This window comes from Lynx rufus, unplaced genomic scaffold (genome assembly GCF_022079265.1).
Source record: "Lynx rufus isolate CCGP_SWC_20201006 ecotype Redwood Valley unplaced genomic scaffold, mLynRuf1.p SCAF_17, whole genome shotgun sequence".
Classification (NCBI taxonomy): Eukaryota; Metazoa; Chordata; class Mammalia; order Carnivora; family Felidae; genus Lynx; species Lynx rufus.
Window position 1 is genome coordinate 12,204,828 of NW_025814831.1, and position 62,191 is coordinate 12,267,018.

Below are 62,191 nucleotides of genomic sequence, written 5' to 3' on the forward strand. Positions count from 1 at the left end.
TCGCTTCAGCCTTGTCTTCCAGGAGTCCCTTCCCCTGCCCCACCGGGGAGACACGGGGCACTGTCGCCGTGAACGCACGCAGGATACAGAGTGACAAGGTTGCGTAAACGTGATCCTCTAGGTCCGGTCGGGCCGTGGACCGCGAAGGTTCAAATGGCAACTATGACAAAAACTGCCGCGCGCAGAGGGGCCGAGCTCACTCCGCAAACATGCTTGCGGGGGGAATGAGACACAACAGATGGGTTGGTTGTTGTGATGGTTAATTTTATGTGTCCACCTGACTCGGCCATGGGGTACCCAGATGTCTGGCTAACATGATGTCTGGGTGTCCGTCCGTGAGGGTGTTTCCAGATGAGGTTAGCATTAGAAGGCAGGGGCCGAGTACAGCAGGCAGCTCTCCCCGGCAGGGGTGCGGGGTGTGGGTACCCTCCGATCTGTTGAGGATCTGAATAGAAGAAAAAGGCGGAGGAAAGAAAAATGTCCTCTCGGCCTGAGTCGGAACATTGATCTTCTGAACTGGGAGAGTCCGTCAGCTCTCAGCTGCTGGTTACCTCATCAGCTCCCCTTGGGTCTTGGGTTTTCAGTCTTGGACTGGAACCTCACCACCAGCTTTCCCGAGTCTGCAGCTGACAGCAGATCGCGGGACTTCTTGGCCTCCATAATTGGGTGAGCCAACTCCTCATGATATATACAGATTATATCGTATATATGTAAGTGTGTGTGTATACACACACACACACACACACACACACACACCCAACAGGATATGTTTCTATATCCTATTGGTTCTGTTTCTCCAGAGAGCCCTAATTCAGTTATAAAACTTTTTGATCCAACTATAGTAGAGCTGCACTGAGGAGCCTTCAGGCCTGAGGCGGAGGCAAGAGAGAGAATCCAGGAGACTGGGATGTGGGTAGGAGGAAAGGGGAGCACGAGCCACGGGCCCCACAGGAGGAGAGGTGGCTGAGGAGAAGCCCAGGTGGGAGTCTCCAGGTGGGCAGTCAGGGCAGAACTGCTAAGGCAGGTGCCCGAGAGCCTCATGAACCACCCTCCCGCTCCAGCCAGAGGCATCGCTGGGAGAAGACCAAAGATTTGGATGGGAAGTCGGTGGACAAGTCCAGAAGCCACAACTAGCCTTTTTGCTTGGGAAAATACACCAAGGACTAAGAGAACAGGGAATGAGTACCATGCGAGACAGCGAGCACTCTGTCACTGCAGGTGAACCACAGTAAAGTTCTCTGCTACAGAGAAGTCTACTAGTCGCACAAGCTTCAGGTAAGGCTTGATCCAGGGGCTCGATGCCTGAATCACCGAACCTCTCTCTCCTCTTTGCCTTCCATGGTGTCGACTCCCTCCAAAGGCTGACCCCTCCAGTGCTTAGAAGATTGATGCCGGCAGCTGGGAGAGGTGTGATCAGTGAACCGCAAACCACATGGCAGGGGCGGGGGAGCAGAGAGCGAACTGAAAACTGGGGCACTGTCACCAACAGCATGGAGACAAGGGAGCCGAGCGGCCGAGACCAGCATAGGTTGCCAGTGAGGCTCATCCGTGAGGGAGGACCTCCTGTCCTGACAGGTGAGGCTGGGTGACTTCTCAGGTCCCTTCTAACCGAGGGGTCCAGTGACTGTAAGCAGGAGACTAATGCCCAGTGGTTCAGGGGGGCAAGTGAGGCACGTTTGGCTTTGGCCCAGTGCCAAATGCCAGGTGCCTCCTCAGACCAAGGCTCGTATCCAGCAGCCACTTCAAGGTGACCTGACTGGGCGACAGTGTCACTGGCTGCTGGGAACTGGGTTGGTTTCCTGAACGTCCCATGTTCCCCAGACCACACTCGTCTCCCCTGGGGAGCTGAACTAGGTCACCGCCAAGGTCCTGCAGTACTTGGACTGCTCTCAATTTCCTTCTGCTTCACCAGAGTCCTTTAGGGGAGCTGGGAGAACTGCGGCTTTCCTGGCACCGAGGGGAATCTAATCCCGAGCGGTCAGATAGGTGGGCGGTTCCGGGGCCACACACAGCCCTTCATTCGCGAGCTTAACTCACCAACTCACCACGGGTGATGACCACAGTCTGAATAATTTCCACAGAAGCAAGATCTGGGATGAGGCCAAAGATGGGTCTCTACATTGGCTTTTTGGTCTGTTTTCATGTTTACTTTTGAAATAAGAGCTACCGTGACGGTGGACCTCATCTTTTCCCCAGACTGTGGGCGCCTGGCCTCTCTTTCCACACACAGCAGTACCTGAACACGTTGCCATTGGTCGCAACCCAAGCGCCTTGCTCGGTTCTCCTGTTCCCTGGGGCCCCAGCGGGAGTCCTGGAACCTCCCTCGAGGAGGGGTTATAAAGCCAGGGCAGTGCAGGAGCCCTGCTGGCAAACCTCAGATCAGGCCACATCTTCTAGAACAGCAGGGGAGAAATTAACCGGTCCCTCTGCTGGAGCAGGACGCCAGGGCAGGAATAGCTGCTATAATACTCACATCATATTCATGTTTCTTATTACCTGCAGAGGGAGGCTATGCACATTTAAATATGACTAGAAACGATCTGAAAAGCCACATTTTGTTGGAACTGATTTTATTTAAATTTTACAGAAACCTGATCGAAGTATGTAAGTCCAGTAACAAGTCTACAAAAATGCACGTACGATGCCAGAATTCCTTAAAAGCAACTAATATCGTATTCTCGTTCGGCATAAAACATGCATTGATATCAACTGCCACATGTTGGCCAAAATCAGTCTCTACAAGAAGAGACAGTCCATTACGGTCAATAAGAAAACTAGTTGTGAACACAGATTAAAAAAAAAAAGAGGTTTTCTGGTTAATGTAAAAGGAGGAGCAGTACCTTTCTAAACGAGCCCCTCAGCCCCGGGTGATGCGTATTATCGTGCTGCGCAGTAACGCGTCACCTCCGAGACCTGGTCCTGACCTGTCATCGGAGCAAGGAACTCCCTGGCAGTTAAAGCAAACGTTTGAGAAGATAGAAACTTTCGGACCACAACAAGCACACTAGCGCAACCTTGCAGAGGGCGCTCAGAAATCCTCAGACTTGGAAAAGGGTTCCCAGGCTGGGGATCGTAACCAGCCTCAAAGATGCCCCGAGCTTTTCAACCCAGCCCTTCTGCAAGGCCGGCTCAGGGCACACGAGCACCTCCTGTGGCCGGAAGGCCTTCTAGCTCCACACATCACTCTTCATGGGGATCTGTACTTAGGAGGCTTGATGCAGAAAACCACGGTTGGACCATTTCTTTGAGGCCCTGATGTCCTGTAGGCCGGGTTCATCTCACCCCAGGACGGGTACATGCGACTGCTGGACACACGAAGGAAAATCAACGTACACTCGTGGCCCCAAAGGCTCCGACGCTTAGGGTCACATACCTTGAAGCAGGTCCTCTATTGTCCGGAGAGACCGTGTTGCTCCAGAGGGACAGCAACTGAGGACTCTGCATTTATCAAAGGTGTTTTCCCCATAGACTGAGGGCTGTAGAGAGACTTCATACCAACTGAAAGGACTTCCCCTTAAAATACAACATTCCACAAGGTTCTTCAAAAGCGGGTCTCATGGTCATCAGAGAACCAGCCGTGGACATTAACATTTATTTACATAAAGCTCATCATTCATGCAGCCTGGGGCCTTGTTTGGAGTCTCTCACATACCCTCTGCCTCTTCCAAAACAGGGCACTCCCTGCCCTGCTCGCTAGAAGTAAGCTAAACCAGTATTTTTTTTCTTTCAGCACAGATTTAAGGGGGAAATTAATAATTTATTGGGGTTCTCCTAACATTTTCATAACAGAACAATATCAAAATAGGTCTGTTTTTAATATATGCTTATGAATATCCCTGATAAGATAAAGAAATCCAGAGGACTTTGTAAACCACTAAGATTTCACAGGGTAGTACCCGGTCTATTTTCTAGGCAGCAGAAGAGGGACTAGTACACTGGCGAATTTTCTCCAGGAAGCCCTGTGAGCACTACAGTACTGAAATTCGAATATCTAGTGCCAGTGGAATTGTGAATGAAGTTTTCACTTTATTAGTAAAAATCATAACAAAGGTTGGCTTCCTCAGTCCTGCCATCGGCCAATCTCCCGCCCGTGACAGACGTCCAGCCCAGAAAACCATCAGCCCTGACTCCGCTGGAGGTCGGGCCCAGAGGAGGCGAGTTTTGAGACACCCTCTAAGCCGTGACCACGCTTGCGAAAGCAGGGATGTGGGAGAAGAGGCAGACCGGGCCTGAGGAAGCACTGACCCAAGGCACCACGATCGGAGGGGTGAGGGACCTAGAGGGGTTGTGGCAGACAGGAAGGACGCTCCTGCCGTGCCCCGCCACCGCGAGGGTCCCGGGAGACGACAGCTCTGTGGCAGAGGAGACACGTTCAGGAGTTAAAGAACAAATCATTGGGGAAAAAAAAAACAAACTAGTTTACTGTCTCAAAACCAAATCGAACTTCTTAAAACTTCTAAGCGAATAACCTGGGGGTTGTCTGGTAGTCGGGCGGCGGGCCGGCAGTCTGTGGAATGAGCTGCATTTAGCGGAGTCAGAGGGCGCTGGTTGTGAAATCGGCATACACACTGTGGCGACCGTGGTTAAGGAGGAAAGGAAGCTCAAGGCCGGAGGGGAGGCCTCTCCAAGGAGAGGCCGGAACAGGACCAGATGCGAGAAACGCCTCTTTTATTCCGGGCACAGTAAGTGGCCTTGGCGGTGGCCTGGCTGAGCAGGTGCCATCGTCCAATCTAGCTGCAGTAGTACTGCATCCCATCCACTCTCCTCCTCTTTTTTGACTGAAATTCTTCAAAGAACTGCTGGATGTCCTCTCTCTTAACCACCTGTGCAGGAAACAGCAAAGACCAGGAAAGGGAAATGCATTACAGAGCGGCAATAACCAGGCATGCTATTCACAAACAGGTTGAACAACACTGCTGGTAATAATTATCTTAGGGGCGCCTGGGTGGCTCAGTTGGTTGCGCATCTCACTGTTGATTTCGGCTCAACACGATCTCACCGTTTTGTGAGTTCAAGACCTGCATCAGGCTCTGCGCTGACAGCATGGAGCCTGCTTGGGATTCTCTCTCCCTCCCTCCCTCCCTGCCTCCCTCTCTCTCTCTCTCTCCCCCTCCCTCCTTGTCTCTCTCCTGCTTATGTTCTCTCTCCAAATAAATAAGTAGACTTTAAAAAAGAACGACCTGAATGTGTAACTAATCATATATCTCCATCCTATAGAGGGCTCATTCATCCAGGCGCACAGACACGGGCTGGGCCAGAGCCATACAGCCAGGAGGGCAGAACAGTGCCGAGAGTGGGTTCCATCATTCACCTCGCCTTCCTCACACGAAATGAGATAAAAGCAGCACCTATCTAACAGGATGGGAGATCAGATTGGATTTAATGCCTGTGAAACACTGCCTGGCACATAATAAGTTCTTTTTAAACATTTTTTTAATGTTTATTTATTTTTGAAAGAGAGGGAGACGAAGTGTGAGCAGGGGAGGAGCAGAGAGAGGGAGACACAGAATCTGAAGCAGGCTCTGAGCTGTCAGGACAGAGCCTGATGTGGGGCTCACACTCACAAACTGTGAGATCATGACCTGAGCCGAAGTCAGACGCTTAACCAACCAAGCCACCCAGGCGCCCCTCAATTTTTTTTTAAAGTTTTATTTATTTTTGAGAGAGACAGATCATGAGTAGGGTAGGGACAGAGAGAGGGAGACACAGAATCCGAAGCAGGCTTCAGGCTCTGAGCTGTCAGCACGGAGCCCAACATGCGGCTCGAACTCATGAGCTGTGAGATCATGACCTGAGCCGCAGCTGGAAGCATAACCGACTGAGCCACCCAGGCGCCCCACGTAGTAAGTTCTTAACTGAGTGCCTGAAGGTCTCCCAAGCCCGCTGCCCTCGCCCAGGACCACAGCTGTCTCTTGGGAACATCCTTCAGCTCCACGTGAGTACCCACAGGAAACAAAGTCTGTTTTGCTTTGAGATTTGTGTTTTCTTCTTTAATGAAAAAAAGGAGCCAAAACACTTTTCCTCCTCAGGAGGCCAAAATTAGAGGTGTTTGCCACATAAAAAGAGTAACTGGCAAAAAATAAAGTAGCAACTACTCTTAGTAAATGGAATATCCACTTCATGCAATGAGAAATTTGTCTTCCGTTTCACTGGAAAAAGATTAGAGCATCATACAAAGGTGTTCAAGATATTAGCAAAATACAACACTAGAAATAAGAAAATAAGACAAAGGGACAATATGGATGAAAGAGTAAATTGGGAAAACCTGACAGGAGCCCTGGCTCACCCAGGAGTGCTCGGCCAGCTGATCTGACCCAATAGCTGCCTCCAGTCTATCACAGGAAACAGGTGTTAATTTACTTTTTAATTACAAAGGTAACACATTCTTATTGTTCTGAAAGAATGCAGGAGGGGCAGGGAGAGGGAGGGAAAGAGAAAGAAGCCCAGTCAATGCAGGTGAGCAAGAGTGAGAGAGAGAGAAAAAGAAAGGAGGTGGTAAATACTTGGCTATAAAGCGAAACACTCCCTCTCGCTCCCCAAGAGTAAGTGCCGCTAACATGCACAAACAGCAATGCCAACTCGAGTAACTTCCTTGGGGGAAGACCCTCGTTAATCCTCTAAATGGAAGAACGGCACAGACTGATACATCAATTTCACAAGCACCAAGGCTGAGACAGCTGGTCAACAAGTGAGGACTCAGAACCCCTAACAAAGTCAGGATCTAGACACTGAAGATACTCGCGATACCACAAAGCTCTAATGTATTTGCTAAATGGCGTGGAAACTCACACTTATGAAATGCTAATATATAGGACACTCGGAAATTCCAGTTCAAAGGATCTGTCCCTACTTCGGATCACCAACACTAAACACTGAAAGGCAAAAAAAGAATTTTTCCTGCAAGGATGTTGGGAGAGGGGACCTAAAAGCACACAAATCAGAGCGTTCAATTTTTAGCTTCTAGACCCTCAAACGGTCACAGCCAACATGCAGAGTAGAACGTTAAGGAATAAATACTGGGGTTCAGTAATAAATCATTTTATTGGTTTCTTTCAGAAGATTTGTAGTTTCTAAGTGGTTTTTTAATTTTATTCATTTTTAATATTTATTTTTGAGAGCATGAGTGGGGGAGGGGGGAAGAAAGAAGGGGACAGAGGATCCAAAGCGGGCCCTAGGCCGACAGTAGTGAGCCCGATGTGGGGCTCGAACTCATGAACTACAGAACGATGACCTGAGCTGAAGTGGGACACTCAACTGACTGAGCCACCCAGGCGCCCCTAAGTGTTCTTTTTTTATAGTCAGACACAAACATAAAAGGCAGTCTGTTATCTAAGAACATCTAGAACTTATAATCTTATGTGGACAAATACAACCAAAGTAGATTAACCTTATTGCAACTTAAGGTTCTTATTTGTTTTTATAAGGATCTAATTAGTAATGTCATGGAACAATAAACAAATATATTTTTCTGTCTTTTTAACTCATCATATCAGATAAAAAGCGGCCCTAGTGATGACAGAGATCCCTATGTTGAAGATCCAGGTTAAGACTGAAGAAAATTGCTAGTTTCAGGGGCACCTGGGAGGCTCAGTTAAGTGTTGGACTCTTGATTTCAGCTCAGATCAGGATCTCACAATTCATGGGATTGAGCCCTGTGTTGGGCTCTGCACTGGGAAAAGGAAGCCTGCTTGGGATTCTCTCTCTCCCTCTCTCTCTGCCTCTTCCCTGCTTGCGCACTCTCTCCCTCAGAATAAATGAATAAACTTTTTTAAAAAATAGCTTGTTTCAAATGTGACTGGAAATATATCTTTTACATGATTTTAACTATGTGTAATCAAATCAATAAAGAGCCTTGTGATCACAAACAGCACAAGAGCAGAGGTCCTAGAGTCAGGAACACACATGCTTTGACACATTTGAAAGACTTCAAATGTCCATCAATAATGCAGAGATTAATGTACACCAGAAACTAATGTAACACTATACTTTAATTAAAAACAAAAGTGCCAAGGGGCACCTGGTGGCTCAGTCGGTTAAACATCCGACTTCAGCTCAGGTCATGCATGATCTCACAGATCATGGGTTCGAGCCCCACGTCGGGCTCTGTGGTGACCAGCTGGGAGCCTGGAGTCTGCTTCAGATTCTGTGTCTCCTTCTCTCTGCGCCTCCCCTGCTCACACTCTCTCTCTTTCTAAAATAAATAAACATTAAAAAACAAAAACAATAGTGCCAAGGGGTGCCTGGGTGGTTTAGTCAGTTGAGAGTCCAACTTTAGCTCAGGTCACGATCTCATGGTTCATGAGTTTGAACCCCATATCAGGCTCTCTGCTGTTAGCGCAGAGCCTGCTTGGGATTCTCTGTCCCCCTCTCTCCGCCCCTCCCACTCTCCCCCCACTCGTGCTCTCTCTCAAAAATGAATAAAATTAAAAAAAAACAACACAAAAAAACAGTGCCAAGGTTAAAAACAGTTACACCTATGAACATTCTTAGTTCTAGCAAGAAGAAACAGAAGTCTGCAGTAACCAGAGGGACAGGAATAACTGTAGTTTAAGAACTGCTGAGAGGCAGGAGGATGTTCACAGTGACCGTGAAGAACATCCTCTAAAAAATGAGAGAAATCTACTAAAGAGAAAACTCTTAACTTCTGACTTTACAACTCATTTTGCAAAAAGGCAGCACTGTGACCCTGTCCACCCAGGCAGTTTCAAGTTCTTCCCACATTCACGAGCAAGGAGAAAGTGGCCTTAAGCAACATGGCAGAGACTCCTTCCAACAAAACAAGTCTTGGGGCACCTGGGTGTCTCAGTCGGTTAACTCTTGGTTTTGGTTCAGGTCATGATCTCACGGTTATGATATCGAGCCCTCCATCGGGCTCTGTGCTGACAGCATGACATCTGCTTGGGATTTTCTCTCTCTCCCTCTCTCAAAATAAATACATAAACATAGGAAGGAAGGAAGGAAGGAAGGAAGGAAGGAAGGAAGGAAGGAAGGAAGGAAGGAAGGCAGGCAGGGAGGGAAGAAGGAAGGAAAAGAAAGAAAGAGAAAAAGAAAAAAAGAAAAAAAAAAGAAAAAGAAAGTCTCAGCATACTTCCTTGGCACCCACCACACCCACATCTAACTTGATTTCTGTGTCTGGACATAGCAGAACAAAGCATCAACTGTCTGTAAGGACAGCCTTAGACCAAGAAAAGTTAAATTTTGTTTTATATCTGCCTTTGGAAGGCAGAAAAGTATTTCATGAAAAAATTCTGTCACAAATATGTGAATCGTAAAGAGCAAGTATTTATAAATTCATCTGGAAGACTATTTAAAAAATTTTTTCTTAATGTTTACTCTTTTTTTTTTTTTTGAGAGAGAGTGTGAGCTGGGGAGGGGCAGAGACAGAGGGAGACACAGAATCCAAAACAGGCTCCAGGCTCTGAGCTGTCAGCACAGAGACTGACATGGGGCTCAAACCCATGAACCGCGGGATCATGACCTGAGCTGAAGTCAGATGCTTAACTGACTGAGCCACACAGGCACCCCAAGACTATTTTAAATATTATACATTTTAGAATCAGTGTCACCCTTAAAAGTAGATAGACTCTCTTACTAGCCAGAAAAATGTTTTAGTCTCAAATTCTGAAGTTCTTTTATTCTAAACTATAGAATCCAAAGTCCAAAATAAGGGGCCTGGAATTAATTTTCCCCTGCCTGATCATTTGTTCTTCCTCCTCCAAGGACCTCTGCCAATGTCCTGGCCTTCCCCTCAGCCACAAGCACACCCTGCAGACCCTGTGTGGCTGCTCCAGCTCTCACCCCCTCGAGCCCAGGGCTGGAAGGACTCCCGGTGAGGCCAGGTCCTTGTTTCACCACCTGCTCCTGAGTCCCCTCTGTTCTGCCCGCAGTCACCTCTTAAGGATCCAGGTTAAGACATATGGTCATTTTTTCATCCAAGAAAATAAACAGTTTATTCAAAACATACAGAGCTATGATTAAAATTCTGTAATGCAACATACATACCGTGCCTTCATCAGCAAATCTCTTGAGATAGTCTTTAAGTTCAGTCTTCAAGTCATTGTATTCTAAATCAAAACAACAAAAAAGGTACATAGACTTTAGGCAAGTCATTTGCTTTTAGAAACAAAGTGCATCTTTTCCACTGATAGTTGAGCAGGTTAATACTTTAAATTTTCTCTAAGCGAAACATGCATGGAAACTTGCTTCCAATTTCTCACAAGTTCTTTCATTTTGATATTGGGGACCCTACTTCTTAAAACAAATAAACAGAAATCAAAAAAATTGCCATTCCAAAAATATTAGCTAAGAATTTTTGTAAGAGGTTTCCTATCTCTCTGGAATTCTAGTCATGGAAATAATCTTGGACTCATCAAACTTTATAAGCTTCAAAACTGATTCACTCACTTAACAGTTCATATTACGTATGAGGTACCCTGAGGGCTACAAAAATCCTTCAAATGCAGCCTCCATCCTCAAAAAGCTTTTAGTCTAATAAAGGCAAAAGAAATTAATCAGATAGTTAAAAATAAAAGACAGAAACGATCAATGCCACAGAGGTGGTGGCATCTGAGTAGTCAGGGTGGAAATTACTAAAATCAGTTGGGCATGCTGGGGGGAAAAATGTAAAAGCCTGCAATTAAGGGCTCAGGGATATTTTCCCCTCTGGTGGTTTCCTGTGAACCACTAAAGCAACCTCAAGAACCATCCAAAAGATAACATGCTTTGCTCAAAAAGAGGACACGTGGGGGGCGCCTGGGTGGCGCAGTCGGTTAAGCGGCCGACTTCAGCCAGGTCACGATCTCGTGGTCTGTGAGTTCGAGCCCCGCATCAGGCTCTGGGCTGATGGCTCGGAGCCTGGAGCCTGTTTCCGATTCTGTGTCTCCCTCTCTCTCTGCCCCTCACCCATTCATGCTCTCTCTCTGTCCCAAAAATAAAAAAAAAAAAAAAAAAAAAGAGGACACGTGATGCTCCATGAAAACTATTTAAATCGATGGACAAAGAAATTGATTTTCTATTATTCCATATTCATACATCTACCCTGAATCAAAACAGCATGTTAAGGTTTCTCAAGCACGTAATTATTCTAGCACCTAATTCTGATTCAGTGGTAATCACAGCTAAATACCCAGCAACGCTACAATTCAGCAAGCATAATAAGCATAATTGAAGCCTATTCTATAATTCCAATTTTAAGCTTTTTTTGTATTAAATTAAAACTGTAGGTGTTAGTAGCCCTCCTTACACATATTTTAACAGTGAAAGAAACTTTATGAACTTCACGACTTTTTGTTCAAACAGCATTTACCACAAATAAGTTCCACTTGCTGGACTCTGTCCATGCTGTTAAGGGTGTCCATTAAAGGGTCTCTCCTGTCAGCTGCCTGGTCAACCTTGCCCTTGTTTTCATAAGCCAGAACTGTGTCATATTCATCTGTCAGGAACAGGACATCTAGCTCGCCATACATTTTCTTCAAAAAATAAAACCAGTTTCCCATTAGAACATATGTATATCATTCTCAGAAAGTCAATTCTCAAGAGCTGAGAATCACTAAAAATTTATTTAATTTTTTTTTTACATTAATTGCCAGAAAAACCTGAGCCTTTTAGTACAGAATTGCTTGAATGAGTTATTCTTTTTGCCCAAATCTCTTTTAGGAATCTCCCAACTTCCCAATAGGTGTTGTATGGTCTAAAAGATCTTTATTTAAAAACCTTTAAAAAAAAATGTTTTTTAATTAAAAAATGAAAACTACTGATTTACTGGAACTTTCAAGTAGTTTTTATTCCCAAGCAAATTCTATGATATGAAAAAGATAAAAATTTATGTTTTCCACTAAAATGAAGATAATAAAAAGTACTGCATGATTCTTAATTTCTCCCACAAGCATTCAGACTGCAAAGAGCATTTCATAAATTTGCTTAATATGAAACATTTTAAAGTTCTCTACAGAGCTAACATCAATTTCATAAATATATTTTTCAGAAAGTCTTATTCTAGGCATCAGTCCGTAAAACACAGTGACATTGACCTTGATCAGTCACTCACCATACAGTCTTTGCAGGTACATAACTTGCTACGCCAGTTCAGGGGCCAATAGGTGGCAGTGTCTTTCTTTATCAACTGCTTAGCATTAAGATCCTGAAGTCTGCAGCCAGACTGTGATTCTGTGTTGAGATGTTGATTCTTAAGTGCGGTCTGAAATAAAAGTTTTGAAGTATGTTTTTTACACTCTGACAGTTTAGACTGTATAAAGGAATTTCTTTGGGCAAAGGGTACAATTGAGATCCAAAGCTACAGAGCTTACAGAAGTAATTTTGCTTAAGCTTTAGTTCTGTGATGGCTTATACTTCATATGTTACCTGGGGATCAGACTCAGAACTAGAGCTGGTACATGGTTCATTAGTCTGCTCTGCTTTAACTTCCGTGACAGCATCCTTTCCGTGTTCTGGAACATCCTCTTTGAGGGTACTATCTTGATGATCTCCATTTTCAGGTTTGATGACTTCCTGATCACCTATTCCATCAACATTCAGCACCAACCCATCATCCTCCACAGATACTTTGGTTACTGTGGGTTCAATGAAAGCAAACACACACACATATCCATAGACAGTGAAATCACTTAGTCTGATTAAAAAAGATTTCAGAATCTGGAAAAAGAGAAAGTCAACCTTAATCTCTGGAATAATGAGAAAGGAATTATCAACTCTTCCTTTGGTTATGCCTGCCTAATCCAGAGTTCAAATAATTGAACAGTTCACTTAAAAATGTCAATCACAGGGCACCTGATTGGCTCAGTTGGAAGAGCATGGGACTCTTGATCTCAGGGTCATGAGTTCAAGCCCCACATTCAGTGTAGAGATTACTTAAATCAATCTTTAAAAACAAATAAATAAAAATTGAAAATTAAAAAAAAACAGGGGCGCCTGGGTGGCTCAGTCAGTTAAGCCTCTGACCTCGGCTCAGGTCATGATCTCATGGTTTGTGGGTTCAAGCCTCACATCGGGCCCTGTGGTGACAGCTGGGAGCCTGGAGCCTGCTTTGGATTCGGTGTCTCCCTCCCTCTCTGCCCCTCCCCCACTTGCACTGTCTCTCTCTTAAAAATAAATACATATTAAAAACATAAAAAATAAAAATGCCAATCACTACTTAAGCATTTTCTATGTAAAGGAAAAAGAAAAATACTGCAGACAGTAAAAAGAGGTAGGATACCTCAAGAAGCAAGAAGCAGGAAGAGGTTTAACTATAAACACAGGTGGAAGGGTAGTTTTGAAAAAACAACCAGCTTTTCTCAATGAGAGGAAGGAATAAAAAAGGATGGATATAGACCCAGAAATACTGTCAAAAAGAAAAGAGAAATGATAGGGAAGTTCATGTTGAATGATGGCACTTTGATTTAATGGGAAATGAGGCCATCTGTTGACAGACAAGGAAATGAAAGGACAGGGGGAAGACTGATTAAGAAAACCCAACAAATGAGATATAGATACAGGTCCAGTGGAAAGTGGGAGATGTAACTGAAAAGGGTAGGAACACAAGGAGGACGCACCAAGTTTAAGAACTTTGAGACAGGGGGGTTAAGTGGCTCAGTTGATTAAGTGTCCGACTCTTGATCTTGGCTCAGGTCATGATCTCACGTTTTGTGAGATGGAGCCCTGCGTCAGGCTCTGCGAGGACAACATGGAGCCTGCTTGGGGTTCTCTCCCCTCTCTGTCTGTCCCTCCCCCACTCGCGTGCTCTCTCTTGAAAAACAAACAAAAAACCAAAACTTAAATGCTTAAAAAAAAAAAAAAAAAAAAAAGAACTTTGAGACAAATCAAAAGTGTAGGGTGAGATTTTAGGTACGGCTGTGCTGTTTGCAGTTTGTGTGGTAAAATGTTCCCTGAAGGTGAGAGGGGCAAGAAATTATGAGGTCAGAGCAGCAGATACTATGAGTAACTGCCACTCTAAAAATAAATTAAGTAACACATTTGCATTACCAGTAAAATTAAATAATGCCTCAAGACCATTGCTGATCAGTTGTTTTGGACCAATTTCTTTGGGTACAATAAAAGTACTAGGTAACAAACTATACCCCACATCTCCCAACCAATAGCATATCTTATACTTAAGAACAATTTATGGGGCGCCTGGGTGGCTCAGTTGGTTGAACGACCGACTTTGGCTCAGGTCATGATCTCATGGTTTGTGAGTTCGAGCCCCACATCGGGCTCTGTGCTGACAGCTCAGAGCCTGGAGCCTGCTTCAGATTCTGTGTCTCCCTCCCTCTCTGCACCACCCCCCCCCCACTCTCTCTCTCCTTCAAAAATAAATAAACATTAAAAAATTTTTTTTTTTTTAAAAAAAGAACAATTTATTCTGGGGGAGCCTGGATAGCTCAGTCGGTTAAGCATCCAACCTCGCCTCAGGTCATGATGTTGCTGTTCCTAAGTTCGAGCCCCGCATCAGGCTCTGTGCTGACAGCTCAGAGCCTGGACCCTGTTTCAAATTCTGTGTCTCCCTCTCTCTTTCTGACGCTTCCCTGCTTGTGCTCTGTCTCTCTCTCTCTCAAAAACAAACAAACATTAAAAAAAGAACAACTTGGGTCGCCTGGGTGGCTCAGTCGGTTAAGCATCCGACTTCGGCTCAGGTCACGATCTCACGGTCTGTGAGTTCGAGCCCCGCGTCGGGCTCTGGGCTGATGGCTCAGAGCCTGGAGCCTGCTTCCGATTCTGTGTCTCCTTCTCTCTCTGCCCCTCCCCTGTTCATGCTCGGTCTCTCTCTGTCTCAAAAATAAATAAAAACGTTAAAAAAATTTAAAAAAAAAAAAAAAAAGAACAACTTATTCTGGTTTTATTTATCTTTCAAAGTCCCATTCAGAAACTGCCTCCATTTTCACTAACTCTGGTCTCATCCAGCCTCTGCCTCATGTTATTTAAGCATAGATTTGTTCTTGGTAGTCTCCCAACCATTCTATAAGCACCGTGTGGAGAAGGTATGTTCTCTTACACTTTTTCTACACCTTGAAGTCCAGTCAAAAACAGTTGCTAAAAATTCTGGACTGAACAGAGAAATTTCACAAGTATGAGACTGTGGCACACCAACTCCACAAGACACCCACCTGCCAATTGTGCAGCATAAGCCCACAAGAAGGGGCAGCGCTTCATACAAGCCGGGCACACCATCTCCTGGAAATCCCCGCTCTCGGGGGGGATGGCACCAAGATGCTGTGAATACAGAAAACCCACTATTTTCCTTGTAGTCTCCAAGTTGTCCAAAATGCTATTTAATAAACAAATATTGCAACAGAACACTGATCATATCTTTACAATTTCTTTTTAGAAGAGTAATTATAATGTAAAATATAACACAATTCAAAAAGAAGCAAGAAGAGATCTTTTTTCTTTCTGTACAGACAATACCTTTTAAAAGGTAAAAGCTGGGGCGCCTGGGTAGCTCACTCAGTTAAATGTCCAACTCGATATAGATCACGATCTTATAGGTCATGATCTTTCGGTCATGAGATTGAGCCCTGAGTCGGACTCAGTGCTGAGCATGCAGCCTGCTTGGGATTCTCTCTCTCCCTCTGTCTCTGCCCTTCCTTCCTCCATGCATGTGTATGTGCGTGCATGCCTTCTCTCTCTCAAAAAACCAAGCATTTTTAAAAATTAAAAAAAACAACAATGTAAAAAGCTTTCCTTACCCTTCCATGGAACCAGTCTTCACAGACTACACACTGGATCATCTCATCCGGAATCTAACACGGAAAAGCAGTTTGCATGTTAATGATTACAATGAATTCTGGGACATGGAAGTAAATCCAGCAAACAGAAGAACTATATATTAAATTCTCTATACCGATTCTGTGAGACGGCTATGCACATGCCAACAGTCAAGGGGCCAGGGAGAAATAGCAGGTCACAGGACCAAAGAAGTTCACTCAACACGAACTGATGTTGGCGAAAGGTTACACTGAGATGAGCACTTTGGAAACAACCGTCAAAGCTGGTCCACTTTGGTTACTTGGCACCTAACTCTCGCAAGACTTTATAAGTAACATCTCATTTTACGTGAAAACCAAGACCCAGGAAGGTGAGATGGATTGACCAATGTAGAATGTGGCAACCCCACATTCTTCAAGCCCTTCACTTTACTTAAACTGAAAAGTAAATATTATAAACAGTCTCTTGCTAATATGGACAGCAACAACTTCCCTAATTTGAATTAGTTAAGAAATTAGATTCTGGCCCTAGGAAAATGACATACCATAGGGCACAGACTGTTTTTGGAATGATTTTCCTTTCATTCCCAGACTTTCAAATCTACTGATTAATATCCCATTGTTGTTCTGTCCTTTCCCTATTATAACTTCTCAAAGGGGGAAGAAAGCATATATGCCTATATATATGTCAATACAGATAAACACACACCTATACCAAATATACATATATATAAAGCAGTTTTATTCTTTCTTCTACCTTGATCTATTTGGCATCTTATTTTTTGTCTTTTGATTTAACACTGTTATCACACTTTACCCCATACCTTAAAATATCCAGTTTTAAGGTTTTATCTTTGTTAACTCAAAGATATCTTCAACTTGTTCCTCTATATAATTTGGTTCAATAATTACAGTTCCAAGACAACTAGAAAGCAAGGAAGAAGGCAGAAGGCTAATTTTTCTAAACATAAAGCACTCCTTCAAATCAGTAAATACACAACAAAATCCAACCCAGTCAAAATATGGGCCAAGGATATGAAAGGACAATTCAGATAGGTTATTACAAATGTTCAATAAACTCATGAAAGATGCATACTCTCATTCATGATCAGGGAAAAGAAAAAAGATACACCTCTTCATCTATCAAGATGGCAAAACTTAAAAAGACTGGTAGTATGTAGGGCTGACAGAGTATTGGGGAAAAAAACCACTATCACCTACTGTTGGTGACTGAACTCTTTTGACAGAGGTGATCACAATTTTATTTTTTATTTTTTTTAAGCATTTTCTTTTTAATGTTTATTTATTTTTGAGAAAGAGAGACAAAGTATGAGTGGGGGAGGGACAGAGAGAGGGGCGAGACACAGAATCTGAAACAGGCTCCAGGCTCTGAGCTGTCAGCACAGAGCCCAAGGTGGGGCTCAAACTCATGAACTATGAGATCACGACCTGAGCCAGAGTCAGATGCTCAACCGACTGAGCCACCCAGGTGCCAACACAATCTTAAATATAAATATCCTATGTCTCATCAGTTCTACCTCTAAGTATCCATAAATTCTTGCAGGAATATTACTGAATCAAATTACTGTATAAGGATGTCCACTGTAGCTTTCTTTAGAATACTGAAAAAAGAGATTGGACCAGTCTGCTACAGAACATTTAGGTAACTAACTTATAGCATGTCAAATTATGAGTACTTGGCTGTGATCAGAACAAGGTGGATGTGTGCTATGTAGCATGGAAAGAAGTCTATGATATACTGAGAAGTGAGAAAAGCAAGTTGCAAAAGTGAACATACGGAATTTTCACTTTTGTCAAAAGGAAACTACAAATTGAAACACACATCACTTATGTTGGGACCGAAACAGGTCTAAAAACATATATACCAAAAAGTGTTAACAGTGGTTATATCTGGGAAGTACGATGGAATGAGGAAGAAAAATTCTTTTTAAATTCTGTGTATACTTTTTTTTTTTTTTAATTTTGTGTATACTTCTAATTGAGGATCCAGTCTGTACACCCCGTTTCTTTTCTTCCATGGAGGCAAGAAGTTGAAAGTCATTGTTTGGAGAGTGCTTGGCAGTGGAGCAGGCAGGCAACGAGAGAGAGAGGATGGACGAAAGCACTGGCCTTGAGAATGTCCTGCCCAATATTTCATTCTTGTAATGTAGAATGAGAAGAACACTCAAGATCTGTACCAGTTACAGCTCCAGCCCAGACTCCTAAGAAAGGATAAACCTAGAATCCTCTCGCAATCCCCAAATCCCTTCTGAACAGCTAGAAAGGCCCAGATTGGACAACAGGCTAAGGAGTGAAGGCTAGAGGTATTAACCTCCAATTAACCTCCAATTGCCTTACCTCATCTTCAGGATCAGGATAAGGTCTCTTGCAAATGCAGTACAATCCAAAAAAGTTGTCATTGTATTTATTGCCAGAATTTATCTTTGCTTTGTCCTGAAAGATATTCATTTCAATATGTAATATGGTCTAATTTTAACTATAATTTCAGGCATCATGAAAGTATAAATTATAAGTAGCATATAAATATCACATATGGTATATATTATATTTATAACACCAATATACTATAAGAACATATATTACATATATTTATAACACAGCATCAATATATTGTAGTAAAATATAAAAAATACCATGACACAATAATAAAATATCATGTATTTCATGTTGTATGACATTAATACATTCAATAAATTTCTGCATTAAATATCTTCCTCCCCAGAAGCTGGTTTTTAACTTTCAAAGTACAAAGAAAAAGAATTCACTCCTATCAAAAGGATATTTTTTCCAGGATACAGAGAAATTTGATTTTTTTGTACCTTCTTTGTAGTAATTGGGGAAACCAAATACATCCATTAACAAAATGCTGATAAAATTATATCATCAACCTCTATAACCCAGAATTTCAAAGTACTTTTTTATTTTTTTTTATGTATTTATTTCTTAGAGAGAACTTGCGAGTGGGGGAAAGGGGCAGAGGGAAAGAGAGAGAATCTTAAGCAGGGCTCCACATTCTGTGTGGAGCCCAACCTGGGGCTCAATCCCACGTCCCTGGGATCACAACCCAAGCTGAAATTAAAAGTTAGACACTCAACCGACTGAGCCACCCAGGAACCCCAAAGTACTTCTTAATGCCCAGCTGTGATAGCCAAAGCTCCCAAGTTACTAGATGGTAAAAAGTAAGCAAGGAAATTGTCTAAAAATAACCTTCAGGGGCGCCTGGGTGGCGCAGTCGGTTAAGTGTCCGACTTCAGCCAGGTCACGATCTTGCGGTCCATGAGTTCGAGCCCCGCGTCGGGCTCTGGGCTGATGGCTCGGAGCCTGGAGCCTGTTTCCGATTCTGTGTCTCCCTCTCTCTCTGCCCCTCCCCCGTTCATGCTCTGTCTCTCTGTCCCAAAAATAAATAAACGTTGAAAAAAATAAAAAATAAATTAAAAAAAAAAAATAAAATAAAATAAAAATAAAAATAACCTTCAAAGGAGGGAAAAAGCATGAGAGTTTTAGCAATTATGACTGAACAATGTAAAATCCCTGACATTCTAGTTTCTGTTACTTCAGTAAATGTTATTGCGTTAAGTATAGTTAAAGCAGAAAAATCCCTGTGCACCTAGCTCACATTCATTATTACCAAGTTTTATTAATTCAGTTTTTACAGTTATACCCTTTGTTGGGGTGCCTGGGTGGCTCAGTCAGTTAAGCGTCTAACTTCGGCTCAGGTCATGATCTCACAGCTCATGAGTTCAAGCCCCGTGTTGGGCTCTGTGCTGACAGCTAAGAGCCTGGAGCCTGCTTTGGATTCTGTCTCTCTCTCTGTCTCTCTCTCTCAAAAATAAAATAAACCTTAAAAAGTTTTTTATACCCTTTGCTTTAAAAGCCTTAAAGGATGAACACAACCAACATAATTAAACCTCAGTTACATTAAAGAACATTCCCACCAAAATCTTTCATACTACAGTCTGTAATGCAGACTCTGAACAGGTTAGTTTTCCAATAAAATAAAAAATGGAATACAGTCTTTTTTTTTTTTTTAAATGGAATACAGTCTAATACCAATTTGTCTACTTGAAAGAATAAGCATAAGAACTTCCTTTTTGGAAAATGCATTGTTTTTATCCCCTCTGGCAAATATCCATCTCAGCTACTTTCAATGTATTTTTACACTGCTCACTTACAGGAAATAATTTGCATTCCAAATTTTTAAACTTGCTGTTTCCGCAATCACAACGAAAGTTTCTGAAAAAAATGAGGGAGAGCCAAATTTTAGTTTTTCTTTTAAATCTAATGAATTACTCTTTAAATTTATTGCACAGCCCCTGCCCTTTCAACTCATTTCTAGGGTCTAAAAAGTGACCTTGATTGCTGTTCATATGTCCAATTTGAAATTTCTCCAAGCACAGAATAAAAGATTTAACAGTTTGGGAAATTAACATGCACAGAAATAAATATTTATATCACACATACATATACACACAAGTAAAATAATGACAAAGAAGGATGACTAGTTTGAGTTTGTGCAATAATTATATTTGATTTTTTTAAAGTTTTTATTTAAATTCTAGTTAACATATATGGTAAAACTAGTTTCAGGTGTAATAATTATATTAAAAGGCCCTCCAGAAAAACTATTCTAATTATATAAAACAATTATATTAAATTTTACCAGTACACAACTACTTTAAATGGAAAAACAAGAAAAAAGCGCAGGTGGAAAAGAATCTAAACATTTAAAAAGCATCCAGCACCAATCTCTGTTTTTACCTTTTTGTGTATAGCTCAAATAGTTTATGACTTCCATGACATTCGTAACTGCAAGCGAGGCAAATTCCTGCTGGTTCTTCTCCCTCTGGGGTGCAAGTACTACAGGCATAGAGTGCTTGTCTCTTTACTGAGCCCTAAAAGCCACAAAATGGAAGGAGAATAATCACACAAGAGAGTGCCAAAACACTGTCACATGTTTTATGTCATTATATATGCACTATGGTAGTGCTCATTTCATACAATTTTTTCTTACAGTGATAGTTTAAAATTCTCAGGCAGCTGAAAAGAAGAATCAGCTGGCCTGCACCAACATCTTAACACATGAAAATGTAAGAGAACATGTACAGGCTTATGTTAGCAATATCACACTTACAATTAAGATCAATGCACTTTATGCAAGAATCCTTTTGATTTTAGGAGATGCATGCTGAAGTATTTAGAGTGTCATGATGTCTGCAATTTATTTTCAAATGGTGCGGGGAGGGGGTCTGGGGAGGTGGGGGGTAGGGGAGATGGGGGGGTCGGAGTGTATTACATAGAGAAGAGAGATAAAAGCAAATGTGGCAAAAAGTGAATATGTGGAAGAGGTACACAGGTGTTCATAAAAGTATTCTTTCAACTTATCTGTAGATTTAAATTTTTTCACAATTAAAAGTTGAAGGAAAAGATCAGCAAAGCTTTTGGAAATCTTGACAATGGTTACCCTCCTCCAGGAAGGAGGGAGGCAGCGAAGCTTCTGGGATGCCAGTAATGATCTGGGGGCTACATGCATGCATATGTTCACTTTTTTCCACAAACCATACAAATGATTTGTGCATTTTCCATATATTTTACTAAAGTAAAAAGAAAAAATTTACAAAGTCCAATTTATAAAGCTAACCACATTTCAAAAATAGCTTACATACATTTTAAGGAAAGCAGAAAAAAAAGTTGTTTTAGTGGTGACCAAAGGTTTTAAAATACCAGCCAACATCTGGGTCTGTCTGTGGATAACAGGTTTTTTCAACAATCTAACCACTGGGCAGGGTTAAACTCAACTGGTCAAGATGACAACTGGTATTATGAACTCAGTCCACACCACATAATGACTCCAAGTCTCTCACCTCATCCCCCAATGTTGCCATCCCACCCACCCCCAGCCCTGGGGCTAGGCAACCTCCTTCTTCCTACCAATTCTCATCCCGTGTAAAGTTTTCTTCTACCCACCTTTCTCCATTTTTGTACCTAGAAACATAGGATGAGTCACCAAACACTACAACACACCCCCTCAAATCCTGATTCATAACGTCTTCCAAACGCCAAATATACCCTTCAAGCAAATCCTCTCCCCTCCTCCCTCCTTTACCAGTGCCACCTGCTGTCGTGGTTCCGGTCTATTTCCATGGGGGGCGGACTGCAGATAGACACCATACTTGCTTCGCCTCGCAAAAACAACAACAACAACAAAAAACCTACCAGCTTGTACTTGTCAAACTAAATTGCAGAGGATTAGCTGTCAAGGGGCCCAGCTCGGGGAGATTTTCAAATCCAGAGCTCTCTCCTTTAACTCTGCTTCGACTCTCCCATTCGGTTCCAAATAAACACTCTTAGGATGGGAAAAGTAAGGACAAAGATGTCGGGATTTGAGCGGTCAAGGGGATAGCTTCTGAAAAGCAGCCAAGGCGCGGAGAAGAGAAGGAGAGGAAGGAAAGAGCAGGGGTCCCAGGGCGAAAGACTGGAGAATCCTGAGGGACTAGACGGAGGAAGACCGAGGGAGGAGGGGAGCCCTGCTGGAAACAAGCTGAGAAAGGGAACCAGCAGACTGAGGTTTAAGGGCAGCTGGGCCTGGGATGGGGAAGTCTACGACGAACGGTGGCCTGGGACCACCCCAGGGGAGCCGGGCCGCGACACGCGGGAATGGGGCAAGTCTGGTCGGGAACAGGAGGTTCAGCGGGAGCCCGGGGAAGGCGAGGCCAGGGCCGCGCGCCCACCTGCGAGTAGGAGCACTTCTCGGAGTCGCTGCCGCCCAATACGGCGCACGCTTCATTCTCCAGCTCCTCGTCCTCCTCTAGTACGTCGACCAACGATACCACAGGCTCCAGCTCCGACTGCCGCCCAGCAGACCCCTCCGCCCCAGCCATCCTCAACTGTCAGCGGGTCCGCCGCTCGGCCCGGCGGAGGCGGGAAAAGCGGCTGAGAGAGGCGTGGCCGGAGGAGGAGGGGCCCAGTGCTAAGAACCAATCTCAAGGAAGGGAAGCGAAGGAAGGGGGAGGAGCAACTTCCGACAAACGGAAGTCACTCCTCTCCCTTCTCCCGCCTGCGCCAGGCTGCGCCCACGGCGAGTTGACTTCCGTTTCCGGGTGGCGCCTGCAAGTCGGTGGCTGTTGAAGCTCAGCCATCGCCATGGAGTTGTTGGGCGAGTATGTCGGGCTGGATGGGCAACAGCAGCGGCTGCGGGTGCCCTGTGAGGTGCCGGCCGACGCCGAGCCTTACGAGACCCTGTTGTCTGGCGTGGCCCAGATGAGAGACCTGGTGACAGAACTCTTCGGCCCCCTGGTACAGCAGGAAGCGCAAGACCGGGTGGCGGCTCCAGAAGAGGCCTTGGACGGTGAGCCCTGAGAAGGTGCTGGAGCGACAGGAGGGCGGGGCAGGGGAGCCCGGGTAGAGTGGCCGTCTTGGAGCAAGTGAGCCTCGGGGGAAGAAGAATCCCAACTAAAAATTGTCAGTCCTTACCGCCATATTATCTTCGCTACTTCTGCTTAAGCGTTTGACGACTCTCTTTCCATATGTATCACAAAAAGCGTGCTGAGTGCCGACTGCTCTGTGCCAGGCACTGGGCTGTGCTCTTGAGAAGGAATGAGGTGAATGCCACTCAGTTCCTGGCTTTCTGAAACTCGCAGGCTGGTGGGGGTTAGACAAGCAAATACTTATTAACAGATTGGAAGTATGACCCCAGGGCCCTCTGTAACTATTGCAAGCTGAGAGGACCCAAGAAGGCTTCAGAGAGCATGGCTTTTGAGCTGGGTGTTGAAGGATGAAAAGGAGTATTGCCTTCTTAACGTATTTGTAATTTAACGAAATTACACGAATTTACAGAATTTCATGAAGTTACAAACACGTTAAGAAGACTGTCCTCTGCGATCCAAAAGAATGAAATCTTGCCATTTGCAACAATGTGGATAGAGCTAGAGTGTATTATGCTAAGCAAAATAAGTTAGAGAAAGACAAACATGATTTCACTCATGTAGAATTTAAGAGACAAAACAGATGAACATAAGGAAAGGGAAGCAAAAATAATATAAAAACAGAGAGGGAGATAAACCATAAGAGACTCTTAAATACAGAGAACAAACAGGATTGCCGGAGGGATGTTAGGTGGGGGATGGGCTAAATGGGCAAGGGGCACTTGTTGGGATGACCGCTGAATGTTATATGTAAGTGATGAGTCACTAAATTCTATTCGTTAATACACTGTATGTTAACTAACTTGGATTTAATTTTTTTAAAAATAAGTAATTAATTTTAGAATTAATTTCAGAGTAAGTTCTGAAGATTTCAGTTTAAGGAGTCTTAACTCCCAGGGACTCCTTTCCATATGCCAACTTAGAAGGTGCAGTTTGAAAGGAGAAATGTGAAATTCAAGTCTTGTCTTGAATACGAAAAGAGGTAGGTACCTTTTTTGCCTGGAGCTGAAGGGCCAAAGAATTAAATATTGGAGTCAGGACTTAACTCCTCTCTAAAGGGACTTACACTGTACTGTACTTTCCATCTTGTGTATTATGTGAAGGAGCCAGTTCAGAACATTACACTGAGTTCAGACAATAGACTGGTTCCATGGATATATTAATTGGGAGTACCAATGTATTGAGAATGAAGTCCTGTTTCTTGGCTCCAGAAGTACTTCTGTAATCTCTTGAAAACGTTATCATTGGCGTAAGGATGAGTATAGCTAGAGCCATTTCTTAAAATATCATTACTTGTTGAGAAAATAACTGCCACCTATTAATGGAAGGTCAGTAGTATATTTGTATCAGAAGACATGTTTTTTGTTTATTTAATGAAGACCCCATAAAGCTTAGGTTTTACTTTGTTAAAAGTAATCGAGATTGACATGGCACATTTTGTGTTCTGTGAATTTGATCTCAACAAATACACAAAACTTTAAAATTGTACCAGTTACTAAAGAAAAGTGATAGAACTCAGTACTAAAAAGTACTCAGTACTAAAATTGGCTTACAAACAATCCAGTTACCAGATGTGAAAGGATTTGAATAGGCAGTTCTTTAAATAAGATATATAAATGGCCAATAAGCTCGTGAAAAGATGTTTAGCATCATTGGCCATCAGGGAAATCCTAGTGAACCCCAAGGAAATACCACTTCACGCTCACTAGGATGACTGTAATCAAAAAGAACAATAACAGGTGTTGGCTAGGATGTGAAGAAATTGGAGTCCTCAGACATTGCGGGTGGAAATATGAAAGGATACACCTTCTTTGGAAAATGGTTTGGCAGTTCCTCAGGAAGTTAAAGTTACCTTATAACCCAGTAATTCCACTCCTAGGAACTCCTAGTTCCACTCCTACTTCTCCAAAGAGAACTGGAAACCTACGTTCACATAAAAACTTACATATGAATATTCATAGCAGCATTATTATAATAACGAGAAAGTGGAAACAACACCATGTCCGTCAGCTGATGAGGCGATAAACAAAATGTGGTGTCTCCATCAATGGAGTAGTATTCAACACTAAAAAGGAATGAAGCACCGGTAAATGGCTATAGCGTGAATGAACCTCAAAAACATGTGAAGTGAAAGCAGGCAGACAGAAAAGGTCACATATTTTAGGATTCCATTTATATGAAATGTCCAGAACAGACAAATCTATGGAGATAGAAAGTAGATTAGAGGTTGCCAAGGGCTAAGGGGAATGAGAATTGGTTGTTGGTGTGCGATTTCTCAGATGATGAATGTGTTCTAGAATTAAATGTCAGTGACAGTTGCTCAACCTAGGGAGTATACTACAAATCAATAAATTGTACACTTTAGAAGAGTGAATGTTATATGGTATATAGATTATATCTCCAAAAAAAGTGGCAGATAAGAAAGATTTTAAACACCAAAATTCCTGAAATCTTTTTAACCATACATACTTTGAATCCAACGTATGCATAACTTAGTTAATCCTTAAAGTGAAATGGTCTCAGTATCAACCATTTTAGCAATCTCTTTCTTTGAACCACTGAACATATTGTCACACAACAAATATTTATTTTAAAAGGTGATGATGAAGATGATGCAGAAGATGAAAATAACACTGATAACAGAACTAACTCAGATGGACCATCTGCAAAACGGCCCAAACCACCATCTTAAGAATAGCTTTTATGAAATTTAAAAGACTGCTACTATATCTGAATTATCACACGCTGACATTTAGGAAAGACTGGTGCTCTAATTTGGGAAAGCATTTGTTTTTTTCCCCTAGGACAATTTTGTGAAAGAAAAAAATGTACCTTGTTTCCACCAAAGAAAGATATAGTAAATGTTTAGAAATGAATCTGTTTTCTTGAGTGAGAAATAAATTTGATACTGTGGAAATAACTAGAACACTCAATGCTATATAAAATCCTCTAAGTTGGCAACTGAATATTTGTTCAGTTTTCTACTTTTTAAATAACCATTGAATTAAGTTGTGTGATATCTACATCTTGTGGCTTCTGCTTGTTATAAAAAGTACACATCATAGTCCCGCACAATAACATTTCAAAGAAGATGTAAGTGGAGAAAATCGGATATTAGATTTAAGAATGGCAGATCTGTGTAAGAAGAAGGAAAATGGGAATAGAAATACTGAAGAGGGAGATGAGCCAGGAGAGAGACCCAAGGAAACCTGGAGTCCATACTTACACCCAGTATATAGACATCCAGAGATGATAGCACTCAATGAATATATACATTTAACTTGTAACTTAAGAGAACGAAGTTGGGCGTGCTTTTATGCTGTAGCATGTTATGTATATAAACACAGATGTAAGTCTTAAACAATCTATGTTGACTTTAACTTAAGGTATTTCTCATCCTGTATCCATGCTTTGATTTTGCTTACCCCAAAGGCCTATTGAATCCTTGAAAATACATATATATTCCTAAAATATGTGTGTGTATTCCTTTTCGGCTTGTTGATGGGACCAAGACATTTTTTATTTCCTGTGCATGTTTCCTGATTCATTTAGATAGCTAAAATGCAAAGAAATCAAGTAGCATGTATCTAAGGAAATACAAATAGTTATAGAATTTTAGAGTTGGAAGTAACCTTACAGATTATATATGACTTATTTCCAAGATGAATTGAACCTTAGAAGAAGTGTTGCCCTGAGTTTGAGCTAAATATTGGCAGAGATGGGTTGTACACATAGCCTTTAACAGATTACCAAAAAACCCCAAAAGCAGATTATCATAGTACTTTCCCAGTTACATATTCTGAAATCTATAGTTTGCAAAGTACATACAATTAAGGAAACTGAATTTAGATACCTTTTCATGTCTTTTTTTTTTTAATGTTTATTTTGAGAGAGAGACAGACCACACATGCAAATGGGGGAGGGCTAGAGGGAGAGGGAGAGAGAATCCTAAGTAGGTGCCATACTGTCAGCATGAGCCCATCGTGGGGCTTGATCTCAACAACTGTGAGATCATGACCTGAGCTGAAATCAAGAGTTGGACGCTTAACCGACCGAGCCACGAGGTGCCTGATACCTTTTCACATCTTTGAAGTATTGTTTTACTTGGAACATCAGCCTTCCACTAAGTGCTCTTATGTAATCAAAACAATACCAACTAGGAAAAAAAAATACTAACTGGGAAAAGTTCTATGAATGGTCAGAAATTTCCTTGTTTAGTTTGTGATAATGTCTCCAGTATTGGGACTTCTACTCAGTTATTGACTTCTGATAATCTTTTTCTTCATACAATCCTTTAAAAAACTTACCAGCACAGTTAAAATAGTTCATATGTTTTTTAAGTTTTTCTTTTTTAAAGTTTATTATTATTTTTTTAGTAATCTCTACAGTCAACGTGGCGCTCAAACTCATGACCCAAGGATCAAGAATCACATGCTCTCCCAGCCAAGCCAGCCAGGTGCCCCAAAATAGTTCATATTTTTTAAGTAATAGCTGGATTTTGCTCCTGAATATTTTGCTTTCTTTACTTTTTTTACTTTTTTTTTTCCTTCTTTGTTTCGTAAATATGTTTATAAAGAAGAAATTTCAAGATATTTGTGCTTGTGGCCCAGTGTTTTGAGGTCTGGGTTATAGGTCTGATTGATCTTTTCCTTAATTTTAATACTGATTTTTTTTTTTAATTTTAATGTTTATTTATTTTTGACAGAGACAGAGCATGATTGGGGGAGGGGCAGAGAGAGAGGGAGACACAGAATCCAAAGCAGGCTCCAGGCTCTGAGCTGTCAGCACAGAGCCCAACGCGGGGCTTGAACTCACAGACCGCTAGATCATGACCTGAGCCGAAGTCGGATGCTCAACCGACTGAGCCACCCAGGCGCCACAATACTGATTTTAATACTGCCTGCTTCATAAGTGAGCTACATGTGTGACAAAAAAGATCAGTGTGAAGGCCCAGTATCGAAGTGCCTTGCCTGGTTTTCTAATCTTCTGACTCCTAAGAGTACAAACATTGCCACAGGCAAGCAGGACACAGTTAATCTCTGAATTTCCTTCGAGTTTACTTTTGTACAGGAAAGTCAACTTCACAATCCTAGCTAAAAGTAAGCTTAACACCCGACTTGGATAAGTAATCTTTTAAAATGTGAGACATGGAGTTTAAAATATGAAATATATGGACATTTGCAACATAATGGTTTTTCTAAAAGTGCATTTGTGTCACAAGAAATACTTGTTTTAATAGCATTCTGTGGAACCTATTATAATAGGTTGCTGTTTGTAAGAAAGTTGGAAGTTTTTTTAAAATCACTTGGGAAGAGGGATGCTTGGCTGGCTCAGTTGGTAGAGCATGCGACTTTTTTTTTTTTTTTAATGTTTATTTTTGAAAGAGAGAGTGAGAGCAGGGGAGGGGCAGAGAGAGACGGAGACACAGAATAGGAAGCAGGCTCCAGGCTCTGAGCTGTCAGCATACAGCCTGACGTGGGACTTAAACCCACGAACTAGAAGATCACCAGCTGAGCCAAAGTCTGCCGCTTAACTGACTGAGCCACTCAGGTGCCCCTAGCGCATGTGACCCTTGTTCTCAGAGTCATGAGTTCAAGCCCCGTGTTGGGTGTAGAGCTTACTTTCTAAAAAATTTGGGGGCACCTGGGTGGCTCAGTTGGTTAAGCATCCAACTCTTGGTTTCGGCTCAGGTCATGATCTCATGGTTTTGTGGTTTGGAACCCCTCCTTGGGTTCTGCGCTGACGGTGCAGAGCCTGCTTGGGATTCTCTCTCTTCCCTTCTTGCTCTGCCCCTCTCCCACTAACGCTGTCTCTCTCTCAAAATAGATAAACCTTAAAAAATAAAAATTAATTTGGGGGGAAGGAAAACTTACTTTGAAAAAATTATGGGAAATTTTGTCCCCCCAGTTTAGAGATAGTGTTCATACTCAGAGGATTTACGCTTCTGCAACTGGCTGCCTTTCAAGTCCTCAACCAAGTGACGTCCTTTACCTGTTTAGTTCTTCCTTCAACTTAAACATTTCCTCCAGGAGACTTTCCTGGCTTCCTAGGTGATGTTAGGTCCTCATGCTGTGTGTTTCCTGGTACCTAGCCCCCTGTACTTCCCCCCTACCTTGTATTACGAAATGTACTTTAGGGGTGCCTGGGTGGCTCAGTCAGTTAAGCATCCAACTTTGGTTCAGGTCATGATCTCAGGGTTCTCTGAGTTTGAACCCCACATCAGGCTCTCTGCTGTCAGTTTGGAGCCCACTTTGGATCCTCTGTTTCCCTCTCACTGCCCTTCCCCTGCTCGTGTGTGCACACACGAGCTCTCAAAAACAAACATTAAAAAAATTTTTTTAATAAATAAAAAAATGAAATATACTTTATTAGAATTATTCCTTCAGGGGAAGGAAAAAATTATGCCTTCAGCTGCTTAGAATTTTTTTTAAAATTTTTACTAAAAGAAAATTCAATTGATAGTGAAAAAAAATTTTTTTTTGGGGGGCGCCTGGGTGGCTCAGTCGGTTAAGCGTCCGACTTCGGCTCAGGTCATGATCTCACGGTCCGTGAGTTCAAGCCCCGTGTCAGGCTCTGTGCCGACAGCTCAGAGCCTGGAGCCCACTTCGGATTCTGTGTCTCCCTCTCTCTCTGCCCCTCCCCCGTTCATGCTCTGTCTCTCTGTCTCAAAAATAAATAAACGTTAAAAAAAATTTTTTTTTAATAAAAAATAAAAAAATAAAAAAATATTTTTTTTTTTATTGAGAAAACTTGTACTTTAAAAGAAAATAAAGTTTAGGTTTTCTTCCAAATGACAAAATCAGTTGGAGACACTTGTGGCCCTCAGTTTATTGTACTTTTGTTTAGTTCCTATTTAGCCTATTAAAGATACATCTATTTCTCAGTGGGATTGTCCAATCTGAACAAATAGAGAATATCTTCTATACTCCTAGGTTTCATACATAAGAGATTCTGAAAACCTAGGCTTTTTAAACTCAATTGTCAATCAGTGTGTTGTGCTGAAATGTTTACAAGAAATGCCTGTTTGGACTTATTGTGGGGTAGCTGAGCACTGCAAAATTCAAAACTGCATTGCCATAAAATTAGCATGTGATGGTTACAAATAAAATTTACATGTTTGAGGAAATTGATTACAATCATTTTGTGATAATTATTTCCTGGATATTTAATGTAAAATCCTCACCTAATGGAGAATGTTTGTAAAATGACACTTTCAGTCTTAACAAATGAGAAACAAATTGACTAGTTTTTGTGAGAGCTTAAATCTCTCATGAGTTAGAACATAATAAATTTCAGGGAGAATCAAGATTTGTAATGTAAAACAAAACCACAGAAGTACTAAAAAAATGGAGTAGGGGCACCTGAGTGGCTCAGTTGGTTCAGCGTCCAACTCTTGGTTTCTGCTCAGGTCATGATCTTGTGGTCATGAACACATGGTCATGGGATCAAGCCCTGCATCTGGCCCCAAGCTCAAAGCCAGGAGCCTGCTCGGGATTCTCTCTCTGCCCTTCCCATACAGGTGTGTTTTCTCTCTCTGTCTCTCTCTCTCTCAAAAAAAAAAATAACTCTTTTTAAAAGAGAAAGAATATAGAGTAATAGTTTTTATAGTCTCAGAGTGAGGAAGGTGTCTTTCCTAAGCAAGATTTTTTAAAATCCAGAAACCATAATAGAAGAGATTAGTAAATGTGATTACATAATAATGAAAAATTTGGAATATTCTATAAATAAGATTAAAAGAGAGGGAAAAAGTATTTGGCATTTTCAGCACATAATGACTAAGAACTATTTCCTTTTATAGATCTCATGTATACCAGTCAAACCATAGAAGTGGGCAAAGGAAAGAAATAGCAAAATCACAAGAAGAGAAATACACATGGTTTTTAAAAGGGAAAAAAAAAGTAATACTTCCAAGAAATGAAAATTAAAGCCACAATGTGATACCATTTTTTACTTTACAGACTGAAAGATCAAAAGTTTTGACGTAATGTTGAGCTGGAAAGGATGTGAGGGCTATACGGTACTGATGATGAGAGTGTAACTTGGTATAAGCTCTTTGAAAGTCAAGTTGAGGGGCGCCTGGGTGGCGCAGTCGGTTAAGCGTCCGACTTCAGCCAGGTCACGACCTCGCGGTCCGTGAGTTCGAGCCCCGCGTCAGGCTCTGGGCTGATGGCTCAGAGCCTGGAGCCTGTTTCCGATTCTGTGTCTCCCTCTCTCTCTGCCCCTCCCCCGTTCATGCTCTCTCTCTGTCCCAAAAATAAATAAACGTTGAAAAAAAAAAAATTAAAAAAAAAAAAAAAAAGAAAGTCAAGTTGAGGGGCACCTGGGTGGCTCAGTTGGTTAAACATCTGACTTCGGCTCAGGTCATGATCTCACGGGGCTCAATGGGCCCCGTGCTGACAGCCTGGAGCCTCCTTGGGATTCTGCGTCTCCCTCTCTCTCTGTCCTCCCCCACTTGTGCTTTCTCTCTCTCTCTCAAAAATAAACATTAAAAAAAAAAAAAGTCAGGGGCACCTGGGTGGCTCAGTCAGTTGAGCGACCGACTTCGGCTCAGGTCATGATCTCACAGTTTGTGAGTTCGAGCCCCGCGTCGGGCTCTGTGCTGACAGCTCAGAGCCTGGAGCCTGTTTCAGATTCTGTGTCTCCCTCTCTCTCTGCCCCTCCCCCACTCATGCTCTGTCTCTGTCTCAGAAATAAATAAAAACACTAAAAAAATTTTTTTAAAAAGTCAAGTTGACACTTCTGTCAAAATATTAGGTGTAAAAATAAACAAACAAAAGTTAGATGTACAGGACATGTGGGTGGCTCAGTCGGTTAAGCGTCTGACTCTTTGATTTCAGCTCAGGTCGTGATTTCACAGTTGTGGGATCATGCCCCTTGACAGGCTCTGTGTTGACGGTGTGGACCCTGCTTGGGTTTCTCTCTCTCCCTCGACCCCTCCCCTGCTTGTGCTTTTACTCTCTTTCTCTCAAAATAAATAAATGTTAAAAAAAATGTTAGATGTACTTGTTCTTTGACCCAGCAGTTTCATTTATAGAAACTTTTCCAGTGATAACGGTACACAGGTGCACAGATGTATTTACAACACTATTCATTGCAGCATTATTCTTAGTAAGAAGCGTGTAAAGAACCTAAATGTCCTTTGGCAGAAGACCCTGGTTAATTAAATAAGAATATTCATACAATAATTTGGGGCAGCCATCAAAAAAGGCCAACGTGTAGCTCTGTGTTAAAGATCAATCTCTAGGATACGATGTTAAATGAAAGCCAGCAAGATACAGAATAGCGTGTAGAATGGTGCCATTGGAAAATATTGGTGAGATACACATGTAGTACCTAAAAGGATAGCCAGACTGCTTCTGGGCAGAGAGGGAGTTGGGCTGGGAATAAGAGGGAGAGTTTTCCCTGTACACTCTTAACTCTTTGCATTTTTTAAAATGTATTTTGTAGTTTTCTACACACAAGTTACTCTTTCTGAAATGTTGCTGAAACTGTTGAGTTTTTTTTTAAGTAAGCTCTGCACCCAACGTGGGGCTTGAACTCATGATCCTAAGATCAAGAGTTGCATGCTGTACTGACTGAGCCAGCCAGGTGCATAAGTAATTCAGGGCAAAAATTAACCAATCTAGACTTAAAAACCAAAAAAATCCACATTTCCCATCTGATTATTACTTTGTCAGAAAAGGGAGCAGAATGTGACCTCTAAAGAGGTTAGGAAACTGAGCTAATGTGAGGTAAGATACTGTTAAAAAAAAAAAAAAAAAAAAAAAAAAGGCAGTGTTGGTAAAACTGATGTACGTAGCCTTAACCTTGAAAAAATGCCCTCTAGATAGTGCATTATTCTTAAAGTATAAAATGAATTTCACAGTGTTGCTGTAACTATTCCAGTTCTCAGGTGACTTTTGGGATCAGAATTGCTCTATTTAAAGACATGGCCCAGGGAACAGTGAACGCTAGAATATAAGCTTCTATTTAAATCTTTTAAAAAGCAGTAGCTCACATTGGGGCAGTGACAAGGCCATTGGGGTACAGTTTTTTTTTTTTTTTCAACGTTTATTTATTTTTGGGACAGAGAGAGACAGAGCATGAACCGGGGAGGGGCAGAGAGAGAAGGAGACACAGAATCGGAAACAGGCTCCAGGCTCTGAGCCATCAGCCCAGAGCCTGACGCGGGGCTCGAACTCACAGACCACGAGATCGTGACCTGGCTGAAGTCGGACGTTTAACCGACTGCGCCACCCAGGCGCCCCATTGGGGTACAGTTTTAAATAGAAATTTACTCCACAGCGCCTGGGTGGCTCAGTTGGTTAAGCATCTGACTTTGGCTTGGGTCATGATCTTGAGGTTTGTGAGTTGGAGCCCCGTGTTGGGCTCTGTGCTGACAGCTCAGAGCCTGGAGCCTGCTTCGGATTCTGTGTCTCCCTCTCTCTCTGCCCCTCCCCCACGCATACCCTGTCTCTCAAAAATAAGCATTAAAAAAAAAAATTTTACTCCAATGCAAAAAATTCTGCTGGAGATGGAACTAACTTCTAAAAACACATTACAGAGCTCCTGGGTGGCTCAGTCGGTTGAGCACTCCAACTCAGGTCATGGTCTCACAATTCATGAGTTCGAGCCCCACATCAGGCCCACTGCTATCAGCACGGAGCCTGCTTCAGATCCCCTGTCCGCCTCTCACTCCCCTTCCCCCACTTGCACTCTCTTAAAAATAAATAAAACAAATAAATAAAGAAATGAAAATTAAAACACATTTTGGGGCACCTGGGTGGCTCAGTTGATTAAGTGTCAGACTTAATAACAGGGGCACCTGGGTGGCTCAGTCCATTCAGCCTCTGACTTCGGCTCAGGTTATGATCTCACGGTTACTGGGTTCGAGTCCCACATTGGGCTTTGTGCTGATAACGCAAAGCCTGTTTCAGATCTTCTGTCCCCATCTCTCTGCCCTTCCCCCGCTTGTGCTCACTTTCTCAAAAACAATCATTTAAAATAATAATAATAATAATAATGACACATTACTACTTTAAATGAGTAATTTACGGGCCAAGGTATTGGCTTAAACACCAGAATACTGAAAAATTGTGTGCTGTAACCCTAAGAGCTTGGCAGGACACTTGATGCATATGTTAGGTGGTTTAGGAAACTTATCTTCATGATTGTACCTTGAGAATTACTCAAGGCTCTAACCACCACTTAAAATCTTGTTTGTGAATGTGGTATTTTTTTTTTCCTGCTTGAATAAGGAGAATCCCAAGACAACCAACATCATTGTTGGCAAAAGTAAATGGACTCATTATAAATCTTGGCCTCGGAAAGAACATATCACTACTGAAACCTGAAAAAAGCTTAGCCACTGAATTTATCCAGAACATGTGACAGGGTAGGCTACACACTTAGTAGAAAATGTTAACTTTAACCTTTATTTTCTCTGGAGAGCAAACTAGATTGTTTTGCAGTCTAATGAAAGAGGTATTCAGTGGCAGTAAGAATCGTTCATACAGTAAATAATTAATGAGCACCTACTATGTGCTGTTCTAGGCACAGGGTATACAACAATGAACAGACAAAACCCCTGCCCTCATGGAGTTTAGATTCTGACAAAATACGTAACCTGTCATGGGAAGGTAAGTGCTGTAGAGAAAAACATGGGAAAAGGATGCTTAATTTTATTTAAATAGACTGATCAGAGGAAGCCTCACTAAGCTGACAATTCAGCAAAGGTCTGAAGACAGGAATAGAGCAGGCCAGGGCTGAGCATCCAGACAGAAGGTACACTGAGTGCATACGCCCTGAGACCGGTTTTTCTGGCATGTTCTAGAATCAGCAGGAAGATCAGAATGGCTAGAGTGGGGTGAGGAGTGGAGAGAGTAGTAGAAGAAATGGCAGAAAATGGTCAAAGGCCTCTTATTTAGGACTTTGTAAGCCACGTTAAGGGCTTGGATTTTTGTTCTCAGAAGGAAAGCCATGGGAGGGATTTTGAGAGGCATAACATTTTATGTTACCATTTGTTTGATAGACTTCTAGGGGCCTTGAGCAGATTTTGGTAGGTGGAGATAAGATGAGGAGCTTGATGTTGAACAGGTCAAATCTCAGATGCCTCGTATGACATCTTGGTAAATGTCAAATAGGCAGTTGAATATCCAAGTCTGGAGCTCAGGAGAGATGCAGGGTAGCAATATAAATTTGGGCACTTAAAGCCATGAGCCTGGATGGGATGACCAAGGGAGTAAGTATAGAAATGAGAACTGGGGCACGTCAGCATTCAGAAACTGGGCGGATCCCCAGGGAGGAACCAGCAAAAGAGACAGGAGAAGCTGGTGAAGAAGAAGGCAAAGCAGGCAAGTGTCTGGAACTGGGGTAATACCCAGTAGCTACTAGCCACATGTGGCTATATGAACTAATTAAAAAAACTTTTTTTAACGTTTATTCATTTTTGAGACAGAGCGCAAGTGGGGGTGGGGCAGAGAGAAAGGGAGACACAGAATCCAAAGCGGGCTCCAGGCTCCGAGCTGTCAGCACAGAGCCTGACTCGGGGCTTGAATTCACAAACCCTGAGATCATGACTTGAGCCAAAGTTGGATGCTTAACCGACTGGGCCACCCAGGCACCCCTGAATTAAAATTTTAAATTCAGTTCCTCAGCCACACTAGCCACATCTCAAGGGCTCACTTCATATGGCTAGTGGCTACTGATTGGACAACACAGATAGACATAAAACGTTTCCACTATCACTAAAGTTCTACTGGCAGTACTAATCCAGAAACCAATTGAAGAAGGTATCTCAAGGACAGGGAGCATGTCAAAAACTGCCAAGGGATAATTTAAGGGCTGAGACTTGACCATCTGGTGTAGTTAAGAGTAAGTGACCAGTGACCTCTTGACAACAGAGCAATTTGGGTAGAGTGGGAGGCTAAGCCTGATAGAAGTATATTCAGGATAACCTGGAGAGGAACTAGAACCAGAAAAGATACTTCATTCTTGACCCTGGGCTCCGGCAGGCCGCTGTTTGCAGTATACTCTATAGGCCATGTCCATGCTAACACTGCTATTGTGGAGGGCTTGACAAGCCTGGTATGGGGCTCCTGGGGCTACAGACCCGGATCCATTCCAATCTGCTACAGGAATAGCTCAGGACCATGGACATCACCATTGGACTCACCTCCTGCTTTGTTTTCTCCTGTCATGGGCTGGGTCTTGTCACATTTGGAGAGCTACACGAAGCAGGAGTGAGGGGGACTGTCCTCTCCTTCACCTTGTGACCATCCCTGGTCTGGTCTGTCCTTATCACGTCTGCTGAATTCCTAGCTGGCCTCCCTTGGATCATGGCCTTCAGTTACAATGACCTCTTCTATAATCATGACCTGTTGATTTTCCATAGTGACATCCTGGGACCACATGTATCAGTTTATAAGGCCCTGCTCTGTAGCCCCCCGCCCCGCCCCCCTTGTAACAATGTCTACTTAAACCTTGAAAAAATATATAGACATCTGTTTAAAGATTTGCAGTTCAAATAGCTCAGGTGAACTTACCACAAAATATTTGTTGAAGCTGTGCCAAAGACCAATACAGCTGTCATGACTAACAGTTGAATCTTTGTGGTGCATAAGAACCCATGGCCCAGGGGTGCCTGGGTGGCTCAGTCGTTTAAGCATCTGACTTCAGCTCAGGTCATGATTTCATGGCTTGTAGTTCAAGCCCCTCATCAGGCACTCTGCTGTCAGCAGAGCCTGCTTCAGATCCTGTCTCCCTCGCCCTCTGCCCCTCCCCCATTCACACTCTCTCCCTCTCTCAAAAATAAACATACGAACACAAACCATAGCCCAATGGTTCCAGTACAATCATTTGAAGAGCTCTAAAAACACAGTTGTCTGTTCTCCTCCCCCAGAGACTGAGAAAACTGGGAAGGGATCTTGGCATTGTTTATATGAAGAGTTTTGCTTTCTTTTTTTATTTCTTTGGATGATTCTAATATACAGCTCCTGTTCAAGACGTATTCACTGTCTGAGACCAAAACAAAAATACTAATGCATGATTCCCAATCATGGTCCAGAATTCTATGGAACTTAAAAATATATTGCAGAATTTATAAAGTGATGGCACACACTTGATGCAGAGTCATGCGGTATTGTGGTAAGCTTTTCTACCAGTGTTTTGGAGACTGAGAATGTTAAATCCATCAAGAAGGAAATCAACACTAGATAATCTTAATAAGACTAGAACACTCACTACCCATGGTGAACAAACATACCAGTTTGATTATTTTATGGGTGCAGTTACTCTTGTAGGAGTACTTTATCTCATGATTCCACCTCCCCAAAGAAAAGCTTTTCTTTATTTTGTTACTTTATAAAGTTTTTTTTAATATGAAATTTATTGTCAAATTGGTTTCCATTCAACACCCAGTGCTCATCCCAACAGATGCCCTCCTCAATGCCCATCTCCCACCCCTCATCAACCCTCAGTTTATTCTCAGTTTTTTAAGAGTTTCTTATGGTTTGCCTCCTTCCCTCTCTGTAACTTTTTTTTTCTCTCCCCCTCCCCCATGGTCTTCTGTTAAAGAAAAGCTTTTTAATCAATTATAAAAGCTTTGAAATAGAATCATATTCTAAACTTAGGAAATCATACTTTTACTTTAAAACTGGTAGCACCTTTAAAACGAGAAAGGTCACGTGGTGACTCCATAAATTAGATGTTGTTTCTGCAGTTCAGTTTATTCTCTATCCTGGCACTTTCAAAAAAATAAAATATCTGGCATATTTCCATGAAAAGCACTCAACAGGTTTTACTTCATTTCAGGTGTGGTTGCAAATAAAGGGACTTAGTAAGCCACTACGGGATAGAACTCTTGTTTTTCTCACTTCCGGAAGCAGATATCATTGGCTAGTTATGGCTCCTAGGATGCTTGCTCTTTCCCTAAAATCCCTGAAGCACTTTCTATATTTGCCATTTATCTAATCCCGTATTTACTGCTTATTGTATCGTGATGTGAATAGGAAACAAATGACTCAATGTAACACACAGGTCTTCTATCCATCAGTTTTAACCTCCCCCTCAATCTAATACAGTTAGATTAATTTCACCTTTCCCTCTATAAAGAGCGCTTTGAACTATTAAATAGCCATAGACAAAACAGGAACGATTCACAACTTGGATACTTCATTCCTAAATAATCAAAAAACATGAACCTTGCAATCTGAAACCTAGTAATTATTTTCTGGAAGTACTAAATTACTCCTACTCTATTTTAATATTTCTATTACCAAGGCAATCTGGTCTTGAAAGATAGAGATGGACTGAGCATTTACTTACCAAATCCCCAAACGCTACAATTTGAAGTATAAGAGATAAAATCTGCTTCAATAAAAAGCAATTACTATTTAATAAGACAAATGATAAGCTCACAAACCTTGCATTATGTCAAGCATTTATAAAGTGAAAAAAAATTGAAATCGTTTTCTTAAATCGTTTTCAAACTACCACTGCCTCAAGAGTAATCAAATAAAGAAACTGCTCAATGATTTTCCCCAAATTATCCTCTTTTTTTCTGAGAAGCAGTATAATGGAATGATAGAGCTGGAGATCTGAAGCCAGACATCCTGGATTCATATCCTGGCTCTTCCACGTGCTTGCTGTGGAACCACGGGCAAGTTCTTAACTCCTGTACTTAATTCGGGTTTCCTCATGTTCACTCAGAATCACTCAGAAAGGGGTAAATCGCTCAGAAAGCGGTATCTGCAGTATGCGTACTACCAGTTAAGTGCTCAAAAGATGCCAAGTGATTGGGTTACCTGACCCTCACAGAAAAAGGCATTTCAAATTGCTGCCTACTTGGAAGATTTCAGTGTACTGTAGCCAAGATGTATCATTTCAGTCACTAGAGCTTTGGAAGAAGTAAAGGGAAAGTGAGACTGCCTGCCTGGAGAAGGATCTGACCTTGAGGCAACAAACATACCAGCTCTATCTTTCAAGGAAAGCTTGCTGTGGAATGTTCAGCCTTCCATTCGAATCAAATCAGACTTCAATGCTGAGGCTGGTAGAACACGTTTAGATTTTCGGTAGCTCATACAAACTGATAAAAACCTTCCAATAATGCCATTTCCATTCCTTGGCCTAGCTAGACAGAGAATACTGTGAAACGTGTCATTTGTGAGAAGCAAATGACGGTGGTTAGGAACAAAGGAAGCAGATGCCTGGTTACCCCTGGCTCTGCTGCTTACCAGGTGTGGGACCTTAACAGGCAAGTTACTTTTCACTTCTCTACCTCAGTGTCCTTATCTGTAAAGCCTGGATAATTGTTTTCTTAGGGTTGTTTAGAGGATTCAATGAGTTAATTCGTGTAAAGCTCTTAGAAGAAGGCCCAACAGAATAAGCACCAAAAGAGGTTATGGTTATTATTAAAATCTATTCGTGTAAAATATTTCCTTGGTATTAATGCCATTACTGTATAAAAATACATCTTGATCCCACCCAGAAAAAAAAAGAAAAAAAAAATCCTAAAATCTGAGATTTCCATGTTTTAGTTATTTGTATTGGTACCAGACATGAGGTAGGAAGTACAAATGCAAAGGAGGAAGTACAAGGATCACATCTTCATGCAATTAACCTGTTGCCTGAAGACTGGACCTTAGGCCAGAAAAGAAACTCACAAGGCTGATGACCTGGTAGGATGTTAGAGTGGTGTCACACATCGACAGAGACTGGACGAAATATTTTCACTGAACACCTCGTTTCCATCTTCCGTGGGTGAGATTTCTCAACTTCCAAACATTGAGTTTCTTCCCAAGTAATTTTTAAAAAACCAAAGGCATTAATAATGCTGATAATGCCAGTAGCCTTACCAAAAGGAAGCACAAACTTTGTTTATCAAGACAGCCATCACCTCAATAATTGTATGCCAATTTCTCACAAACTGATAGCAAGCAAGCATAAATAGTTGGCTTAGTTTACAAGGTTGAACTGGTGTTTTAGTTTGAAGAATTTTAAAGCAAGCCAGGTAACTGTATAAAATTTAAATTTTATGACCATGTTTGGACCTTTTTACATTAAGCACAATGGAAATTTTCATATTTATTTTCTTCCCCAAAGGAAAAATTTCTGAATCATCACTATGTTGCACAGTAGAATAAAAATAGGAGTTCAGGTACTTATTCAAGTTTCTAAAGAATGCAAATAACAGACACGATTTTACTTCCAAGAGCTGAAGTCATCAACATGATTCTGTAGTACTGTATCTCAGGCTTCATTTAAAAAGTCATTATTATTCCGATAAAGAGAGCCCCCTGGTCACACTTTTTAGAAAGCCTCTGCCCCACCACAACTTCCTGAGATCTGTGAAGAAACTGCAGTCTTGTGATCAGGTTCCATATAGCACTGGCAGTTTTGTATTGTAAGGAAAAATGGTGACCGATTTGATTTTACTTGATTTTACGTGTCAATCAGTTGTAGTCTGCTGATCTGATTAGAAGCCTTGACAAATGCCTGGTGGCGATTGCAAATAACTGCCAAGCATATGGGGATAATACAATAGCCCACCGTTTTGGGGTCGGCTCTTGTACAAGAATAAAGGAACAAAAACATCTGTAAATAAGGGATCAGAAAAATAATTGTCCAAAACCAAAACGGCAGGGAGAGTAACCGAGCTTTCAAGGAGTGTGTCCATGTGGTTCCTTCAAGGGGCTCTTCCGGGTGCTGCTGAATGTGTTCCAAGGCCAGCCTGTTGTAAGTCTCATTGATTTCAAAAACATAGTAAAATGCTGCTGCACTTGCTAACAAATACAATCCCACTCCAATCCATCCCATCCTCTGACGGAAGTTCATCATTCTCCATGCTCTGTGCCTTCAAATTAAAAAAAAAATTACAAATTAGGGTCTAGTAACGCGGTCATGGCAACTATTCCATTAATGCATTTAAAGTTCAAAATCATTAGATTTACATTTTCTAAGAAAAGTAAACAACTCACAGCTTCTTTTATGTAATAATTACGAAGAAGTAAGGTTTCACTGCATATTGAGAGTGCTTTTTATGTGACTCCCACAGAAAAAAATCAAATCACTATATTCCGGCTGAAATGGGTCCAGCACAACTTCCCTTGAGAAAGTGGAATTAAACTGGTTTCCTACGGAACACTTCACTTTTATAGTTCAAATACTTTCTGGCTTAAACGGTACTGTTTCAGTAATGTTTTACGTGAACATTCGATTCTCCAAGTCAAACCAATGTCGGAGCCCCCAAGTTAAGACAGTAACTCTTAAACACTTACAATGGTCCCGAAAATCTTCCTGTTCCCACGGCAAGCGTTAAAGAGTCACTCAGTTCTGAATAATCGGGTGGTTTTGGCATTTCAGAGAAAGCCACCATAAGAGAAATCCCCGGGGTCACCGGCTGGGAGAAATGGGAGCGCGGCCAGCCCGGAGCACAAGCTAATTGTGATTAAGCACAGCGTGACTGCGGCCAGTCACGCGGCGGCCGGGCCACTGTGGCTGCGGCCGGAGCCCCAGCCCGTGTCACCCGGCCGGGCCGGGAGGCTCCCCAGCCCCCCGGGCCTCCCCGGCAGCCGGCCCCGCCCCCCGCCGCGGTGCAGCGCCGGCGGCCGCGACCAAGGGCTGCGCGGGCGGCGCCGGGCCCGGGCCTCTCCGCCTCGCCGCGCCGGGAACCCAGTGCCGGACAGCGGCCACCGGCCGAGCCTGCAGGAACGAGCAGCTCCCGGATCTCACCTTCCTGTCCCGTTTGGCCCGCCCGCCCGCCGTCCCGGATGCTACCACAGTCGGGACTTCCGGCTCGGGCCGGAAGGGCGCGCGCTCCTCCCCGTCGTGACGCCGCGCCGCCTCTCCGCGCGCCGGGTACTGCTCCCACTTGCCCCGGTGGGGCCCAGGACCGGGGACCGCAGCTGCGACCCCGGGGGTCGGGGCGCATCCTTTTCCGGGGGCGGCCGTCTGGGCCGGGCGACTCCGGACCTCCTCGGCCCGGTTCCCGGTGGCTCGCCGCGGAGAGCTGCGCGGCTACGGGGCGGACCGCCGTACCCCGGTCGCGCCTGGCGGAGGATAGCGGCGAGGGGCGCCCGCGGCCGCAGAGAGGGTGAGACGGCCGCCTGTTGCAGTGGGACCGGTGCGGGGCCTCTCGGGGCCGGGGTCACTGACACCTGCAGCTAACCTGACTGCTTTGTCCTCGCAGGCCGCCGGTCGGGACGTTGACGGCACTTACCTGGGGTGCCGCAGAGAAACGCCGTGAATTGCGGGGGCATCAGTACCCCGGCCAAATTAGAATTTAAATCCGTTGTTTTGAGCACCATGACGCTGAGACTTTTAGAAGACTGGTGCAGGGGGATGGATGTGAACCCTCGGAAAGCGCTGTTGATTGCCGGCATCCCCCCGACCTGCACTGCGGCGGAAATCGAGGAGGCTCTGCGGGCTGGTTTAGCGCCCTTGGGCGAGTACTCACTGCTGGGGAGGATGTTCCGGCGGGTGGAGAACTGGAATGTAGCCTTAGTAGGGCTAACCGAGGAGACTAGTCATGCTCTGGTCCCTAAGGAGATCCCTGGAAAAGGGGGTGTCTGGAGAGTGATCTTTAAGCCTCCGGACCCGGATAATGAATTTTTAAGCAGATTAAACGAATTCTTAGAGGGAGAGGGTACAACACTGGGTGAGTTGACCAGAGCTCTTGGATATGGAAACGACCGTTCCGACCTAGACCAGGACAGGATCCCAGAAATCCAGGCCCCTATGTTGACACAGGCATTACATGAGGCTCTTCAGCCTGCCCTGCAATACCTGAAATACAAAAAGCTCAGAGTGTTCTCAGGCAGCGATCCTCCAGAACCAGGAGAAGAAGAATTTGAATCTTGGCTGTTTCATACCACTCAGATGATGAAGACATGGCAGGTGTCAGATGCAGAGAAAAGAAGGCGATTGCTAGAGAGCCTTAGAGGCCCAGCATTTGATGTTATTCGAGTCCTTAAGATAAACAATCCTTCCATTACAGTGGCTGAATGCCTGCGGGCCCTTGAGCAGGTTTTTGGGGTTATCGACAATCCTAGGGAATTGCAGGTCAGATATCTGACCACTTATCAGAAGGATGAAGAAAAACTGTCAGCTTACGTGTTAAGGTTGGAGCCTTTATTACAGAAGCTGGTAGAGAGAGGAGCAATCGAGAAAGATGTTGTGAATCAGGCCCGCCTAGACCAAATCTTTGCCGGAGCAATCCACAGAACGCTTCGCAGGAAGCTTCCCGTGCCAAAGGACGGCCCCGCCCCTGGCTTTTTGGAATTACTGGCACTGATAAAGGATGAAGAGGCAGCTGAGGAGGAGGAGGCCCTTCTCCAGGCAGGGTTGAAAGGGCGTTTCTCCTGAATCTTAGGAAACCAGGAAGAGACAGCCGGCCGCAAGCATGAAGCATGAAGGTAGAACAGTCATTGGACTCCGTGATGGACGTTAATCAATCCCTTCCTCACGCTGCCAAGTAACTCATTGTGTTCTTCTCGGTCTAAATCCTTTGTCATTCCTGTGCCTCGTTAATGTTTCCTAAGTGTGTCATAGACTAGGAAGGACGTAGTTCTGCACTAGCATTTATGTATTTAAATTTACCCCTGTGAATTTGCCATATAAAATTGTACAGAGGGTCTGGCACCACATACGTCTGGTGCTCCGAGAGGACAGGCAAGGCTCAGTTGCATGTGCTGACCGTTGAGATGTCAGCTTCTGTGGTAACAGGTGCAAAGATAGCATGTTGGATGTGATTATTATAGATTTTAGATGTGTGTTGTCTATATTTATTATGGAGATATGAGCAGGGGTTAAGATGCTAAGGTATTTTCTGTTTGAATCACAATTTTACTGATTCTGTGCAATCAGAACAAGAAGCAGAATCAAATGCTGAGGTTGATAAGTTTGTCAGCTGTCCCCTCGAACCCCAGATTTCTGATATGTGTCGTCAGAACATCCGTGCTGAATGCCATTTTAATAGGTGTTATCAGATGACCTATGTGAACTTCTAAAATAAAGGAATGCTGACAAAATGACCTTTTTTTAAAAAATCTGTTTTATTTATATCAAGATTCCAAGAGAGATTTCATCTGAACGTACGGTTCCAGCGGCGCCTGGGTGGCTCCATCCGATAAGCATCCATCTTCGGCTCCGGTGATGATCTCACAGCTTTCCTGAGTTCAAGCCCTGCTTCAGGCTCTGTGCTGACAGCTCGGAGCCTGGAGCCTGCTTCAGATTCTGTGTCTCCTCTCTCTGCCCATCCCCCGCTTGTGCTCTGTCTCTAAATGAATGAATGAATGAATGAATGTATCTTGGACGCCTGGGTGGCTCAGTGGATTGAGTGTCCAACTTCAGCTTAGGTCGTGTTCTCACAGTTCGTGAGTTTGGGCCCCACAGTGGGCTCTGTGCTGACAGCTTAGAGCCTGGAGCCTGCTTCGAATTCTGTCTCCCTCTCTCTCTCTGCCCCTCTCCTGCTTGTGCTCTGTCTCTCTTTCTCTCTTAAAAATAAACAAACATTTAAAAAAAAAAGAAGTAGGAGATACACGGGACGCCTGGGTGGCTCAGTCGGTTAAGCATCTGACTTCGACTCAGGTGAGTTCAAGACCCGCGTCGGGCTCTGTGCTGACAGCTCAGAGCCTGGAGCCTGCTTCAGATTCCATGTCTCCTCTCTCTCTGCCCCTCCCCCGCTCGTGCTCTGTCTCTGTCTCTCTCTCTCTCTCTCTCTCTCTCTCAAAAATAAACAAAAAAAGGGTTCCAAAAGCATAAATCTGAAAAACACCGGGGTTAACACAATCTCACTCCCTTGGATATTTTCCTCTTAGTGCCGAGGGGTAGGGAGTAGTTTTCTAAGTGAGATTGCCAAAGGGACCTTGTATTGATGCACAGTGGAATGAACAAGATCATACACAAATTAGTGCATCAGTGGAAATCAATGCATCCGTATGTCGAATTTGGGGAGTGAAAGGAAAGAGATGAAGGTTGTGTGCTTGTCCATGACAGACTGGATGAAATTAAAGCTTTCCCATATGCTTTCTCATGTAATCTTTAAAATCCTGCAGTATAGGAAAACTCAGCTTCTCGCTTGTAGAAATGGGCACAGAAAGGTTAAAAAATGCTTGCCCAAAGCGAAACAACTAGTAAGTGGTGGGGCCAGAATTCTATCCTCTGCCCTACCGCACGGCCCATATTCTTTCTGTTGCCAGAAAGAGAAGCAATCATAAGGGTGTCTGCACCCAACAGCCTCACAAGGGAAACACGGCAGATGTTAACCACATTTTATAAATGTCTTCTATGCATTAGTGTAAAGTACGTTCCGAATCATTACTGCAAATGAGACATTATTAGAAGTAGGGAGTATGAGAACCTGTAAGTCCTAGGGGCAGCCAGGTGGGTGGGCATGGGTTAGTGATTTGGTTCCTAAAAAAACAAACAAAAAAATCACAGCATGAAGAAAGTTTGACAAGTAGGAGAAAAGTCTTCCTCTTTAAGGGGTAGCTGGGTGGCTCAGTCAGTTGAGTGTCTGACTCTGATCTCTGCTCAGGTCTGGATCTCAGGGTCGTGAGTTCTACCTCTATGCTGAGTGTGGAACCTACTTTAAAGAAAAAAAAAAGTCTTCCTCTTTAGTAAAAATAGCCCAAGAATTTTGGGATTTACATCATTGGTTTAGATTCAAGGGCGTAGTAAAATGTTTGTGTTAATGTCATCATGGGACACCTGGGTGGCTCTTGATTTCGGCTCAGGTCGTGATCGCACAGTTGGTGAGATCAAGCCCTGCGTCAGGCTCCGAGCTGACAATGTGGAGCCTACTTGGGATTCTCTCTTTCCCTCTCTCTTCCCCTCCCTCATTTGCATGTTTGTGCATCCTCTCTCTCAAAATAAATAAATAAACAGAAAAAAAAAAAAGACTCAATGTCCTGGTTTCATTCTTTATCAAGTCCTCCCACCATGGGAAGCTAAATACAGATCAAACCATCACATTATACACCATTATATATATATATATATATATATATATATATATATATATATATATAATTTTACTTGTCAATTAAGGTGAGAAACAAGAAGCTAAATGCTAGATGGCATAGACTAGATAAATTCAAAGGTACAATTCTGATCTTGTTTGTAAGGTGCTTTGTTACCTTAGTCCTGGGGAGTGGCACCTGCAATTTGCTGATAAACAGACACTGTGCTCACACACAGGTGTTAGTATTCACTGTACCCCTCCTGTATATAAGGCACTGAGCTGGGGCGGTTGGACTATATAGTTAAATTTAGGTTATAATGCCTTCCATGGAGGTCTACCCAGGGTTAATAGTAACAGCTGACATCAAACACTTGCCGTGGGCACCGCCGCACACATTTAGTCCAACAATACTGAGAGGCAAGGCTGTTTGCTTTCCCCATTTTACAGATGAAACCGAGGCACAGAGAGGTTAGGTAACTTGCCCAGGTTTTCCCAGCTAATAAGTGGCAGAGTCAGGCTTTACACTCAGGCCATCTATTTCCAGAGTCCTGGTCTATGATGCCTGGTTAAAATCTCACAGAAATCTGTAGAACAGACCATCATTTCCCTGTTTTATAAATGAGAGGCTTCAGGCTCAGATTCAGTGCCAGGAGCAAGGGCACATAGTCTGACTCCAGAGAACTTTTCTTAAGGTATTCTGACTTCTGCATCTGGTAAACACTACATAATTATCAAAAATGGCGGGTATGTTTATGAAATCATGTGAAGTAGTAAAAATATATGCTTTAAAAGCTGTTTCTGGGCCCCTGGGTGGTTCAGTCAGTTGAACATCTAACTCGGTTTCAGCTCAGGTCATGATCTCACAGTTTCATGAGTTCAAGCCCCGCATCTGGCTCTACACTGGAAGCACAGAGACTGCTTGGGATTCTCTCCCTCTCCCTCTCTCTCTGCCCCTCCCCTGCTCACGCTGTATCTGTCCCTCAAAGTAAATAAACTTTTAAAAAAATTTTTTAAAGCTAGGTTTCAAAAACGTGAACAACAAAAAAACACTAAAAAGCTAACTAGTTGTATTGGGATGATGGAATTGTAAAGGTAATTTCATTTTCTTTTGCTTCCTAAAAATGTTTTTTCCTAATGTTTATTTACTTATTTTTGAGAGAGAGAGCACAAATAGGGGAAGGACAGAAAGAGAGAGGGAGACACAGGATCTGAAGCAGATTCCAGCCTCTGAGCTGTCAGCATGGAGCCCAATGCAGGGCTCGAACTCATGACCTGAGCCAAAGTGGGATGCTCAACCGACTGAGCCACCCAGGGACCCCGAAAAGTGTTTTTTTAAAGTAAGTTCTACGCCCAATGTGAGGCTTCAACTCATGACCCCAATATGGAGAGTCAACGGAGCTAGCCAGGTGCCCCTAAAAGTGTTTTTTAAATGAAAAATAAATATGCAAAGGAAGTGCTCAAAAAACAAAAGGAAGGCAGAATGTCAGAAGGACAACAGGAACCAGCCTGAAAGAGCTCCCACTGGTGAAAGCTACAATTTGAACAAAACGAATAGCACAGCATTGGGTTATTACCCAAAGTATAAAATAAATATCCACAAGTTCATGCTGATATAAATACATGACTGAATAAGTACATGCGGGAGAAGAGTCAAATTTTCCTTCATTCAACTTCAAATCATTGATGTGGATACTCCCCCTTCAGGAGGTGGAGTTTATTCCCTTCTCCCCCTTAAGTGTGGCCTGAATTTAGGAATGGGGTATGGAAAGGGAGAAATAGTAACTTTTCAGTGGAGAAAACTGGCAAGTACTAGTTAACATCTAATTAACTAATTAACTAACAGCTAATTAACATAAAGGTTAACATCAGAGAATGCACAATTTGGTCTAATGAGAAAAATACCAACAAACTAAAATTGAAGGGTATTCTACACTCTTCAAAACTGTCAAGATCATGAAAAACAAAGAGAAATTGTCACAGAACAGAGGAGACTAAGGAACCTTGGTAGCTAAATGGAACATGATATACTGGAAGGGCTTTTGGAACAGATAAAAAGGACTTTAGTGGAAAAGTAAAATCTGAAATAATCTGGAGTTTAGTTAATAGTAATATATCAATGTCGGTTTCTTGGAGGTGACAAATGTACCATGGTAAGATAAGGTGTTAGCGATAAGGGAAAACTAGGTGTGTATGTGTATAGGAACTCTCTGTACTATCTTTGTAAGTTTTCTGTAAATCTAAACTATTCTAAAATAAAATGTTCATCGAGGGGTGCCCAGCTGGCTCAGAGCACGCGACTCTTGATCTCTAGGTCGTGAGTTCGAGCTCCATGATGGGTGTAGAGATTATGTAAATAAGTGAACAAACAAAAATAAATAAAATATTCACTGAAATACATACACAGATACTTGCATACATACATGCACAAGTAAATAACAAACGACCTGGCATGCCAACCAGTGAAATAAGTCACTAAGGAGTGAGTAACTGGAGTGCCCACCCTGCCTAAAGATGGTTATTCATCTAAACACCACCAGGTGGCAGCAAGTACTAAGAGTAGTGTGCGTCCAGGCCAAGCAGAAAGGGATTATGTCTTATGTAAGTGGTGTCATACTTGCCCCCGTCAAAGACTGGAAAATTTCTCAAGCCCTTATGTGGAAAAATATTTAAATGCTCAGTCTGGGCCAGTGACTTCCTCTCTAGTCCCTGACACTTCTAGAATCTTCTAATTAGCTTGTCAGAGAGGCCTGGCCTTGGCAAATGGACTAATCTATGTAAGTGAGAACATCCTTAATGATTGCATTTCACTTCCAGCCAGAACATTTCATAAAATTGGAAACTAGATGGTTTTAGAATTCAACTTCAGAAATTCTCTTATTTTAAGGAGTATGACATGTAGGTCTAAGGTACTCTTTAGCTGTGGTGGGTTTCCCAAATACTATCCTGCTTATGCTACCAACAAGCCTCACTCTGCTTTTAGAGATGTTAATTTCCTAATGTACACATGGATTACCATATAAACTGGACCGATATATTAAATAATTCAGTGTCCAGTAGGGTTGTAAGGCTCTCAGTCATCATTCTGAGAGTGGGTCAGAAGGTGGGGTTCTAAGCAGCACCTGGCTGGCTCAGTTGGTGGAGCGTGCGACTCTTGATCTCAGGGTTGTGAGTTTGAGTCTCACGTTGGATATAAAGATTACTTAAAACTAAAATCTTGAGGGAGGAGGAAGAGGAGGAGGGGGAGGAGGAGAAGGCTGGCATCTAAAATGATAGAATTTGCCAATGAAGTGAGTGAGGCCAGAGATAAGTGGCTTGCTCAAGAACGTACAGCTAGTTAGTGGCAGAGCCCCAACTTGAACCCAATCTGAGCCTCCTTCTGGCTTGCTCTATGACCTGCAAGGAAAGGCATTAAATTCCTCTTGGAATTTAAATTAAATTCCTCTTGGTTTACTAACCTCCAAAATCTATGGTCTCTTTTAGCTCTAAAACTGTATGACTCAAAAGGTATCCTAGTTACCTTTATTTGGATATCCTTAATTTAAAAACTGACTCTAAATTCTTAATATGCCTAATATACGTCACTTAACATGTGTTCCCAAATATTATCAGAATATCTTTGGATGAGTGTGCTTTCTAGCTCCACAACTAAATTCTATGTTCCTCTTGATATCAAGGTATGTTATATCCCATATAAGCCCAGCATGGTGTCTCACACTTGGAAGGTAATATTTCCCAACTAACTAGTAAGGCCCTGATGTGCCTTATTATATATAAAAATAATCATGGCAATCTTGTTAAGCTCTTCCTCTGTGCCAAGCATGGTGCTAAATGCTTTACATATGTTACCTCATTTAATTCTGACCACAGTCCTTGTGGGTTTATTATGATTCCTAATTTCAAACGAGGAAACAGACCTTTGGATGGGTAAAGTGGTTTGTCTGGAGTCACACAGCTGAAAACTACTAAGATCTCTCGTTCCAGAGCCACTACCACTATGCTAGACAGCCTCCAAGAGTATCTTGGCTCTGAACCAAACTACCACCTTGTCAAGAGTGGTACATGAATATAATCACTGGTGAGCCGGTTTCGGGCCATATAACCCGAATCTTATCCATCACCACTTCCTGCTGTTTCCCTCCAAAAATTAATAATAATAATAATAATAAATACAACCCAATGTATACTGCAGAAGAGACAGCACTATTAGCTACTGCTCAGCAACCATTAGTCCTTTTCCTCCTTTGTGTCTAAGCCAGATTGTTCACCCATTTCACAGAACCATAATTTCAGGGGAAACCCAGCTGTTCCATAGCCCCCGCAGAAAGCGGGGGTGGTAAATTTTGATTAAAGATGAGCCCATGCCCTTTGCCAGACTGCTTGTTTTAGGCGTGGGCAAATAATGCGATGATAGCCAGTGGAATATGAGCAGCTGTTTTTAAACCTTTATTTATGTGAGCAGGGCTCTGACTCCAGAACGCCTCAGTTCGCATGCCAGCTTCACTATTTCCTAGCCCTGTGACTCTGGGTGGGTTTATTTACCCTTCGGGGGCCTCAGTTTGTCCAAATGAAAACGAGGGTAAGAATGGCACTTACAGCGTCATTGTGTAGACCAGATGAAATAATCATGTAAAGTGCCAGGGACTGTATCTGCTACGTGGCAAGTACAGGGAAGCAGCCACTGTAAGTGCTCCCTACTGCTGCACAAAACCTACCCCGAAACCCTGTGCCTGAGAACAGTTGTTATTTGGAAGTATCTGTGGATCAAGAGTCTGGGAGCAACTGAACAGGGAGGGCCCGGCTCCCTCACAGGCTGCAACAGAGGTGTTGGCCAAGGCCGTGGCCATCTCTTGGAAGAACTCCCCAGCCCACCCGTGGGGGCCTCTCCACAGAGCTGCCTCATGACACAGCAGCTGATTTCTGCCTGAAGCAAGCCGTCCAAGAGGGAGTGAGAGAATATCCCAAGATGGAAGCCACAGTCTTCTTATAATCTCATCTCCAAAGTGACACCCCATCACTTCCGGCCTATTCTATCCACTAGAAGCAAACTCGCAATCCCAGCGCTACTCAAGGGGAGGAAATGACACAAGGGTGTGAATTCCAGGAGGTGAGAACCCTGGGGGTCAACCTAAAGGCTGCCTCTGGCAGCTATTGTTACTTTTCTTTACACATGCAGAGAATGAGCTTGTGCTTTTGTTACTTCTACTTTATATTTTCCCTTTAAAGGAGAGAATTCCTCTACAGAGATCCAGGCTGGAAGAAAAAAAAGCCTCCATTACCTTCCCTGTCACTAACGCGCTCATGTATCACAGCAACAAACACAGGAGGCTTCTTTGTCCATTCCAAGGCCGCCATGGGCCCTCTTGGGTTTTACAACCAGCACGTATGTTCAGCTTTTTAGAGCACAGGCATAACTACCCCTGCAAACTCTACACCAAGCAGTAAATGTCCGGCTGCATCTCAGTTTCCAATTCCCTTCTGATCTCGCCTCTCTCCCTTTTGAGTGGCCTTTTAGGAGAAGCAATAACCCCGCAGGGCCCCTGACACTCCCATCCTCCAGGCAGTGGGGAGATTTACCTCTTACCAAGCAGCTTCTGGCTTCTCAGAAACTATACCTTTAATAGACAAGAGAAGCTTTTTAAAAAAATTTTAATGTTTATTTTGAGAGAGAGACAGAGACAGAGCTCGAGTGGGGGAGGGGGAGAGAGAAAGAGAGAGAGAGAGAGAGAGAGAGGAAGACACAGAATCCGAAGTAGAGTCCAGGCTCTGTGCTGACAGCGCGGCACAGAGAGTATGGGGCTCGAACCCACAAGCAGATTCTGACCTGAGCCAAAGTCGGACCTTTAACCAACTGAGCCACTCAGGTGCCCCTGCAACAGAAGCTTTTAAAATGTTCCTTTTATCTAATTTATAGAAATGGCCCCTAAGAAATTAAGACAGGATGTCCACAAAGAGTGGGCTGAGTTTTCCCTTGTAATTTTTTTTGTATCCTTGTGAAAAGCTAGAAATTATATAAATGCCCAAAACAAGTGACAGGTTGAGTAAACTATCCCATGTCCAAAGGGTAGTATATTCTCTGCAGCCATTAAAACAAAATTGTGTTGGATGGAACATGACGGCTGTTTTCGTGGGTCAAAACTGGTTAAATTGTGGTAATTTCATATGGTTCAGCCTAATAGAAGGATATTTCTTGGTATGCAAATGCAAAACAGCAGTTCTCTTTGGGGGACTGAATTATGGGAAATTTTACCCTTTAAAAAAATGGGGTTCCTGCTTTTCTCCAGTGAATACTTCCCATCAGTGTAATGTGTACAGGTTCTTAACTAAAAAAAAAAAAAAAAATCATGAGATAACTTTCAAGAGGCAAACACTATTCTCTTATTTTGTGTTAGTGATTTATAATGATTAGGCAAAGCAGGGGGGAGGCAGCTTCACCAGAGGGAGCAGATGTACCAGTTCTAGCCGGCTGAAGGGCATTCATCTCAATCCTGCAGAATGACCTCGCCTGGGTCACTCAGAAGACAAGTTTTGTCTCTAAGTGCCTGATCCCGTTTGGGTTTAACTGAGACCAGCACAACTAAAGAAATGTGCTTATTTGGAGGGCCTGGCTGGCTCAGTCGGAAGAGCTAGTGACTCTTGCTCTCGGGGTCGTGAGTTCAAGCCCCATGTTGGGTGTAGGAGATCACTTAAATAAGCAAATGAGTAAGTGAGTGAGTGAGTAAATAAATAAATAAATAAATAGGGGCGCCTGAGTGGCTCAGTCGGTGAAGCTTCTGACTTTGGCTCAGGTCACGATCTCACGGCTCTTGGGTTCAAGCACCGTATCAGGCTCTCTGCTGTCAGCATACAACACGCTTTGAATCCTCTGCCCCTTCCCTGCTCATGCTCTCCCTCTCTCTCTCTTTCTCTCTCGAAAATAAATAAATAAGTAGACTTAAAAAAAAAACAAAAAACAAAATAGTTTTGGAAAATGTGCACATGCCGAGAATGTCTGAATTAAACACCTGCTCTTCTCTCCGGTGCCCGCTCTGCCTTCTTCAGGATCTAGTGTGGGTTTTACTTGCAGATTCCCTCTCCCATGACTCAGCCACAGTTTAGGGCATGGATGGATGGCCTAGACCCAGGCTAATCAGTGAATCAGCCTTGCACAAGGTGAGCATGAGATGGGATCAAAGCCAGAGCAAGAAGTCCACGGCCCCAGCAACCTCGTCCAGGCTTTGTGGTGCATTTTCTTTTCTTTTTCTTTTTTTTAAGTAGGCTCCATGCCCAACATGGAGCTCATACTCAGGACCCTGAGATCGAGACCTGAGCTGAAATCAAGAGTCAGACGCTTAACCCACCGATCCACCCAGGCACCCCTGTGGTGAATTTTCCATTCACTTACAGCACTACTTTCCTCACGCTCGTCCATACTGTGTGATCATTCCATGTTTATTCATTTAATTGCTTATTATCTCTCATGGTTTCTTTGGGTCAGGAATTCAGACAGGGCTTAGTGGGGCTATTGCATGTTATCTGGAACCTCAGCTAGAAGACCCTAAGGCAGGGGCTAGAAGCCTCTGAAGTCTTGGCACTCATTTGGCCACAGACGGTGGTGTCAGCCCAGGGCCTACCTGGGGATGCTGTCTGCCAGGCCTTTCCTTGTAGCCTAGGCTTCCTTGCCACATGGTGGTTGGGTTCATGGGCAAATGTCCCAAGAGTCAGGCAGGAGCTGTATCCCTTTTATGACCTAGCCCCAGCAGCCATACAGCATCATTTGTGCTGGATTCCCTGGGTTACTGGCTGGGCAGTCGCATGGCCTCTCCCAACCCAGATTTAATAAGAGTAGAGATTCCAGGTCAGTGCCACCGTGAGAAGGACATGTAAAATGGGATAGACAGATCACTGGAAAATGCATTCCGTCTCAGGGGCTGATTGCCCTTTATTACTGCTCTTGGCACATTTATTCCAGTTTGGTGGTTGCTGTTGTTGGCTTTTTAGTTTATTTTTTAGTTTTCTAGTCTTCCCTACCGTGTTATTGTTTCCTCAGGTAGATCCATCCCTTGGGTAAGGCAAATGGAACAGCTGTCCTGAGCCTCTCACTTGGTAGCAACCCTCAGGGGGTTGCATCTTATGACATTTATGTCCCATCTATGGGTAGCCCTGCATCCAAGTTTCTTTTTTCTATTTTCTTCTCCCTTCCGTGTTGGAAGCTTTTTTCTAATGAGTCTGAGAGAATGTGTGGTGTATTCTCAAATGCATCGTGCTCCTCAGCTGTCGGTCAATTCTCCTCTAAATAGCTGATCATAAGTGCTGTTTTTGTAGATGTGACTGGTGGTGGACAGCAGGTCAGCTTTTTGGCTGGGGGACCCCCGAATGTCAGTAGCCGATGGTCTCTCTCAGGCTGTTCGGTTTCTCCAGGGAACAATCGTTTCTCTCCTGCCCAAAGGGGTATAGCCTGACTACTTACTTTCGGGGGCCAGGTGGGAAACAGAGGCCCTGGGTCTCCCTGTTGGGAATGCGGACCCTTGTCACTCTCCTGGTTTTCGGTCAGGAGCCTCCCCTGCACCCCACACTGTGTCTGGCGTCCCTGGGTCAGGAGCATCTCAGGTTCAAATTAAACTCATCCAGAGAATAAATCTCCCATCTCCTGCCAAGGGAGCAGCACAGGGTAGAATGGGGCTGCAGGTGTCTCACAGCACCTTCTATCTGACGCATTCCTTATATCTGGCAAACTCTGAGTAGCTCCCTGTGGCCACTATGGCAACTTACCACAAACTTCATGACTTAAAACAACAGAAATTTATTCTCCCACAAGTCTGGAGGCCAGAAGTCCACAGTCAGTTACACTGGTCCAAAATCAGAGTGTCAGCAAGACAATGCTCCCTCCACAGCTCTCGGGAAGAATCCACACCTTGCCTCCTCAGCCTTGCTGGCTGCTGGCATGCCTTGGCTTGTGGTCATATCGGTCCAGTCTTTAAGGCCACCATCTTTATTACTATTATTTTTTTGGAGAGAGAGAGAAGGTGCACCTGAGAGGGGGAGAGGGGCACAAGGACAGAGAAAGAGAGAGAGAGAGAGAAAGTGAGAGTCTCAAGCAGGCTCCATGCTAAGTGCGGAGCCTGATGTGAGTCTCAATCCCACAACCCTGGGATAATGACCTGAGCCAAAATCAAGAGTCAGATGCTCAACCAACTGAGCCACCCAGGAGCCCCAAGGCCACCATCTTTAAATCCCTCTCTGCCCCATCTTCACAAGGTCTTCTCTTCCATGTCTATGTCAAATCCCCTCTGCTTCTTTTAATAAGGAGTACATTTTGGAAGGTCCATGAGGGGTGAATATTTGCTTTCTTTTTTTTTTTTTAATGTTTATTTATTTGAGAGAGAGAGAGAGAGAGAACAAGCATCTCAAGCAGACTCCACACTCAGTGCAGAGCCCAATCCCACAACCCTGGGATCATGCCCTGAGCTGAAATTAGAAGTCAGTCACTCAACCAACTGAGCCTCCCTAGGCCTTTTGCTTTCTTTCTTTCTTTCTTTCTTTCTTTCTTTCTTTCTTTCGTGCTTGTTTTTGAGAGACAGAGAGAGAGAGAGCAAGAGAGAGCATGAGCAGGGGAGGAACAGAGAGAGGGAGACAGAGGATCCAAAGCTAGCTCTGTGCTGACAGCACAGAGCCCAATTCAGGGCTCAAACCCATGAACCACGAGATCATGATCTGACCTAGAGTCAGACACTTAACTGACTGAACCACCCAGGTACCCCAGAATTTGCTCTCACTTGGTCCCCTCTGCAGGGCCTTATGGTGTAGCTTCCTCTGCTCTACTAGGTCAGTACTATTCCCTCAGTACAGGCATAGTCAGAGATATTGTGGGTTCAGTTCCAGACCACTGCAATAAAGTGAAAATTGTACTAAAGTGAGCCAAATGAACTTTTTGGTTTCCCAGTGCCTATAACAGTTACGTTTACAGGGTGCCTGGGTGGCTCACTTGGTTAAGTGCCCGACTCTTGATCTCAGCTCAGGTCACAATCTCACGGTTTGTGGGATGGAGTCCTACCCCGGGCTCTGCACTGGCATCATGGAGCTTGCTTGGGATTCTCTCTCTCCCTCTCTGTCTGCCCCTCGCTCACTTGCTGTGCTCTCCCTCTCAAAATAAACAAATAAACATTTTTTTTAAAGTTGCGTTTACATGATACTGTAGTCTATTAAGTGTGCAATTGCATTGTGACTAAAAAAAAGTATATCCTTTAACTTAAAAGTACTTTATTGCTACAAAATGCTAACCATCATCTAAACTTTCAGTGAATCATAATCACTGATCACAGACCACCAAAACAAATATGATAATAATGAAAACGTTAGAAATATTGTGAGGTGGGGTGCCTGGGTGGCTCAGTAGGTTAAGAGTCTGACTCTTGGTCTACAACCCAACAATTGCACTACTAGGTATTTATCCAAGGGATACAGGTGTGCTGTTTCAAAGGGACACAGGCACCCCAATGTTTATAGCAGAGCTATCAACAATAGCCAAAGTGTGGAAAGAGCCCAAATGTCCATCGATGGATGAATAGATAAAGAAGATGTGGTATATATATATATATATATATATAATGGAGTATTACTCAGCAATCAAAAAGAATGAAATCTTGCCATTTGCAACTACATGGATGGAACTAGAGTGTATTACGCTGAGTGACATTTGTCAGAGAAAGACAAATATCATATGACTTCACTCATGTGAGGAATTTAAGATACAAAACACATGAACAGAGAAGGACAAAATGTAAGAGATTCTTAAATACAGAGAACAAACTGAGGGTTGCTGAAGGGGTGTGTGGGAGGCGGGATGGGCTAAATGGGCAAGGGGCATTAAGGAAGACACTTCTCGGAATGAGTACTGGGTGTTATACGTAGGGAACGAATCACTGGAATAATGAAATCATTATTGCACTATACACTAACTAAATTGGATGTAAATTTAAAAATTAATTAATTAATTAACTAATTAATTTTTTAAAAAGGGGTCTGGCTCTTGGTTTCAGCTCAGGTAATGATCTCACGGTTTGTGAATTTGAGCCCCGTGTGAGCACGATAAAACCAGGAACGCCCGGACTTCTCCACGTTCCAAAAATGTGTTCACATCTTGCTATGGTCTGAATGTGTGTGGCTCCCAAAGTGTTATGTGTTGACATCCTAACCCCCAGAGGTGATGGTATTAGGAGGTGGGACTTTGGGGAAATGGCTGGGTCACGAGGGTGGAATCTCGTGAATGGGCTTAGTCCCCTGGAAAAGAGACCCCGAGACCTTCTGCCCTGTGAGGACAAGGAGAGAATTCTGCGATGCAGAAGCCCTCACCCAACCGTGCTGGCTCTCTGATCTTGGACTTTGAGCTTCCACACTGTAAGGAATAAAGGTCTGCTGTTTATAAGCGCCCAGTCTTCCTGAGTGGACTGAGCATACTTCTTGGCAGTGGATGTAACCCGCCTCCTTGTTCTGGGAGGCTTACACTTGTTTTGGTCTTTGACTGTCATTTTGGATGAGTTTCAAGTGGAAATAAATATTAACATATGTGTTTAATCTACAGTGTGTAACCACATGTCTCTCCACTGGTTTTAAATATTTTTACAAATAGCTTTATTACTTCTTCCATTTGTTACAATATTTATTTGCTTGTTTTCAAAAATAGTCTCATACTAAGGGTAGGACAACGAAATGCTAGAAATCACGCCTCTTACCTAAATGCAATGGTTGAAATTCAAGTCCACTGTTAACCACGTTTTTTAATGCATATCCCAAACGTTATGGCATTTTTGTCTTTACATACCTTGTACCTCTTTTAAAAATCTCCCTTTTCTTATAATGCCAATATCACATCTGATAAAATTGTCAGTAATGACTTGATCATCTAATATCCAGTTCATTTTCAATTTTCTCTGATTATCTCAAAAATATCTTCTCACGGTTGATGGGAACCGGGATCAGATCCAAACAAGGACCACACGCGACTCTTGGTGTCCCTAGAGTCTCTTAGCTAAAGCGGCCCCCTCCCTTTTCCTCATGCCATTGCCTAGTTGAATCTCCAACTTTAAGAAGACACTAACGTTGGGTGGCTCAGTTGGTTGAGCGACTGACTCTTAATTTTGGCTCACATCATGATCCCAGGGGCGTGGAATCAAGCCCTATGTCTGGCTCCGTGCTGAGTGTGGAGCCTGCTTAAGATTCTCTCTCTGTCTCTGTCTCTGTGTGTCTCTCTCTCAAAAAAATTTTTTTTATATTCCCTACAGTGCTCCAAAATGGCTTTGAGAGTCTAACGGAGCGCACTGTTCCTCGATAGAAAGACGTGTGAGGGCAACTAACAAGTCTAACGGAATCAGCTAGGTCTTGCTCCAATACCAAACTCCACCCCAGACATTTTGTCCCCACACAGCCCTTTTACTCTGAAATTCAGACTTTTTGAAAAGGCATCTGTTTTTCACCCACAGATCTTAAGTAGCCCTATCCAGGCAGTTATTTTTGGATCAAATACAATCCAGGAGAAGGCGGAGACCCCAGATAACAAATTCCTTCTGCAGGGCACGCTCGCTGCCGTTGGTGAATTTCCTCACAGTCGCGTACAAACCGCCGTTACAGAAGAAAGTCTAGGGATCTGCCTCTTGAATTGCTTCAGAATATCACTGAAACAAGTATGAGAAAACGAAGTTTCTCTTTTTTGCTGGAGGAAGAGAGGTGGCTCCCATACCTTCCTCTTATATTTGAGGGTCTGCCCACTGTATTAGTTTCCTCGAGCCACTGTCACAAAGTTCCACAAACGGGGGGCTGAAAACAACAGCAACGTAGTCTCACAATTCTGGAGGCTCAAAGTGCAGAATTGGGGCGCCTGGGCGGCTCAGCTGGTGAAGCATCGTACTTGAAGCATCAGGTCATGATCGCACAGTCTGGGAGTTTGAGCCCCGCATGGGGCTCTGCGCTGACAGCTCAGAGCCTGGAGGCTTCTTCAGATTTTGTGTCTCCCTCTCTCTCTGCCCCTCCCCCGCTCACACTCTGTCTCTCTCTCTCTCAAAACTAAATAAAACATTAAAAAATTAATAAATAAAAAATGAAAATAAATAAAAGTGCAAAATCAAGGTGTCAGCAGGGCCCTGCCCTCTCAGAATTCTCTAGGGAAGGATCAGTTTCATGCTTCTCTTCCAGCTTCTGGTGTTGCCGGCAAGGTGTTCCAGCTCCTCGGGGTTCCTGGGCTTATAGACTTATCACTCCAATCTCTGCCTCCAGCATCATGTGGCCTTCTGCCTTATGTGTCTCTTTCTTGGTTTTCTCTTCTTTTTTTTTTTTTAATTTTTTTTTAACGTTTATTTATTTTTGAGACAGAGAGAGACAGAGCATGAACGGGGAAGGGTCAGAGAGAGGGAGACACAGAATCTGAAACAGGCTCCAGGCTCTGAGCCGTCAGCACAGAGCCCGACGTGGGGCTCGAACTCATGGACCGCGAGATGGTGACCTGAGCCGAAGTCGGCCGCTTAACCGACTGAGCCACCCGGGCGCCCCCCTTGGTTTTCTCTTCTTATGAGAACACCAGTCTCGGGTGCCTGGGTGGCCAGTCAGTTAAGGATCTGACTCTCGGTTTCGGATTGTGTCACGGTCTCGTGGTTCGTGGGTTTGGTCCCCACGTCAGGCTCCGTGCTGACCATGGGGAGCCTGCTTGGGATTCTCTCTTTCTTCATCTCTCTCTGCTGCTCCCCCACTCACTCTCTCACTCTCTAAAAATAAATGAATAAACTTGAAGAAAATTTAAAAACACCAGTGTCTGGGTTAAGGCCACCCTGATCCAATATGACTTCATCCTAATGACCTACATGGCAAAGGTCCTATTCCAAATAAGTCCACGTTATGAGTTTCCAGGGGGCCATGAATTCGTGGAGAACACTATTCAACCCGGTGTGCAGTTGAGATACAGAAGTTATGGAGCCAACCTTCTTTTGTAGAAAATGAAAACTCCTGGTGAACATTTTCCTCGTCTCCCTGTCAGGTACCACACAGATGTGAGACCTGGGCTTGGCCAGTAAAACACCCCTGCATAGGATTCTGTATCTGGACCTAGAGCTTTTTCATAAAAAAGCAGGAGAGGAGAAGGGGTACTTGGGTGGCTCAGACGGTTAAGCGTCTGACTCTTGGTTTTCGGCTCAGGTCTTGACCTCACGGTTTCATGAGTTCGAACCCTGCCATCAGGCTCCACGCTGACAGTACGGAGCCTGCTTGGGATTCTCTGTCTTCCTCTCTCTCTGCCCCTCCCCTACGCGCACTGTCTCTGTCTCTTTCGAAAATAAACTTAAAAAAAGGGGGGGGGACGCCTGGGTGGCTCAGTTGGCTGGGCATCTGACTTCGGCTCAGGTCATGATCTTGTAGTCCATGAGTTCAAGCCCCGCATCGGGCTCTGCTCTGACAGCTCAGAGCCTGGAGCCTGCTTCGGATTCTGTGTCTCCCTTTCTCTCTCTGCCCCTCCTCTGCTCACACACTCTCTCTCTCTCTCAAAAATAAGTAAACATTGAAAAAAAATTAAAGAAAAAAAAAAGAAGTTGGCCCATTAAAAAGAAATGGGGGGGGGGGGCGCCTGGGTGGCTCAGTTGGTTAAGTGTCTGACTTCAGCTCAGATCATGATCTCACGGTTTATGAGTTCGAGCCCCGTGTCATGTTCTGTGCTGACAGCTCAGAGCCTGGAGCCTGCTTCAGATTCTGTGTCTCCCTCCCTCTTTCTCTGCTCCTCCCCCACTCATACTCTGTCTCTCTCTCTCTCTCAAAAATAATACTAAAAAAAAAAAAGCAGGAGAGGAGAGATTCTTCTAGGTGGTCAGGTGCACTTGTCAGCTTCTATCATGGTAAAAAAAAAAATACACCCCCAAATCTCAGTGATTTCCACCAGCAAATGTGTTTCTCACTCACAGTTCTGTGGACAGGATGTTGGTGACCTGTGGCTGGGCTGGTTTCTATTGGACTCCCAGAGGCTGGGCTCCAGGCTGCAAGTTGGGTTCAAGTGTGCTTCATGTCTTTGCAAGGCTGTGGCTGGAGGAGCCGCAGCTCCAGGGAGTATGTTCTCCTCATGCAAGAGGGCAGGAGAGTGGGGCAGGAACGCTGCTCAGAAAGGGCACACCATCATTTCAGCCATATTCCATGGGCAGGGCAGATCCCATGGCCACGCCCAAAGCCAGCGGGTCAGGGAGGCTTGGGGTGGAAGCAGAGAGAAGGAATCCCTCCTGGAAAGTAACAGAATCTAGCACGCCACGGCAGCATCAGATGCCGTATGGCAGCAGTATCCTTCTGGTCTGGTTCTGAGCCAATTTCTAATCTCGTTTCTCAAGCCAGTTCTGTGCGATACCCAAAAGCCTTTGGTAAATTCCTTTGCAGCTTCAACTGGCCAAAGTCAGCTTCTCTAGCTTGCAACTAAGAGTCTTGAATGAGATGCGGGATATTAACTCCTCTTTGGCTTTAAGCACGCCTTGGTGGTCACTGGCCCAGTGTCTCTCAGCTCCCAGCCCACCTGTCTACCTGCTCTGTTGCTGGGACTCGGAAAACTATACTCCAGAATCCTTGGCCGGCTGATTTTCCAATGGATCCAGCCCCTGTAAAGAAAAAGACTTTCCCGTTGCTTGACCCTCCTGTCTGCGTTGCCTTGGCAACAGCGGTCAGTTCCCAGCCTCTGTGTTCCTTCAGCACCTCTGAACCTACTCCATGGTGCCCTCACAATGCACCAGCAGTGGCTGGACAGTGCCCCCTTTCCAGGTGTGTTTTCCCAATAGGGCCAGTTGGTGACCGGGTCACCTCCCAGGTTAGGGACCTCCAGGTTGAGTACGTTCTCCCGTGAGTGCAGCTTTGAGGCCTCCTCTCTTCCCTGTTGTGGGATGGACTTTGGGCTCTCAGGGGTCCCGGAGCGTTTCAAGAAGGCGTCTACACTGCATGGTCACACCAGGACAGAACACAGTCTTGTGGCATCACTGGGTGCCATCCCCACTGGGCAGTCCCCGGTGAGAACCTGACCCTGTCCTGCATGCAGATCACAGAGGTGTCTGTATCCAGAGTTTCCCTACGGAAATCTGGGAAAATTCCAGCACAGCCCCTGGACTCTCAATAGAGCTTCACATGCA

General features: G+C 43.6%; 4 protein-coding genes across 7 annotated transcripts; 2 read left to right on the top strand and 2 right to left on the bottom strand.

Moving 5' to 3' along the window:
• Positions 1-2,553: 2,553 nt before the first annotated feature.
• Positions 2,554-22,633, bottom strand: UBR7 (ubiquitin protein ligase E3 component n-recognin 7). Its single transcript, XM_047080185.1, has 11 exons — positions 22,451-22,633; positions 20,481-20,614; positions 19,895-19,955; positions 18,060-18,155; positions 15,684-15,737; positions 15,102-15,207; positions 12,361-12,569; positions 12,047-12,196; positions 11,306-11,468; positions 10,003-10,064; positions 2,554-4,823 (listed from the first exon to the last, which is right to left on the bottom strand). The coding sequence occupies exons 1-11, from the start codon at positions 22,598-22,600 to the stop codon at positions 4,731-4,733; spliced, it is 1,278 nt and encodes a 425-aa protein (XP_046936141.1). The 5' UTR covers positions 22,601-22,633; the 3' UTR covers positions 2,554-4,730.
• Positions 22,634-22,819: 186 nt separating this feature from the next.
• On the top strand, positions 22,820-26,614 carry GON7 (GON7 subunit of KEOPS complex). 2 transcript variants are annotated; one of them, XM_047080186.1, is made up of 2 exons: positions 22,820-23,067; positions 25,741-26,614. In XM_047080186.1, exons 1-2 carry the CDS (start codon positions 22,863-22,865, stop codon positions 25,833-25,835), a joined length of 300 nt encoding a protein of 99 aa, XP_046936142.1. In that variant the 5' UTR covers positions 22,820-22,862; the 3' UTR covers positions 25,836-26,614. The 2 variants fall into 2 exon arrangements, 1 of the variants encoding a protein (XP_046936142.1); XR_006962152.1 differs by having other exon boundaries at positions 22,974-23,082; positions 25,741-25,827.
• A 12,905-nt stretch (positions 26,615-39,519) lies between these two features.
• On the bottom strand, positions 39,520-42,392 carry LYSET (lysosomal enzyme trafficking factor). 3 transcript variants are annotated; one of them, XM_047080190.1, is made up of 2 exons: positions 42,339-42,392; positions 39,520-40,973 (listed from the first exon to the last, which is right to left on the bottom strand). In XM_047080190.1, exon 2 carries the CDS (start codon positions 40,955-40,957, stop codon positions 40,562-40,564), a length of 396 nt encoding a protein of 131 aa, XP_046936146.1. In that variant the 5' UTR covers positions 40,958-40,973; positions 42,339-42,392; the 3' UTR covers positions 39,520-40,561. The 3 variants fall into 3 exon arrangements, with proteins under 3 accessions (XP_046936146.1, XP_046936145.1, XP_046936144.1); XM_047080189.1 differs by lacking the exon at positions 42,339-42,392 and adding an exon at positions 41,852-41,875; XM_047080188.1 differs by lacking the exon at positions 42,339-42,392 and adding an exon at positions 41,398-41,630.
• MOAP1 (modulator of apoptosis 1) lies at positions 41,964-44,151 on the top strand. Its single transcript, XM_047080187.1, has 2 exons — positions 41,964-42,212; positions 42,309-44,151. The coding sequence occupies exon 2, from the start codon at positions 42,425-42,427 to the stop codon at positions 43,481-43,483; it is 1,059 nt and encodes a 352-aa protein (XP_046936143.1). The 5' UTR covers positions 41,964-42,212; positions 42,309-42,424; the 3' UTR covers positions 43,484-44,151.
• The last annotated feature ends 18,040 nt before the right edge of the window (positions 44,152-62,191 follow it).

Bases quoted from the DNA above. Each gene is read 5' to 3' on its own strand.
- UBR7 (XM_047080185.1), bottom strand. From the start codon at position 22,600: ATGGCTGGGGCGGAGGGGTCTGCTGGGCGGCAGTCGGAGCTGGAGCCT. The intron at 15,208-15,683 runs GTAAGGAAAGCT...CTGTATTCACAG, and splicing joins AAGACTGGTTCCATGGAAGG to CATCTTGGTGCCATCCCCCC. The intron at 11,469-12,046 runs GTGAGTGACTGA...TATTTTTTGAAG, and splicing joins GTACCTGCAAAGACTGTATG to AAAATGTATGGCGAGCTAGA.
- GON7 (XM_047080186.1), top strand. From the start codon at position 22,863: ATGGAGTTGTTGGGCGAGTATGTCGGGCTGGATGGGCAACAGCAGCGG. The intron at 23,068-25,740 runs GTGAGCCCTGAG...TTATTTTAAAAG, and splicing joins TCCAGAAGAGGCCTTGGACG to GTGATGATGAAGATGATGCA.
- LYSET (XM_047080188.1), bottom strand. From the start codon at position 41,495: ATGGTGGCTTTCTCTGAAATGCCAAAACCACCCGATTATTCAGAACTG. The intron at 40,974-41,397 runs GTAAGTGTTTAA...TTTAATTTGAAG, and splicing joins GGAAGATTTTCGGGACCATT to GCACAGAGCATGGAGAATGA.
- MOAP1 (XM_047080187.1), top strand. From the start codon at position 42,425: ATGACGCTGAGACTTTTAGAAGACTGGTGCAGGGGGATGGATGTGAAC.